Source organism: Quercus suber, unplaced genomic scaffold (genome assembly GCF_002906115.3).
Source record: "Quercus suber isolate HL8 unplaced genomic scaffold, Cork oak 2.0 scaffold_138, whole genome shotgun sequence".
NCBI classification, from domain to species: domain Eukaryota; kingdom Viridiplantae; phylum Streptophyta; class Magnoliopsida; order Fagales; family Fagaceae; genus Quercus; species Quercus suber.
The window spans coordinates 499,680-571,768 of NW_027069600.1; the positions used below are offsets into that span (position 1 = coordinate 499,680).

General features: G+C 36.5%; 5 protein-coding genes, 2 long non-coding RNA genes and 1 pseudogene across 8 annotated transcripts; 4 read left to right on the top strand and 4 right to left on the bottom strand.

The window, feature by feature from the left end:
* Positions 1–278: 278 nt before the first annotated feature.
* LOC111992561 (glycosyl hydrolase 5 family protein) lies at positions 279–2,081 on the top strand. Its single transcript, XM_024024440.2, is given in 4 exon segments — positions 279–528; positions 531–555; positions 762–1,282; positions 1,474–2,081. Coding segments are annotated over 4 exon segments (1,248 nt in total). The 5' UTR covers positions 279–341; the 3' UTR covers positions 1,989–2,081.
* A 2,664-nt stretch (positions 2,082–4,745) lies between these two features.
* Positions 4,746–20,345, top strand: LOC111986632 (glycosyl hydrolase 5 family protein). 2 transcript variants are annotated; one of them, XM_065776669.1, is made up of 5 exons: positions 4,746–5,280; positions 17,319–17,554; positions 17,675–18,195; positions 18,337–18,810; positions 20,182–20,345. In XM_065776669.1, exons 1-5 carry the CDS (start codon positions 4,861–4,863, stop codon positions 20,196–20,198), a joined length of 1,668 nt encoding a protein of 555 aa, XP_065632741.1. In that variant the 5' UTR covers positions 4,746–4,860; the 3' UTR covers positions 20,199–20,345. The 2 variants fall into 2 exon arrangements, with proteins under 2 accessions (XP_065632741.1, XP_023874079.1); XM_024018311.2 differs by lacking the exon at positions 4,746–5,280 and adding an exon at positions 16,522–16,987.
* On the bottom strand, positions 10,611–11,130 carry LOC136068859 (uncharacterized). The gene is made up of 2 exons (XR_010630167.1): positions 11,032–11,130; positions 10,611–10,892 (listed from the first exon to the last, which is right to left on the bottom strand). It is a non-coding gene; the product is annotated as an uncharacterized LOC136068859 (long non-coding RNA).
* Positions 12,784–13,565, bottom strand: LOC136068860 (uncharacterized). The gene is made up of 2 exons (XR_010630168.1): positions 13,204–13,565; positions 12,784–13,064 (listed from the first exon to the last, which is right to left on the bottom strand). It is a non-coding gene; the product is annotated as an uncharacterized LOC136068860 (long non-coding RNA).
* An 8,959-nt stretch (positions 20,346–29,304) lies between the features above and the next one.
* LOC136068867 (cell division cycle protein 48 homolog) lies at positions 29,305–31,304 on the top strand. Its single transcript, XM_065776646.1, has 2 exons — positions 29,305–29,364; positions 29,466–31,304. Exons 1-2 carry the CDS (start codon positions 29,305–29,307, stop codon positions 31,149–31,151), a joined length of 1,746 nt encoding a protein of 581 aa, XP_065632718.1. The 3' UTR covers positions 31,152–31,304.
* A 10,670-nt stretch (positions 31,305–41,974) lies between these two features.
* Positions 41,975–47,072, top strand: LOC111986622 (glycosyl hydrolase 5 family protein). The gene is made up of 4 exons (XM_024018302.2): positions 41,975–42,601; positions 44,329–44,537; positions 44,690–45,192; positions 45,504–47,072. The coding sequence occupies exons 1-4, from the start codon at positions 42,185–42,187 to the stop codon at positions 45,947–45,949; spliced, it is 1,575 nt and encodes a 524-aa protein (XP_023874070.2). The 5' UTR covers positions 41,975–42,184; the 3' UTR covers positions 45,950–47,072.
* Positions 47,073–47,825: 753 nt separating this feature from the next.
* Positions 47,826–64,573, bottom strand: LOC111986624 (proteasome subunit beta type-7-A-like; annotated as a pseudogene).
* A 1,751-nt stretch (positions 64,574–66,324) lies between these two features.
* LOC111986633 (cytochrome P450 86B1) lies at positions 66,325–67,890 on the bottom strand. The gene has a single exon (XM_065776647.1). It carries the CDS (start codon positions 67,888–67,890, stop codon positions 66,325–66,327), a length of 1,566 nt encoding a protein of 521 aa, XP_065632719.1.
* Positions 67,891–72,089: the final 4,199 nt, after the last annotated feature.

A 72,089-nucleotide genomic window follows, 5' to 3' on the forward strand; every position in this document is an offset into this window, starting at 1 on the left:
TGGCGGGTTGGACAATTTGAGTTGATTGTTTCGAAGGCCTGCAGACAATTGCATTGAATTGAGTTATTCTTAAAAAAAGATTGTATTATGGATACTTTCATTAAACAATACAATTATATGTTTTTTATCTCTCTTTTTATTTATTTATTTATTTTTATTTAACTAGAAAATTAACCTATCCACACCTCATGTCTTTTATATATATATATATATATATATATTTTGAGGTAAATTATATATATATAATTCAAGTTACAAGATTTGATGAAAAGAGCTGTATAAGTGTAGTGACAATTTTATGATCTCAGGCTGTGGTGTCTAGCCTAGGGGCAAATAATGTGATGGTCATATTGGACAATCACGTAAGCAAGCCTGGTTGGTGTTGCAGCAACTCTGATGGGAATGGGTTCTTTGGCGACAAGTATTTCAATCCGGACCTCTGGATTAAGGGACTAACACAGATGGCCACCATCTTTAATGGTGTCTCCAATGTGGTTGGCATGAGCTTGAGGAATGAGCTCCGAGGCCCAGACAGAATGTGAATGATTGGTACAGGTAAGTAGGCTTTGGGGATGGTCTTAAAAGGCTGGGCTTATTTATTTGGACCTTGCCTACAGAATGATCGCATCTAGATACTAGATTCATGTGAAGTATACATGACTACATTGTACTAGAGGCATTTGTAAGATGGGAATTGTTTTTTTTTTCCTTCAATTCCTAGTGTTGATTCTAATTTCAGATTTGCAAATGAAATGAACTAGGTACATGCAAAAAGGGGCAGAAGCAGTGCATTCAGCAAACCCAGATGTTCTTGTCATTCTCTCAGGCTTGAGTTACGACAAAGACTTGTCATTTCTCCGCAATCAACAAGTAAACCTCACATTCACTGGAAAGCTAGTATTTGAGATGCATTGGTATGGGTTTTCAGATGGACAAGCATGGCTATCCGGCAACCCAAATCAAGTGTGTGGAAGAGTGGTGGATAACATGATGAGATTGTCAGGATTTTTGCTGGACCAAGGTTGGCCATTGTTAGTGAGCGAGTTTGGGATGGACTTAAGAGGAACCAATGTAAATGACAACAGGTATATAAATTGCTTCTTGGCTACAGTGGCTGAACTTGACCTGGACTGGGCCTTATGGACACTTGTTGGGAGTTATTATTTAAGAGAGGGGGTAATTGGGTTAAATGAGGTCTATGGAGTGCTTGACTGGAGTTGGTGTGAAAATCGAAATTCAAGCTTCTTGGAGAGGATATCTGCTGTTCAATCTCCATTTCGAGGTATAAGTTAATGGTATTCCTTTTTCCTGTTACTTTTTTCTCCCTTACAAAATCAAATCCTCACAGCTGCAATTCAAATTTGCTCCTAACCTTTAAGTCTGAGGTCATAATTTTTCTGGTTTCATAATGAGTTAGATAATCATCGATACTAACATTGTAACATAACCAAATTGTGCTCATGTGACTTGCAGGGCCAGGCCTATCAGAAACTAATCTACACAAAGTGATTTTCCATCCATTAACAGGTCTCTGTGTCCTGAGAAAATCATTGTTTGAACCATTAAGGTTAGGTCCCTGCACTGACTCTGAAAGCTGGAGCTACTCAGCCCAGAAAACTTTAACATTAAAGGGAACATATTTCTGCTTACAAGCAAATGAATTGGAAAATCCAGCAAAGCTTGGTATAATTTGCACAGACAGTACTTCAAAGTGGGAAACCATCTCAGATTCTAAAATGCATCTCTCAACAAAGGTTGACAATGGTTCTACCGCTTGCCTAGATGTAGACTCCGAAAATACCATTGTTGTGAGTAGCTGCAAATGCTTGGGTAGAGATAACATGTGTGACCCAGGGAGCCAGTGGTTCAAGCTTGTTGACAGCACAAGAAGTTCATGTTCTACAAAATCCTTTCTTCAGATGGACTCGATATTGGCTTTGCCTGGTAAGGATTTTATATGGAAGTTGTTGAGATCAGCATTAGAGTAATGGGCAAAGGGAAGCAACCAAACAAGTCATTCACAGGAAATTTCATTTTGTAAAATAGAATAAAATAATGAAGGTTAATTATTTCCTGTCTAATTTCTTTAGATTAATTACTGGGCTAATTTGCAGCGTAAATATCAACCATAGCATGCTAATACCCGCTCACTTTTTCCTTTGAAACCGAGCATTGATGTTGTTGGTTACAAAATCTTACATGATATGCTACTCGATTCAATTAATTCCGTGATAATAATGGATTGTTCAAAAGCTTAGGAAAGAAAAAAAAAAAAAAAATCAATTCCTATTTCATCTTCAAATTCTTATACCTTACAAAGGAAAATTATTGAATATCCCGGGAGTACTATAAATATGTACTTCCTCCTCTCACATGCATTGTGGTTCTCATCATAAATTTAATTAGTAGGACTCACATAATAAAGAGCATGTATTTATGGTACTTAGGGAGTACTTAATAATTACTCATTTACAAAATAATTTTAACAAATTTAAGGTATATCCACAAGATTAGAGCACTTAGAATGATTCCCGACTTAAATTAGCCAAAAAAAAAAAAAAAAAAAAAAAAACATAGAACAAGGTCTAAAATTGACTATTAGATCTAGTGGTAGAGCATCTGTTAGGTTTTAGATTGTTAGCTACATTCTTGTGTTAAAACAAAATATTGTAAAGTTTGTATTTAAATTAAGTTTGGTTTGTATTAAGTCAAGTCCAAAAAGTATAATTTCAAAGATCAAGGGGGTGTTTGGTTTGTGTTTTTAAACAACTATTTTCAGTTTTTAAATAATATTTCATGTATTTTAACGCACTTTTTCACTCACATATTTTCACAAATGTTTTCAAATAACAATTTTCAGTTTTTAAACACATCTACCAAACAGGCCCTAAGTTTTAGAAAACTCGTTCAAGAAAATATATTCTTGCTCGATTGAAACTCAAACTGGAAATTAGTAGGATCTTTACTCAATCTCGCTCAATCAAGAGAGTAAGAGAGGCTACCACTCAACGATGAGCCAAACCTCCTTGCACTTAAAGAGTTCTATATTGGTCACGACTCAAAAAAGTGCTAGCCAAGACTCATTGTAATTGCTTATATAGTCAAGATTTATCTAGCGAACCCACACATCCACATAATTTGGAATATCACAGTCTCCCCCGTTGTGATGTGGTGTAATTGAGCCACATGGTTGGCGTACCAGGTTTGCTCTCATACCATTTATAACAATTTTGAGAAATACTAATTATATATGTACTGTGTTCTAAAAGTGCTAGTCAAGTTATAATTGAAGTTTCTCATAATCACTTACATACCCAAAATCTACCTAATAAACATCCAATGTGAGACTCAACACTTTAAATCACCTAAGTTGACCTAGTAAAGGCCTGAGATGGGTCTTAGTACACATCCATACAATACACACTTGTACAATCCAATCTAACAAAACCATATATAACATAGATCTGGCTGGTGTTTCCTTAGGTGGTTAAAAATTTCCTCTCCCTTTAGTGTTCTCCTCGTGGTAAAAAGCTTACCGAGAGTTCTTTGGACAACTAAAGTTCAACAGGAGACTATAAATCTATACCTTAGACAGTTAGATGTTCTCCAGGATTATAGATGGGCAAAAAACCCATGGGACTTCCTCACAATTACCCTTCCCCCTTTTCTATCACAAAACCCTGCAAGTATGGTTGTAGGATATCCAATCAACCCATAGTCTCTCATAGCACCATTCAATATTCTTATTACCTTTTCCATATGACACGTACAACCTCTAGGAATGCTTTTCTTTTCAAACAGGAAATAGTCTCTATTAGTGACCGACACTCTATCTATAAAATCACCTATCTATAAAATCACCGCAAATTATTTCATAACCTTTTTGCTACAATTCTGATATGATAGACTGTGTTTGGATAATCATCACTTACACTTGGACCAATTATTTTTTCTTCACCAATCATGTACCCTGCCACGTCACAATTGTGGCAAAAAGTTGTGGTATTAAACTTTTCCATAAAATCATCTACCTTTCAAAAGAATACTTTTTCTTCACGAGCTATATCCATGTGACAGCTCAACCTTATCACACTCACACATTGCTCGTGTAGTCTGGGAGAATTGTTCCCTTCTTTCACATGAGGATAGGCCCCATCGAGCAAAAACAAACTTAAGAAGTTGGAATTTAATCATCACCACTTACTTCATAGTTTAGGGTGAAAAACATGAGGGTGTAAAATGTAACAAGGGTTATAGTTTAGAGTGCAAAATGTGCATTAAAAAAGTTTAGGTATAAAGTGTAATAAATGGTAGGTGAAAAACTCATTTTAGTCCTACATTTTCACGCAATTCCCACTTTGGTCCTTAACTTTTTTTTTCCACGATTTTAGTCCCTATTTTGGAAAATGCGTCTCATTTTTGTCCTTGACATTACATCAGAGATGGAAATTGAACAGCTGGCAAATGGAATAAATTAAAAATATTAAAATAATACNGTCTTATAAACATATAATGAACAAAAATTTTACTAATATGTGCCTTCATGACACACATTAATTTTTATTTTTAAAAAAAAATTTCTTAAAAATTAAAAAAAATAATGATAATTTTTTTAATTTTCGAAAAAATATTCTTAAAAATAGAAAGTTTACCCTGACCCAATGAACAATTATTGTCGACTCTCTCTTTAACGGAAGCAAGTGATGACTTCACGGACAGACCGAAAGAGACAGATGACAGATGGTGTGGATTTAGAGAAAACCATTTTTCTATTAATTTTTTTTTCAATATAAAGGCTTTTAAGCTAGACTTTCATTTCATCCCAACACTTTCTTCCTCAGTAAAAACAAAGTCATCAAAATGGGCAGGTTCATTTTCTTCACCTTCTTCTCCCTTGTGTCTCTTCTGGTAATCTTCCCCACTGTGATACCTCAAAGCAAGCCTGTGATGGCTCAGCCTCTGTACACCAATTCAAGGTGGATTGTGGATGGAGGAGGGCAAAGGGTAAAGCTTGCATGTGTGAATTGGGTTTCACATCTGGAAGCCATGGTGACTGAGGGCCTTAGCAAGCAGCCCGTGGATGCCATCTCCAAGAAGATTGCTTCCATGGGATTCAACTGTGTTAGGCTCACTTGGCCTCTTTTCTTGGTCACCAATGACTCACTAGCTTCTGTAACTGTGAGACAGTCCTTTCAGAGTCTTGGTCTGTCTGATACCATTTCAGGAATCCAGGCCAACAACCCTTCCATCATTGATCTTCCCCTCATAAAAGCTTTCCAGGTAAAGTAGCTACAGTCCCCTTTTCCCAAATTTTTTTATGACATTAAAAAAGAAAAAAAAAGAAAAGAAAAAAGTAAACTTTATAACCTGGGCATCCTTATCTTTTGTTTTGTTTTTTTTTTATTTTAAAATAGATTCTACGGAAAACATGGGTTTTAAGGTTTATTCTAGAACGAACTCAGCCTATATAGCAGCAATTCTAGTACTTACATAAAAGCCACTATTTTTACCAGAATTATCTTAGCCATAATTTTTACCGGAATTTTTTTACATGGCAGACTGAGGATGACTATACGATACTCTCACATTCTCGCATGAAGCCAATAATTGTTGCAAGAGTTGTGCTTTTTTTTTTTGGTTACTATATCTTTTGGCCTATATAGTATATACCTTGTAGTCAAAGTGGCCAACAAATGGGGCCACGTTGATATTTGAACGAGTCAGATTATTACTTTTATTATTTAGGATAAATCACATTTGTTTCTGAAAAAAAGGATATATAATAAATCACATTTGAAGCATATATTCCAATCAAAACTTATCCTTTTGAAAATTTAAATAAAACCCTATAAGTTTGAGATCGTTTTAATTCAAACCATACACTATTTAAGCTAAGAACATTAATGAAAACGCTTTAAAAAAAATCAAAATCATTTTAAATCAAACCATACACAAATTTATCCTAATGGAATCAATGAAAATGTTTTTAAAAAGTCAGTATGTAATTAATGTTTTACCACGAGTTTAAGTTGTCGGGCTTTAGTGTGATGACAAGTACCTACAATTGAAAGCGGTAAGTTACAGGTTTGAGTCCATCAATTAATGTCTCAAAAAACAATTGGGGCAAGATTATACACTAATCATCCCTCCCCAATCTTGCTATCACGAGAGTTTTGTGCATTGGTGGGCTTCCGTTAGCTCAATGGGTAAAAAGTCTAATGGTTGAATAAAAGATTTGGGTTTAATCTTTGCATATTTAAATTGCTTTTATTTAATTGTAAAATAAATCGTATTGGCTTAGGCTATAGTGATTGATGAAAATAATACTATATATTAGTATGATAATTAATGTGATGGCCACAACAATGAATCAAAAATATTAGTATATTCTAATCTTAATCTTATCTGCATTTGCTTCACGCTACTAATCATTGTCGTAATATGTAAATACGTACACAGCTAGCTCTCCAATAAATTAAAAATATTAAAATAATACCCACAAATGCCACGTCATTTTTTAAAAACAAAAAATTAATTTGTAAATTTTAACTAAATGAAAAAAAAGGAAAAAACTGAAATAAAAATAAATACCCAGAAAAGTAAGAAAATTCAAAACCCTAGAAAATTCAAAACCCAAAAGGAGAAGGAGAACAAGAACAAACCCAGAAAATTCATACCACTATCATTACAAAACCTTCATACCCAAACCACTGAGATTCATACCCAAACCCACTACCGAGCCACAAACAACCACTAAGAGCCATACCCTTCAATTTTGAGAGACCCACGCAAGACCTAAGATCCATACCCTTCAGTTCTGCCAAGCCACAAACCCACCAGCTAAACCAACCCAACAACCACCGAAGCCAACCTAGCCACCATTGAATCCAACCCAGCCAACCCATCAAATCCAACCGACCCATAGTGAGCCAAGACCACCCATGGTGAGCCACGACCGCCCCACCCATGACGAGCCACGACCACCTCACCCATGGCGAGCCACGACCACCTCACCCATAGCGAGCCATGACTACCCATGAGTAAACATCGGACCACAGTGATTTGAATCCCACCCACCCAAAGCCTCTATGTTGATTTGTGCCATGCTGATCTGAGGCCCAAAAGCCAATATTGAAAGAGAGGAGAAGCTTTCAAGGTGAGAGGAAGAGAGGAGAGAGAGCGTGGGAGAAAGAGAGAAAATTTGAAAGTGAGAGGAAGAGAGAGAGAGAGTGAGATTAAAAAATAATTTTCTAGGTTTGTTCTTATTCTTGTTCTCCTTCTGGGTTTTGCATTTTTTGGGTTTTTGAATTTTCTTACTTTTTTGGGTTTTTATTTTTATTTCAGTTTTCTCCTCTTTTTCATTTAGTTAAAATTTACAAATTAATATTTTTTTTTAAAATGACGTGGCGTTTGTGGGTATTATTTTAATATTTTTAATTTATTTCGTTTGCCAGCTGTGCAATTTCCATTTCTGATGTAACATTAGGGACAAAAACAAGACGCGTTTTCCAAAATAGGGACTAGAATCAGTGAGAAAAAAAAAAAGTTAGGGACCAAAGTGGGAATCGTGTGAAAATAGAGAGAGTAAAATGGATTTTTTTGCCTAAATGGTATAGTTTAAGGTAATAAAGAATAATTTCCTCCAAAATTTAATTAATAAAATTTCATATTAAAAAGCGAGAAGAATAGATTGTATGTAAAAAATTATTTTTTAACTAAAATGTGTATATATATATATATATATATATATAAGGTCTCAATTTAGTTATCATCTTAGGTCCCAAGATTCAACGGGTAGGCAGGAAAATTAAAATTGTGCCTTGCCTTATATAGCTATAGCCTATATGTATTTTTGTACTTTTTTTTGGAGAAGATTTTGTACTTAATTTAATTGTACTAATCAATATATATATATATATATATATTGATTAGTGGCGCATTCTATGTAAAGAGAATTGAAATATTTTCAAGTGCCACATCAGAGATAAGAACAAATTAAATATTAATTTTTTGTTTCATTTGGTTCAATGGTTTAAGATTTTTCTAATTAAAATGTAAATATTCTTTGTATCTTGTAGTTCAATGTTTCAAGACTATTCCTCTCTCACATATACATACAAAATTCTTTGCATTTCAATTCACCATTTTCACCTTTTGTATTTCTACTCCTTTATATATACCAACTCAAAGCCTTTTATATCATCCCATGTCACAACAAACCAAAAATGATTTTATTTACCTTCAATCTTTCAATGATACCTACCTAGCTCTTTCATTCTTGTCTCATCTAATCTTAACCCGTATGAGTTGGCTACAATCAAGGAAGGGGAGCATGCATTTTATATTGAGTGACAACGACAATTACAATTTTGATATTAAGGTCAAATGTTGTAGATTTGTGGGTTTTGTAAGGATGTGATTGATTGTGGATGTTTGGGATGTGTATTTTGTTTTAGAATTAAAGAGAAAGAGAAAGACACATTTTATATCAATTTTTATCTCACAATATTTCTCTAAAGTTGTTGTTGTTGTTGTTGTTTTTTTTTTTTTTTTCCTCATTACTTGAATTGAATAATTATAAGGCGGAAATACCATTTTCATCCATACATTTTCACGCGATTCCCACTTTGGTCCCTAATTTTTTTTTCACTGATTTTAGTCCCTATTCTGAAAAACGCGTCTCGTTTTTGTCTCTGACATTACATCAGAGATGGAAATTGCATAGCTGACAAACGGAATAAATTAAAAATATTAAAATAATACCACAAATGCCATGTCATTTTTAAAAACAAAAAATTAATTTGTAAATTTTAACTAAATGAAAAAAAAAGGAAAAACTGAAATAAAAATAAAAATCAAGAAAATTCAAAAATCCAAAAATTCAAAACCAGAACAAAACAATAACAAACCCAGAAAATTATTTTTTAATCTCACTCTCTCTCTTCCTCTCACTTTCAGAGTTTCTCTCTTTCTCCCACTCTCTCCTCTCTTCCTCTCACCTTGAAAGCTTCTCTCTTTCAATATCGGCTTTTGGGCCTTAGATCAGCGTGGCACAGATCAGCATGGAGGCTTTGGGAGCGTGGGATTCAGATTGTCGTGGTCTGGTGTCTGCTCATGGGTAGTCGTGGCTCGTCGTGAGTGAAGTGGTCGTGGCTCTTCGTGGGTGGGGTGGTCATGGCTAGCCATAGGTGGTCTTGGCTCGCTGTGGGTTGGTTGGATTTGATGGGTTGGCTAGGTTGGATTCGATGGTGGCTGGGTTGGCTTCGGTGGTTGTTGGGTTGGTTTAGTTGGTGGGTTTGTGGTTCGGCAGAACTGAAGGGTATAGATCTTGGGTCATGCGTGGGTCTCTCAAAACTGAAGGGTATGGATCTTAGTGGTTTGGGTATGGAGGTTTGGTAGTGACAGTGGTATGAATTTTCTGGATTTGTTCTCCTTCTCCTTCTGGGCTTTAAATTTTCTAGGGTTTTGAAAATGGATTTGTTGGTCGATGGTGGTGGCGGTGGTTTTGGGATCTGGGTTTGATTGTGGCAGTGGTGGTGGTGGTTTTGCGATCTGGGTTAGATTATAGGTTTATGGGTTTGTTGGAGATTGGTTTGTTTACTGGGTTTGTGGGTTTGATTTGTTGAAGATTTGGGTTTGAGTTCTTGGGTTGCTGGGTTTGATTTGGGAGTTCTTGATCTGCTGGGTTTGAGTTCTTGATTTGCTGGAGATTTGAGTTCTTGGTTTCTTCATTCTTCCTATTAGCATTTAATTTAATTTTTTCTTCTTGTTTTCATTTATGTCCTAGTGATTTGGGTTTGAGTTCTTGGGCTGCTGGGTTTGTGATCTTGTGATGGGTTTGAGTTCTTGGTTGCTGGGTTTGATTTGGGAAGAATCTGAAGAACAAGTTGTAAAATGAAGAACAAGTTGAAGAACACTAAGAACATTAAGAAATTTTTTTTAATTAAATTAAATTTAAGTTTTTTTAATTTAATTTAATTTTTAAAATTTTTTGACATGGCTTTGAAAAAAAAATTAAAATGTTGATGTGGCATTAAAAAAAAAGCCAAATAATATTTTTTAATAATATTTTAATTGCCACATCAGCGCCACGTTAGCTTCTGTTTGTCACCTAGGACTTTGCCGTTAAGGAACTGACAATAGGGATAAAAATGAAACACGTTTTCCAGAATAAGGACTAAAATCGGTGAAAAAAAAAGTTAAGGACTAAAGTGGCCATGCCACACTACAAAAAACTGGTCGTATAGTGGTATTTGTGAAACGCCACTATAGGTACTAAAAATGCCACTATAGGCCCATTTTAGCTATAGCGGCATTTACAAACGCCACTATTGTACCGCCATTATAGACCTATAATGGCATTTTATAAAAACGCCACTATAGGACGCCCTATAGGCTCATGCCATAGACCGCTGCACGCATATAGTCTATAGTGACGGTACAATAGTGGCATTTGTGAAATGCCACTATAGACTCTACAAACGCCACTGCTGCCAAAAAACCACCAAAAAAAAAAAAATTTTGATTACCAAAAATTAATTTTTGGTAATCAAAAGAATTTTTTTTTTTTTGACATGAAAAAGTTTTTTTTAATTAAATTAAAAGATACAAGACAAAACAAAATACATAAATAAAACAAATTACAGCTATCCCAACAAATTCAAAATGAAACACAAATCCACCTAAAAAAATTCAAAATCAAACCCAACATGCTCACATCCAAAAAAAAAAAAAAAAAAAAAACCAACTCCAAATATAGCTATCCCAGTAAATTCAAAATGAAAACAGAAACCCACCTAAAAAAATTCAAAATCAAACACAAAATGCTCACATCCAAATTTTTTTAAAAAATAGCAACTCCACCCCAACACATTCAGCCACCATAGACCAACCTGCAAAAAGAAATCGTCGAATTGATCAGAAATCTCATAGACCCACGAAGAAAGTTGATAGCAAACAAGGAATCGACCAAAACTATTATCAAAAAATAAATAAACCAAAACAATTATAAATTAAAAAAAAAAAGCTTACCTGCAACTATACAACCAATGGCTTCAAACACCATCTACAAATTTGAACAAAATCAATAAGCTGCAACACATCTGCAAATCCAAAACCCACAAACATTAACACCACTACAAATAAACAAAAAGAAATAAAATCAAAATGGAGAGGNTTCTCTCTCTTCCTCTCACCTTGAAAGCTTCTCTCTTTCAATATCGGCTTTTGGGCCTTAGATCAGCGTGGCACAGATCAGCATGGAGGCTTTGGGAGCGTGGGATTCAGATTGTCGTGGTCTGGTGTCTGCTCATGGGTAGTCGTGGCTCGTCGTGAGTGAAGTGGTCGTGGCTCTTCGTGGGTGGGGTGGTCATGGCTAGCCATAGGTGGTCTTGGCTCGCTGTGGGTTGGTTGGATTTGATGGGTTGGCTAGGTTGGATTCGATGGTGGCTGGGTTGGCTTCGGTGGTTGTTGGGTTGGTTTAGTTGGTGGGTTTGTGGTTCGGCAGAACTGAAGGGTATAGATCTTGGGTCATGCGTGGGTCTCTCAAAACTGAAGGGTATGGATCTTAGTGGTTTGGGTATGGAGGTTTGGTAGTGACAGTGGTATGAATTTTCTGGATTTGTTCTCCTTCTCCTTCTGGGCTTTAAATTTTCTAGGGTTTTGAAAATGGATTTGTTGGTCGATGGTGGTGGCGGTGGTTTTGGGATCTGGGTTTGATTGTGGCAGTGGTGGTGGTGGTTTTGCGATCTGGGTTAGATTATAGGTTTATGGGTTTGTTGGAGATTGGTTTGTTTACTGGGTTTGTGGGTTTGATTTGTTGAAGATTTGGGTTTGAGTTCTTGGGTTGCTGGGTTTGATTTGGGAGTTCTTGATCTGCTGGGTTTGAGTTCTTGATTTGCTGGAGATTTGAGTTCTTGGTTTCTTCATTCTTCCTATTAGCATTTAATTTAATTTTTTCTTCTTGTTTTCATTTATGTCCTAGTGATTTGGGTTTGAGTTCTTGGGCTGCTGGGTTTGTGATCTTGTGATGGGTTTGAGTTCTTGGTTGCTGGGTTTGATTTGGGAAGAATCTGAAGAACAAGTTGTAAAATGAAGAACAAGTTGAAGAACACTAAGAACATTAAGAAATTTTTTTTAATTAAATTAAATTTAAGTTTTTTTAATTTAATTTAATTTTTAAAATTTTTTGACATGGCTTTGAAAAAAAAATTAAAATGTTGATGTGGCATTAAAAAAAAAGCCAAATAATATTTTTTAATAATATTTTAATTGCCACATCAGCGCCACGTTAGCTTCTGTTTGTCACCTAGGACTTTGCCGTTAAGGAACTGACAATAGGGATAAAAATGAAACACGTTTTCCAGAATAAGGACTAAAATCGGTGAAAAAAAAAGTTAAGGACTAAAGTGGCCATGCCACACTACAAAAAACTGGTCGTATAGTGGTATTTGTGAAACGCCACTATAGGTACTAAAAATGCCACTATAGGCCCATTTTAGCTATAGCGGCATTTACAAACGCCACTATTGTACCGCCATTATAGACCTATAATGGCATTTTATAAAAACGCACTATAGACGCTATACGCGACTCCGCCAGCTATAGTGACGGTACAATAGTGGCATTTGTGAAATGCCACTATAGACTCTACAAACGCCACTGCTGCCAAAAAACCACCAAAAAAAAAAAAATTTTGATTACCAAAAATTAATTTTTGGTAATCAAAAGAATTTTTTTTTTTTTGACATGAAAAAGTTTTTTTTAATTAAATTAAAAGATACAAGACAAAACAAAATACATAAATAAAACAAATTACAGCTATCCCAACAAATTCAAAATGAAACACAAATCCACCTAAAAAAATTCAAAATCAAACCCAACATGCTCACATCCAAAAAAAAAAAAAAAAAAAAACCAACTCCAAATATAGCTATCCCAGTAAATTCAAAATGAAAACAGAAACCCACCTAAAAAAATTCAAAATCAAACACAAAATGCTCACATCCAAATTTTTTTAAAAAATAGCAACTCCACCCCAACACATTCAGCCACCATAGACCAACCTGCAAAAAGAAATCGTCGAATTGATCAGAAATCTCATAGACCCACGAAGAAAGTTGATAGCAAACAAGGAATCGACCAAAACTATTATCAAAAAATAAATAAACCAAAACAATTATAAATTAAAAAAAAAAAGCTTACCTGCAACTATACAACCAATGGCTTCAAACACCATCTACAAATTTGAACAAAATCAATAAGCTGCAACACGATCTGCAAATCCAAAACCCACAAACATTAACACCACTACAAATAAACAAAAGAAATAAAATCAAAATGGAGAGGAAGAGGAAAGTATCAGGTGCATGTGAAGTGAAAAGAAGAGTGAAAGAAAAAGAAAACAAGAAAGATGGTGGAGTGGAGACAAGGGAGAAAAAGAAGGAAAGAAAAAAAAACAAAAGATAAAGGAAGTCTGAGACTTGGCGTGGAGAGATAAGGGGGAAAAAGAAAGAAAGGAAAAAAACCAAAAAAAACCAAAAGAGAAAGTAAGGAAGTCTCTGAGACTTGACGTGGAGATAAGGGAGAGATATGGGTGAGTGGGGGTAGGTGGGGAGTTTCTATTTTTTTTTTTAATTATATATATATATATATAAATATTTATAAAATGAGAAATGATATGTATGTATGTGTGTGTGTGTATATATATATATATAAATATTATATCCATAATATTTTCACAACATTTTTACAACAAATTTTTTGTGATAGATTGTTACTGATTGTTATTGTTAGGGTAAAAAGTAATCTTAGTATTAGGTTCAAATTTGAACCAATAATAACTAACCACCTATGATTTGTTGTGAAAATATTATGGACATATTATCCCTCATAAAAAAAAAAAAAAATATATATATATATATATATAAAGAGAAATGATATGTCAACAACATTTTCACAATATTTTTACAACAAATTTTAAGTGGCAGGTTGCTATTGGTTGTTATTGTTAAGGAAAAAAAAGTAATTTTAGTGTTAGATTCAAATTTGAACCAATAACAACTAACTACCTATAATTTGTTGTGAAAATATTGTAGACATAGCATCTCTCATTTAAATATAAATATAAAATAATATATACATTTAAATAAATAAATATATTAATATTATATATATTCTTTACGCTGAAACTCATTCAGTTTTTTTTTTTTGGGAATATTGTAAAATATGTCATAGAATATTCTATGGCATATTCCGTAGTATTTGGCTTGAACTCATACGGTTTTTTTTTTGGAAAAGTGTAGAAGATGCACTTTTTGGACCTATAGTGGCGTTTGGTAAACGCCACTATAGGTCCTATTACAAATGCCATTATAGCTCCCCTATTTTAATTTTTTCTTTGTGCTGGAGTCTTTTATTCATTTTATTCTTTTAGGCTATAGTGGCGTTTTGCAAACGCGACTATAAGTCATACTCTTATAAATGCCTATACGTCAAACGAAACTATAGGCTCTACCCAACCGGAAAAAAATAAAATAAAATAAAATAAAAATGCCTGTAGTGGCGTTTGACAAATGCCACTATAGGCCCGGATCTATAGTACCATTTTAAAAATGCCGTTATAGGATGTTAGAAACGCTGCTATAGACTCATTTTTTAAAATGTTTCTATAGGACTCTCCAAACACAACTATAAGTATGCCTATAGCAGCGTTTATAAAAAACGCCACTATAGGGTACCTATAGTGGTGTTTTTTACAAACGCAACTATAGGACCAGTTTTTTGTAGTGATGGGAGTCGCGTGAAAATGTAGAGACGAAAATGGTATTTTCGCCTAATTATAATGGATATATGCATATAATTTATAATTATTTCTTCTTATGATAAACTCATTACTAACAAAATTCTATAATAATTATGCTATAATATTTGTACAAATTTTCCAAAACCATTTTATATAAGAATTTTACAATATTATTAGTGCATTGCATGCATGGCAACTTACTAGTTAACAAAAATTAAATAAACTACTTGCCTGAGAAAACGTTTATTATGGAAATTAGCAATATAATTAATCATAAAGTAAGTTAATGTGTTATAATAACCCTGCTCCCTAACTTTGAAATTAGAAAAAATATTAGATAATCCTAGAGTATGGTAATGTAGTGCTCTTCCTCTTATATTCATAGTAAAACTTATCATGAATTTAATTAGTAGGGTTCACCATGAGTGTCAAAAGAAGAAGTACCATGTTATTATACTTTGAGAATAATTAATATTTTCTTATGAAATTGTATGTATGTCTTACTCGATTTAATTAGGGACAAAGTTTTGCTACAAAATTAGTTGTAGCTGAAGGCTATGTACAAGCCTACAACCTTACTCTATAAAATAAATATTATTATATATTTTGAAAATCTAATTATTGAATTGCATATTCTTTACGCTCTTAATATATATGTCCAATTTTATGTCAAACATATATTATTTACTATACGATATATAAACTTATATTTTATGCACAATTTTAAACTATAAAAACTTGCAATTTAAATAATTTATTGATGACATGACTATTAATTTTTAATTTTCTAGAAATTTTGCAAGCATTGAAGATATAAGAAAAATATGTAATCCAACGATAAATTTGTTAAAATTCACATCCAATAAAAAGATATTGAGTAAGATTGTTAGCTTGTAGCCTAAGGTTACAACCAATTTTGTAACTTAATTTTGTCTTTTAACTAGATGCCATAATTTTTTAATATGGGAACTAAAAATAGTAAAATTAAACTTAATAAGGGCTTTTAGTTAATTTAATTTGTTTGTTTTTTACTCTCAAATAAGAGATTTGATTTGAATTTTGTTTACACTCTAAAATTGATAACTAAGTGTCTTAACTTTATGATAAAAAGCAATTATTATGGAGTGGATGTCATATGTCACCAAATAAGATATATAGATTCAAAGCTTAGCTACAACAAAAAAACCAATTAATCTCCTAATCTTGTGATAAAGAGCAATTATCGCAATAACAAGGTATTGTGGAAAATAAGTATTGAGTTACAATAACTTTCATAAAAAAATATTTCACAACGGTTGAGGTGACAAAATATGAATAACAGATGTTAAAATGAAGTTAGTTATAGATTCATATAAAAATCAATAAAAATCTATCAATTTAATATTATGAAAAATATTGTAAAAATTGTTATTTATGTAGCATTACTTAATAATAGACTTGGTCTCTATATCGTATGTAACGACGGAGGACAAAAACTTACCACCGAAGATTTCTTATGAAAGTATTGAGAGAAAACATTGGTTTTTCTATTAAATTTTTTATTTTTCAATAAGGCTTTTTATCTCTCTTCATTCCAATACTTCAACAGTTCAAACAATCTCAACACGGGGAGGTTGTGTTAGTTCTCCTTCTTCTTCCATTACCTTTTACTTTCATAAAAGGCTTTCAGCTCTCTTTCATCCGAACACTTCTACTGTCCCCCCCCCCCCCCCAAAAAAAAAAAAAAAAAAAAAAAAAAACCTCAATATGAGGAGGATCTTTTTGTTTACCTTCTTCTTCTTTGTATCTCTTCTACTAATTTCTCTCCCTCGCAAGCCTATGATCAGCAAGCCTCATGAGAGCAAGCCTACGATAGTTCTACCTCTATATACCAATTCAAGGTGGATTGTGGACGAAGGAGGGAAACGGGTAAAGCTAGCATGCGTGAATTGGGTGTCACATCTGGAACCCATGGTGGCTGAGGGCCTTAGCAAGCGGCCCATGGATGCAATCTCCAAGAAGATTGTATCCATGGGATTCAACTGTGTTAGGCTCACTTGGCCACTTTTTTTGGTCACCAATGACTCATTGGCTTCTCTCACTGTAAGACAGTCCTTTCAGAGTCTTGGGCTGTTTGAATCTATTGCCGGAATCCAGGCCAACAACCCTTCCATCATTGATCTCCCCCTCATAAAAGCTTACCAGGTAAAATACCTACACCCCTCTTAAATTTTTTTTTTTTTAACATCGTAAACATGCGAGAGAAAAGAAAAGAGAACTTTATAAACTGGAATCCTTATCTTTTAGGTTTTTTGTTTTTAATATTTGAATAGATCTTATGAAATAGATGGGAATTTAACGTTAGGCTTCTTCATGGGTTTGGTTTGATCTAGAATAAACTCAGCTTAGTGTGGACTTTGTGTTCAAATTGACCTGTACAATAAAACTTGCTCAATGCTCAATGTATATGTAATATGTTCCAGTTACATGAAGAGACCTGTCTATCCCCTCTTATATTTGACAATTTATATCTCAGGCTGTGGTGTCTAGCCTAGGGGCAAATAATGTGCTGGTCATCTTGGACAATCGCATAAGCAAGCCCAGTAGCTCTGATGGTAATGGGTTCTTTGGCAACCAGTATTTCGATCCGGACCCCTGGATGAAGGGACTAACTCAGATGGCGACCATCTTTAATGGTGTCACCAATGTGGTTGGCATGAGCTTGAGGAATGAGCTCCAAGGCTTCAGACAGAATGTGAGTGATTGGTATAGGTAAGTGAGCTGTGGGAGATTGTCTTTATAGGCAGGACTTATTTGTGACATTGGAATTGATTTTTTGGTTTAATTTGTAGTGCAGATTCTGATTTCATATATGTAAATGAAATGAACTAGGTACATGGAAAAAGCTGCTGGAGCAGTGCATTCAGCAAACCCAGATGTTCTTGTCATTATCTCCGGCTTGAGTAACGGCAAAGACTTGTCATTTCTTCGCAATCAACAAGTAAACCTCACATTCACCAGAAAGCTAGCATATGAGGTGCACTGGAATGGGTTATCAGATGCAAAGGCATGGGAATCTGGCAACCAAAATGAAGTGTGTAAGAGAGAGGTGGATAATTTCATGAGATTGACAGGATTTTTGTTGGATCAAGGTTGGCCATTGTTAGTGAGTGAGTTTGGGATGGACCTAAGAGGAACCAATGTAAATGACAACAGGTACATGAATTGCTTCATAGGCGTGGTGGCTGAACTTGACCTGGACTGGTCCTTATGGACACTTGTTGGAAGTTATTATATAAGAGAGGGGGTAATTGGGTTCAACGAGTACTATGGAGTGCTTGACTGGAATTGGTATGAAAATCGAAATTCAAGCTTCTTGCAAAGGATCTCTGCTCTCCAATCTCCTTTTCGAGGTATGATGGCATTCCATCCTTTCTCAAAATCAAATCTTCACAGCTGCAATTCAATTTGTTTCCTAACTTTAAGTCTGAGATCATAAGTTGGTTAGAGACTCAATTGTAACATAACCAAGATTGCACTCATGTGACTTGCAGGGCCAGGCCTACCTGAAGATAATCTACACAATGTGATTTTTCATCCAGTAACAGGTCTCTGTGTGCTTAGAGAATCAATTTATAAGCCCCTCAAGCTTGGCACTTGCAATAAATCCGAAGCCTGGAACTACCTACCACACAGAACTTTAAAATTAAAGGGAACAGATTTTTGTATAGAAGCATTTAGACTGGGAGAACCAGCAATGTTGGGTTACACTTGCGCCCTCTCTAGTTACCAATGGGAAACCATCTCAGATTCTAAAATGCATCTCTCATCGAAGGTTTTCAATGGTTCCAGAGCATGCCTAGATGTAGATTCAGAAAATACAGTTGTTGTTAACAGGTGCAAGTGCTTGAGTGGAGATAACATGTGTGACCCAGGGAGCCAGTGGTTCAAGCTTGTTGACAGCACAAATTCAAGTTATACAAGTCCCGCTCTTGAGCTAGACACGGCCTTCGCTTATCCTTATCGATGTAAGTATTTTGTGTATATGGAAGTTGTTGAGATCAGCTTTAAACCTCAAATGTTTTCTAATAATCCAAGGCACGTCCATAAGATTAGGTCACTCAAGGATTTCTGACTTAAATCAGCCAAAAATAATAGAAAGAGGTTTAAAATTTACTATTAGACCCTGTGATAATTCAATCTTGTTAGGTTTTAGATTGTTGGCTAAATTAAGTTTGGTTTGTATTATATCAAGTCAAGAAGTAGAATCTCAAAAAATCAATTTTTGGAAGACCCTCACTTGACATTTGATCAACCAAAACTGAAACTGGAAGTTCACAAAACCTTCTCTCAGCCAAAATTACCTAAACAATAAATGAACTTTGTAGTGTTACCTATTAAACCTAATTTTCTCTATATAAACCTACTCTTGCTCCAAAAAGATAAACTGAAAGGCTGCCATACATACAAGAGTAGATATATTGGCCTTGAGTCTAAAGAATTCTAAACTCCTCTCCCTTGTATGTTCAACTTGTGAGGTCTTTTTATAAAATTTCTTATAGAATTTCTTATTCAAAACCGTAAAAAATTAATATTTTGTAATTTAATTTGTTTTATAATAGTAATAAAGTTATTCAAAAAATTAAAATAGAAAAGTACAATTCAATTTCAAACAAGGTTTGACTCAAATGTATTCTATGATTGTAATAAAATTATTCAAAATTAAAATGAAAAAGTCAAATTCATTTTCAAACATGGTAAATACTCAAAGATTACAACTTATAATCGATATATAATAATAGAGGCCTTGCAATAAATTTTGCAAATCTCCTATTGCACCATGTCATTATTTTTTCTGTCTTCTAAAAAAAAAAATGTAATTATTCTTTCCCATTTTTTTTCCTTCACTTTGTTCAATCTCTTTCATTTCATTCAACCTATGCCTGATTAAATTTTCCATTTCATTGCCTTTATTCATTCTTAAATTCTCTCCTTTAGAAAAATTTTAAATTCTACATTCACTTTGTTCAAAATTTTCATGTCCTTCAACTACTGTCTTCTTGACTTTCTAATTAGATAAAGTAAAATTATTCTTTCTGAAACTATTCTTCATCTATCAAAAAAAAAAAAAAAAAAAAAAAAAAAAAAAAACATATAAATTTATTGATACTATCTTTCCACCTCTCTCTTCCATTCATTCCATATTCTATCCATAACCCAAAAAAAAAAGGTCAATAATCTCTTTTCTTTGTTTTTGTTTCTCTTTTAGTGGATTTTTGTTTTTTATTTTTATAAATAGTTTCTACCATTTTTTTTTTCGATTTTGTTTTGTTTACTAATTTTCCTTTTTGTTATTGTTGATTTAATTGACTCATCCCATTTGTTGCTCTTTGTGGCAGATCGGTATACTATGTAATTCAAGCATTTTGGTGTATTCATTTCCAATCACAGAGATCGGTATACTATGTATTTCAAGCATTTTGGTGTATTCATTTCCAATCATAGGTTCTCTTTATGTATCATTTTGGTTTGATTTGAGTTTGAGTTCATAATTTTTGAATTATATGGCTTTGCTAATTTTGGTTTATTTTTTAATTAATTCTTTTGATTAGACAAATATGTAGTTTTTGCAGAAAAAGTACTCTCAATAATTTCTCAAAAGTAAGTTGTTCTCCGAATGGATCCAATTAATCATTGTTAAGTAACAATTTGTTGGTATGACATCTTGTGTGTGTGTGTGTGTGTGTGTTTTTTTTTTTTTTGTGCGCAAAACAATTTCATATTGTATCTTTGATTTGTATCAATATGATCTTAATGTATTCAATAACAAAGATCATGCTCATAATTCTATACTAACACTTATTTAGACAAAAGCAATGATTAATCAAATGAAAATGATCAGATGAGTGATATATTTTAGTTTTTATATTTAGATTATTATTATTTTTTAAATTCTTTTCATGATACATATTAAAACCTAATTATGATACTTTGTTAGTATTTGTTTATTTTATAATAATTTTGGATGGATAAATTTGCAATTGAAGAAAGTACTCTTAAAAGTTAAAAGATTATCAACCGATAACAACAAATTTTTTTTCTTCTAATTTTTCTCATTTTTGAGCAAAAATTGCTTATATGATATTTTGTGTTTTGTTTACAACAGTATCTTCATATGAAATATTTTTATTTGGGTAGATATTTAAGTAAAAATGATCATGACAAGATGACTGTTTATTTTAAAAGAAGGGTAAATTGCAAAGTTTGTCCCCATCCTTTACATCATATTTTAGTTTTGTCCATAATCTTTTAATTGTGTCAATTTGGTGTCTAACCTTTTCAATGCTATGTCAATTTGGTCTCTGCCATTATTCCTTAGATGGAAAAAGGTGATGTGTCAAATGGAACAATAAAAAATGATTTTTCATGCCATGTTAACTGTAAGCTGGGCAATGTAAGATTAAAAAATAAAAATAAAAATAAACTTTACAATGTTCATATGTGACATGAGTCATTGATTTACAATGGGTTGAGATCAGTTGCAATACCCTACCTAAGGGATCGCACTTAATGCAATAGCAATGAATGGTTGAGATTGGAAATTGAAAAAAGCAACTTTCAATCTCAACCATTGAATAAAAAAAAGTAGAAAAAGTTAAAACGGAAAAATTAAAAAAATGAGAGTAGTAAAAATTGATGTGAGAATGAGTGGGGGTAATTGCACCAAATCCAAATCCGTTTCCATGCTTGGAGGTGACGAAATGGGAAGCCCGTTTGGTACACAAGCAAGACATTGAGGGCATGTTTGGTTAGAGGAAAAAAATGCAGTTTTCTGTATTCTTTTTTAGTTTTTTGTGGGACTCACTACAAAAAATTAGTTTGGTTTGCAAGTTTATACTCAATTTTTCATTTTCAATATCTTAAAAAAGTGAATTTGAGTATAGAAAACGAAAACACCTTTCACTATTTTCATTTTTTGTAAAAATGGATATAATGGCATATTTGTAATAAAAGCTAAAACTTAGAGAAAATCCAATTAGATTTTAATTTGAATCTCAATTTTGCGTCTCTAATTTTTAATTTTTGTACCAAGTGAATTATTAAGTGTAAAAATGAAAGAGTCAAAATTCGATTAGATTATTGATTGGATTTCAATTAAAATCCAATTTTGCGCCAAGTGTGCATCTAATTTTTTTTTTTTTAATATCCAATTAAATTCTAAATTATATATATATATATATATTGAGAAACCATTATATATTTTAGACATGTATGGTTTAAAAAAATATGTAAGCTAATATCATATATAATTTGAACCTCTTCTAAAAAAAACGTATAATTTGAATTATATAATTATGATTATTTTTAATTATACTTATGCATATGTCATGGGGTTACACACTAGTAAGCATTATGTGTGAAATTTTTTAAGCCAAAATGCAAAACTAACTCTCTAAATTTCACATTTTATTATTTCAGTTTTTTAAGTTTCAGTTTTGTCATTCAATCCTCTAAAAGTTTCAAATATAGTCAATTTAGTTCTCCATTAAGCTTCATGTTGAGGCACAAATTATGACAAATTGTGAAAGATACCTTGGGTTACCAATGGTTGGAGGCAAATCAAAGGTGAGCACTTTTAGGGAGATACAAGAGCGGGTAACAAAAAGGGTGATGGGATGGAAAGAGAAGCATATCTCAAAGGCTGGAGGAGAAGTTTTGATCAAGTTACTCCATGAGCATGTTCAAGTTCCCCAAAAAAATTTGTGATGACATCAATTCAGCCCTAGCAAAGTATTGGTGGGGGCAGACTCAAAATGAAAGAAAGATCCATTGGATCAATTGGGGAAAATTATGCAAGCCTAAAGACAAAGGGGGAATGGGCTTTAGGGATATTCATGCCTTTAACCTAACCATGCTAGCTAAGCAAGCATGGAGGTTGATCCAAGGTGGGCCTTCTCTTTTTGTTAGGGTGTACAAGGCTAGATATTTCCCTAATAGCTCTTTTATGGATGCTGATCTAGGGGCCAACCCTTTCGTTTGGTGTAGCTTGTTGGAAGCTAGGGATTTGATTAGAGCAGGCACGACATGGATTATGGGTGATGGGCAGAGCATTAGTGTTAGGGATCATAGGTGGTTAACCCACCCACCTCTGTTCAGACCTGATGCTAATACAAACATGAAAGTGGCTGATCTTATTGACCACAGCATAAGACAATGGAGCAGTCCATTACTCCACACTACATTACTACAATCTACCACGGAGGATATCCAAAGGATTAAGATTGGTGAGGAGGGTGTTCGAGACATGCTTCGTTGGAAAGAGAATAAGAATGGGCGTTTTTCAGTGAGGACAGCTTACAGAGTAGCACTCCGACTCAAACAAATAGAGAATGTTGAACACTCAACTGCTAGAGAAGATAAAAAGTTCTGGAACAAGATGTGGAAGCTCCCTGTACCCCCAAAGGTTCGAAATTTCATGTGGCGAGCATGCTCTGATATACTCCCAACATGTGCAAACCTATGCCGAAGGAGAGTACCGGTGGATCCTACTTGCAATATCTGCAGACAACATGATGAAACAGCGGCTCATGTTTTATGGGAATGTCCATTAGCAAGGAACGTGTGGGCTATGGTAAAGGGAAAGTTGCAAAAATGTAATTCAGAAGCTCAAAACTTCTACACTCTTGCCCAACAGATGGAGGAAAAGCTACCAAAAAAGGAACTGGAGGTTTGGGTGGTAGTGTCGTGGGCCATCTGGAATGCAAGAAACCGTTTCCATTTTGAATTAAAGCAAAGCATGCCCAACGATATCCTGCATGGAGCAATGACACTACTCCAGGAGTACCAGGAGCTCTGCAAGACGTCCACTAGCACCTGAGAGTGCACCAAAGCCTAAAGGGTTATAGTCTTTTTAAGTTTCACTAGATACATTGCATGTTCTTTTACGTGTGGCACTGTACTATGCTCAATACTAGAATGTACTCGGGTGAAAAGAACAGAGATTCTAAATAGAATGGAGAGTATTTCATTGATTGAGTTATGAATTACAATCAAATGAATTGAATGAATAAAATATCTAAACAGTGCTCTGTTTATATACACAAAGAAAATAACTGACTCTACTTCTAGGCGCCAAAACGGTTATTTAAAATCAGTTGGACTCTGTACACGTGGCAAGGATGAATAACAACTTCCTATATTTGCGGAATTGACTTCTTCAATGATCCTGGATGAAGAACTCATGATGTGGCATGGATTCAATCATCTCCAAGACTGTTGAATCAATCATGTTCTTTGATGCAAGCTCAGTGGTCTGATCAGTGTGCACCTTATCAGCAAATGCTGCATTGACTGCTGCTCCTATGGCTGAGTTAGTGCACCCTTCAGCAGCACGTGCTGCACCACTGGCTAGCTGTGTGACTCTAGGCTTGTCACCACATATCTTTGTATTCTTAATACTCCCCCTCAAGAGGACATCTCTTGCCTTTGGATCTTCTACACTGATATGTGGATATTCCACCTTAGAAGCAAAGATATTGATGACACCAATTCTTCTAATCAGTCTGGAAAAACTTTCCACTCCTAAGGCTTTGGTAAACACATCTGCCAACTGATTTTTAGTTGAAACATAGAAAGTTTTGAGTGAACCATCAAGAATCTTATTCCTCACAGTATGGCAGTCAGCTTCAATGTGCTTTGACCTCTCATGAAACACTGGATTTGCTGCTATATGGATTGCTGCCTGGTTGTCACAGTACATCAGCACAGGCCTATCATGCTTGACATGTAAGTCTTGTAGCAGATGCAAAATCCAAGTCAATTCGCAGGTGGTGGTGGCCATAGATCTATACTTAGCTTCTGCACTGGACCGAGACACTATGCTTTGCTTCTTAGACCTCCAAGACACCAAAGCATCACCAAGGAATACACAATACCCTGTTAAAGACTTTCTTGTGTCAGGGCAGCCTGCCCAATCTGCATCACAGTAGGCTTTGAGGTGCAGATCAGATTCAGTTGGGAAGAAAACACCTTGACCAGGTGTGCCTTTTATATATTGAAGAATTCTAGAGGCTGCTTTCATATGTGGTGCTCTAGGTTGTGCCAAGAACTGGCTGAGTCTGTGAACTGCATAAGTGATGTCAGGCCTGCTTAGAGTTAAATACATAAGCTTCCCAACAAGTCGTCTATACTGTCCTGGATTGGTAAGTAAATCTCCACTGCCCTTAGACAACTTCAGTTGCTGTTCCATTGGAGTTTGGACTGGTTTACACCCAATCATTCCAGTTTCTTCAAGGACTTCCAAGGCATACTTCCTCTGGGTTAGGCTGATCCCACTCTTATTTCTGGCAATTTCTAAACCCAAGAAATACTTGAGGGAGCCTAGATCCTTAATGCCAAACCTTTGGTCTAAAACAGACTTGAGAGAGGCAACACAAGCATCATCATTTCCAGTGATTACCATGTCATCAACATAAACAAGGAGTGCAGTGAATAAGGACCCTTTGCTGTGAACAAATAAAGAATGATCAGCCTGAGATTGAACAAAACCAAGCTCCTTTATTGTTGCTGACAGCTTAGTGTACCACTGCCTTGAAGCTTGCCTCAATCCATAGAGGGACTTAACCAATTTACATACCTTAGGAGCAGTGGAAGAGGCTGAAACATTCTCCCCCTTACTGAGAAAACCAGGTGGCAATGTCATGTAGACCTCTTCATCTAAATCTCCATGCAAAAAGGCATTGTTGATGTCTAATTGGTGCAAAGGCCACTGCTTGGCAGCAGCAAGAGCAAGCAGTACCCTCACTGAAACTGTTTTAGCAACAGGAGAAAAAGTTTCAAGGAAATCAAGGCCTTCCCTCTGAGTATACCCCTTAGCAACCAACCTAGCTTTGAACCTTTCAACACTACCATCAGGATTAAGCTTGACTTTATAAACCCATTTGCAGCCAATGGGCAGCTTACCAGGAGGCAAAGAGGTCACATCCCAAGTATGATTCTGCTCAAGTGCTTGGATTTCTTTGTCCATAGCAGCCCTCCAAAGTGGATCTTGAACAGCTTGGGAGAATGAGGTAGGCTCTTTGGGACCAGAACTTACAGCCAACAGATAAGAATGGTAGCATGGTTCCAAATGAGAATAGGTAAGGCATTGACCAAGATCATAAGGAGCACCTGGTGCAGTGGCAGTACAAGCATAGTCTTGTAAATAAGTAGGAGGTCTGACATCTCTAGTGGACTTCCTTAGGAGCACTGGAGGTGCTGAAGCAACTGGTGGTGATGAAGAAGGTTCTGAATCAGAATGAGGCAGCTGTGTAGGACTAGAAAGAAGAGGATCAGAAGGTAAAGGAACTTGAAAATGGTGATGAGAATGGGAAGGTGGATCAGTAATGTCCAAGTGGGATGACTCAGAAATGCTAATAGGAGTAACAAAGTTAGTAGCATCAGCTGAGCAAGAACCCTCAACAGCAGAAGGTAGAAAAGGGTCTGCAGAATGAGGTGAAATAGAAGCAAAAGGGAAGAAATTTTCATGAAAGACCACATCCCTAGAAAGGAACACCTTGTTATTAGACAAATCAAGAACTTTATATCCCTTGACCCCAAACGGATATCCTAAGAAAACACACTTAACAGCTCTAGGTGCAAACTTAGACCTATGATTTGAAAGGGTTGAGGCAAAGCATAAGCAACCAAACACTTTTAAATGTGCATAACTTGGTGGATGACCAAACAAAACTTCATAAGGAATCTGATTTGACAAGGCAGCTGAGGGAATTCTGTTAATTAGGTACACAGCAGCTAGAATAGCATGACCCCACAAGTGCAAAGGCAAGTGGGACTGAAACATGAGAGCTCTTGCTACATTCAAGATGTGTTGATGCTTCCTCTCAACAATGGCATTTTGTTGAGGGGTTTCAACACAACTCAAATGATGCAAGATGCCTCTTTTGGCAAAGAAATCTTTCATGATGAATTCAGTCCCATTGTCAGACCTTAAGGTTTTGATTTTCTTGCAAAATTGGGTTTCCACCATAGTGCAAAATTGCTCTAAAACAGATTGTGTTTGAGACTTATGCTTTAACAGATAAACCCAAGTGCACCGAGAATAATCATCAACAATGGTTAAAAAATATTTGCAATGATCAATGGTAGAAACAGAAAAAGGTCCCCACAAATCACAATGAATCAATTCAAAGGAAGACTTAGACAAATGAGAACTTTTATTAAAGGGTAAACGTTTTTGCTTTGCAATTGGACAAATATCACAAACAAAGTTCTCAACAGGAACAAAACTAGGTACATCACTTTGTTTTATTGAAGCCAATTTGGCATTAGACAAGTGACCCAATCTGGAGTGCCAGATGTGAACTTGAGAGTTATGAATGGAAGCAGCAATGATAGGTGGAGAAATGCAGCTCTTGTCCAGCAAGTAAAGCCCATGAAGTTCTCTACCCAGACCAAGTGTGCTCCAATGAGCAAGGTCCTGGATAAAGCATAGGTTTCCAAAAAAAATAAGGCAACAAGCAGTGGACTTAACAAGCTGACTGACAGAAATAAGATTGAAACTAAAGGAAGGAACACAAAGAACATTTTGAAGGACAAGATGTTCTGATATTTTGACAGTGCCAACATGAGTAACAGAAGCTACCTCCCCATTGGGTAAATTGACAAAAGTGTTTAGGCTAGCAGTAATAGTGGTGAAACATGTGATGGAATGGACCATATGATCCGTAGCCCCTGTGTCTATGACCCAATCAGTGGCATGAAAGGCTTCTCTATCTATTACTTTGGCAGAAAAAATAGAATGTGTCAAGGAAGGAGTAAAGGAAGAATTGGTACCTGACATGATATCAACAAAACCAGAGTGAGCATTGCTTGAAGATGACAAAGATGTGGAAGGCACACCAGTTGCAGCAGTTACACCAGTAGCTCCAGAAATCATACTAGAGGCAGCAGCACTTGTACTAACACTTGCAACATGGTGATTAGAACCTTGATCAGTCCCAGCATTGAAAAGAGCAAGTAGCTGCTCACACTGTGACTTGGAGATAGGACACTGAGCAGGGGCATTGGAAGGAACCTCAACAGCTTGACCTTGAGGATATGAAACCTGATTAGCATTGGAATTAGGCTTCCCTTTGTGTTTGTAACCTGGTGGATACCCGTGAAGCTTGTAACACTTGTCCACAGTGTGTCCAAGCATGTTACAATGGGTACACAAAGGTCTTTCCTTCTTAGGACCACCCTTAGTGCCTGAATATCCCCTGGTGTTGGCATACATTGCCACTGAATCAGGCCTAGAAGTGAAAGTGGAGCCATGACTAATACCTTTGTGTGATTCTTCTTGGAGAACTAGAGCATACACCTTGCTCATTGAAGGAAACGGCTCAAGCATGAGAATATGACTCCTCACTGTCTCAAAATTCTCGTTGAGCCCCATCAAGAACCTCATCACATAAGATTTCTCATGTGCAATGTTCAGAACCTTCATTGCTCCACAAGTACAGGTTGGTAAAGGTTCATAGTGAATCAATTGGTCCCAAAGCTTCTTGAATTTTGAGTAGTATTCAGTCACTGATGATTGCCCCTGAGCTATCTGTGAAATTTCCTGCTGAAGGTTATAAACCTTTGGTCCATTTCCTTGTGAAAACACCCGCTGCAATTCAAGCCACATCTCCCTTGCAGTTTCACAGTACATGATACTACTTGAAACGTCAAAATGCATAGAGTTGATCAACCAAGAAAGCACCATTGTGTTACAACTCTCCCAATCTTCATACAGAGGAGAATCATCTTCAGGTCTTGTAATTTTACCATTCACGAAGCCTATCTTCTTCTTTGCAGTCAGTGCTAACACCATAGCCCTACACCAAGATTGATAGTTCCTCATTCCCAAGAGTGGTTGATTGACCAAGATATTTCCAGGATTCTCACTTGCACTAAGAAAAAATCGATTTGGAGAATTGATATCTGTATTGGATTGAGGGACTTGTTGTGTGGATTGATTATGCGCAGGATCAGAACCACTTCCTTCAACAGAGGCCATTGATGATATTCACGAAGCTTGAATGAAATTGAAAATGAAAGACGAAGTAGAAGAATCCAAAAAAAATCCTACAAGATTCAATATCGTTGGAGATGAATTGAAACCTTGCAAATCAGATCTTAAGGAATTTCTTGAAGTAATCTCTGTTTGGCAAAATAGAATTTTGCGAAGAAAAGAAAAAAAAAAACGAAGCTAGCACATGCTAGTGCTCTGATACCATGAAAAGAACAGAGATTCTAAATAGAATGGAGAGTATTTCATTGATTGAGTTATGAATTACAATCAAATGAATTGAATGAATAAAATATCTAAACAGTGCTCTGTTTATATACACAAAGAAAATAACTAACTCTACTTCTAGGCGCCAAAACGGTTTTAAAATCAGTTGGACTCTGTACACGTGGCAAGGATGAATAACAACTTCCTATATTTGCGGAATTGACTTCTTCAATGATCCTGGATGAAGAACTCATGATGTGGCATGGATTCAATCATCTCCAAGACTGTTGAATCAATCATGTTCTTTGATGCAAGCTCAGTGGTCTGATCAGTGTGCACCTTATCAGCAAATGCTGCATTGACTGCTGCTCCTATGGCTGAGTTAGTGCACCCTTCAGCAGCACGTGCTGCACCACTGGCTAGCTGTGTGACTCTAGGCTTGTCACCACATATCTTTGTATTCTTAATACTATTGCTAATGAAACTGGAGCTTTCTTTTTCTGTATCAATGGCCCGGAGATTATGAGCAAGATGGCTGGTGAGAGTGAGAGCAATCTGAGGAAAGCTTTTGCTGAAGCAGAGAAGAATGCCCCTTCCATTATATTCATCGATGAGATTGACTCTATTGCTCCCAAGCGTGAAAAGACGGGTGGAGAGGTAGAGAGGAGAATTGTTTCACAGCTTTTGACATTGATGGATGGTGTGAATTCCCGAGCACATGTTATTGTTATTGGAGCTACAAACAGGCCTAATAGTATTGACTCTGCTTTGAGAAGGTTTGGGAGGTTTGATAAAGAGATTGATATTGGTGTTCCAGATGAAGTTGGGCGTCTTGAGGTTCTTCAGATCCATACCAAGAAGATGAAGCTCTCTGAAGATGTGAACTTGGAAAGAGTGGCCAAGGAAACTCATGGTCATGTCGGTGCTGATCTTGCGGCTCTTTGCACTGAAGCTGCATTACAATGTATTAGAGAAAAAATGGATGTTATTGACATGGAAGATGAAACCATTGATGCTGAGGTTCTAAACTCCATGGCTGTCACGAACGATCATTTTATTGCTGCCCTCGGAACCAGCACTGCTTCTGCATTGCGTGAAACTGTTGTGGAAGTACCCAATGTTGGCTGGGAAGACATTGGTGGACTTGAGGGCGTGAAGAGGGAGCTTCAAGAAACAGTTCAATATCCGGTAGAGCATCCTGAAAAGTTTGAGAAGTTTGGAATGTCTCCCTCCAGAGGAGTTCTTTTCTATGGTCCTCCTGGTTGTGGAAAAACCCTTCTGGCTAAGGCTATTGCTAATAAATGTCAGGCTAACTTCATTAGCATCAAGGGTCCTGAGCTACTCACAATGTGGTTTGGAGAGAGTGAGGCCAATGTTAGGGATGTTTTCGACAAGGCTCGCCAGTCTGCACCTTGTGTATTGTTTTTTGATGAACTTGACTCAATTGCTATTCAAAGGGGAAGTAGCATTGGAGATGCAGGTGGTGCTGCTGATAGAGTATTGAACCAGCTCTTAACTGAGATGGACGGATTATCTGCCAAAAAAACTATCTTTGTCATTGGAGCTACCAATAGGCCTGATATAATTGACCCAGCTCTTCTAAGACCCGGCCGTCTTGATCAGCTGATCTATATTCCTCTGCCTGATGAGAGTTCAAGACTTCAGATTTTTAAAGCTTGTCTGAGGAAATCACCTGTGTCAAAAGATGTTGATCTTACAGCTCTTGCCAAGCTTACTGCAGGCTTTAGTGGGGCTGATATCACGGAAATATGCCAGAGAGCTTGCAAATATGCTATTAGAGAGGACATTCAGAAGGATATTGAGAGGGAAAAGAGGGAAAAAATTGTTGCTATGGCAGAGGATTCTACAACAGATGAAATTGAAGTGGCTGAGATAAAGGCAGCTCACTTTGAGGAGTCATTGAAGTTTGCAAGGAGGAGTGTGAGTGATGCTGACATCCGCAAGTACCAAGCTTTTGCTCAAACCTTGCAGCAATCCAGGGGCTTTGGGTCTGATTTTAAGTTTGCTGAGGCAGGACACACACCCCATGGTTCAAATCTATTTGCATCTTCAGCTGATGGGATTGAAGATGCTGACCTTTATGATTAGCTTCATAATAATGTTTTATTTTCAATGTATTTAGGATTTTTCCATTAAGGGAATCACAACCGTACAATTTTTGTAGCCATAAAAGGTTTTAATATGATAGGATTTTAGATTTTTAGTTTCTCTAATCTCTAGCATCTTACTCTCTGTAATGGACTGGAGCTATGACAATGTCTGGCAATGTCAAACTTTTTAATTTTTCATAGTATTATTATTATTATTATTATTATTATTATTACAGCACGTGCTGCACCACTGGCTAGCTGTGTGACTCTAGGCTTGTCACCACATATCTTTGTATTCTTAATATCGGGCTAGCTACCATAAGCTGAGGTGGCCTAGCATTTTCTTTGGTTGAGCACACCATGTAATTTACTCATGCAATATATATATATTTCTACCTTTCTCTCAAAAAAAGTTCTCCGTTAAGCTTCTGTTAAGTTTTTTCATCTACTAATCAAAATACGCCGTTTTAGACTTTTGTTTTTTTAGTTTCTTAATTTAAAATAAAAAACTGAAAAAAATTAATTACAAAAATAAATAAATAAATAAAAATAAGGGGAACGACGTCGTTCCCCCTGCCAATTGAAAAGCAAAACAAAAAATCCCCCACCCCACCGATACGATACTCTAGCTCAGATATCGGTTACTTTCATCTGAAATTTGAGCCTTCAAATTCAAGGGCGGTAGTGTTATTATCTCTAGGGTAACAGTGTTCCAAAGAAAGAGGCGGCACCAATCTGGAGCAGTACTGGAATATGAATATACACACACACGCACCAACCGTGACCAGTAGTTGAAGCCAAACAAGTTTTCATATCACCTGTTGAAATCACAATAGAAATCAAGAGAAATTTCATGTCCCAGAACATTATATTTGGCATCACATAGCCATTCATTTCAAATTTCTTTCTGATTGGTTCACTTTCAGTCTTCCAGCAACCCAAAAATGGATCGCCAGTATAAGTGAAAATGAAAATTTTCTTTATCATCTTATCTGCGCTCAGGTTGCATTCAAGAGCCATATTTAGGACTTTTATCCAAAACATCCAAAATCTCAATAAAGAAGTAATCCTGAGATTTCATAATCTTGAGCTTTGATCGAAGATCTTTAATTTCCTTTAATCTTTTTAAAGTCCACATCAAATGATCAGGCATTCTGTACAGCTAGTTTTCCTTTCCGTGGGCTCTCACAGAATTCAGAAGTTAGAAAGCTAACAGCATAGCAAAAGTCCGAGAAGGGATCTTTTGGAACCCTGATACCCTAGAGAAAATAACACTACCACCCTTGAATTTGAACTTTGAAGGCTCAAATTTCAGATGAAAGTAACCGATATCTGAGCTAGGGTATCATATCGGTAGGGTAGTGTTTTTTGTTTTGTTTTTCAGTTGGCATCGTTCCTCTTAGTTTCTTTCTTTCTTTCTTTAATTTTTTTTTTGTTTTTGTAATTAATATTTTTCAGTTTAAAAAAAAAAAATTAAGAAATTGAAAAAAAAAAAGTCCAAAATGGCGTTGTTTTGGTTAATAGCCCATAGCAGTTAACAAAAGCCTAATAGAGAACTGAATTGACTATATTTGAAACTTAGAAGACTGAAATGACAAAACTGAAATTTAGAGCATTGAAATGACAAAATGTGAAACTTAGAGGCTCAATTTTGCATTCTAACCAATTTTTCAAAAACAATAAAATTGAAAATATTAAAAAGAAATAAAATGAAAAATTAAACATGTTTTCAAATAAATGTAAATTTACAATCGGTGGCAGCTTCATGAATTTTTTCTAGGGTGGTCATGAAAAAACTTAAATTAAGCAAAGTCTAATAAAAAGATAAATTCATATATTGACAAAAAAAAAAAAAAAACCCCAAATACATGAAATCTTAAAATTTTTTTCTACGAATAAATTTTTTATTTTTTTATTTTTGAAATGGTTGCATGATAATCTCATTATTAATACTGCAAGTTACATTTTTTTTTTTCAAAATTTTAGTTAAATAGAATTTTTCTTGGATTTCTCTTTTTGTTTGAAAGGGCTCAATATATTGTTTAGAGGAACAAAATTTGAGGAGAAAATTTGACTAAAAACTTAGTTGCAGTTTAAGACCACAACTTTCACTAAACAAATTAACATGACTACATATTTTGAGAATTTAACTATTGAATTGTATGTTTTTTATATTCTTAAAACGTATGTCAAATTTCATGTCAATCGAATGTTATTTATTATTTGATCCATAAGCTTATTTTTTGCGTATAATTTTAGACTACAAAAATTTGAAATTTAAACATTAAATTGATGACATAAGCTATTGATTTTTAATCTTCTTGAAGTTTTCCAAGCATGGAGGATATAAGAAAAAAAAATGTAATCTAATTGTGGATTTGTCAAAATTCTTATTCACTAAAAAAAATATCGGTTGGAGTTGTAACCTTAGTTTACAACAAAGTTAATTTGTTGCTAAATTTTGTCCAAAGTTTAATTATGTTGAGCTTTAAAAAATTTAGGGTGGTCACACATCTTTTTAAGGGTAAAAAAATTTTAAAATTTTAAATTTTATATATAATAATGATTTTTTTTTTTCAGATCATGATGGTCTTGTGACCACCTTGGCTCTAACGTGGAGCCGCCAGTGTTTACAACGACATCATTTTATTAAAATCATGAAATTTATGATTATTGGGATTTTAAATGATAGAAGTTTAAATCTATTCATGCGTCAATTTCTATCTAAATAGTAATCACTCCACTCAAGCACACGATAATAGGGAATTTTAATAACGTAATCCATGTACATACCCAGGAGCTCTGTATGGCTTTGAGCTGTCTTCATGCATGCTCTTCTTCATGGATCTTTAATTGGGTTAATCAGTGAGCTTGAATATGTGTACCTATAGATAGATATCCCCTTCTTGAAAAAAGAAGATAAATATCACCTGGGCATGAGTTGGCGCTAGGTCTCTTTTATTAAAATGTTGATTTAGATCTTAAAAGCTTAAGATTTTACTATCTAAAAAGTTCAAAATGATACTCAAATTAAGTCAAATAATAAATATGTAGGATCTCAATAAGATCCTGATTTAGAGGGTTTGATCTTTTTCAATGATTTTATGGATCTATAAAATTATTATATTTTCTATTGTTTCTATATTTAAACAAAACTTATATACAGTATCTTAGTTGTTGTTCCTTAAGTTCCTCTTTTAAGATTATGCCATGTGATTACTTAATTAAAAAAATACACTTTTATCTCATGAGAAAAAAACCACATGACGGAATCTTAAAAGGGAAACATAAGGAACAACACTTAAGTACTATATTTCAATCTTGTTTTTTATATTTAAACCCACATGTATGTGTGTGTGTGTGTGTGTGTGTGTATATATATATATATATTTTTTTTTTTGTTGAGAAAGTTATAATATATTGCTAACCTCGCAACTAGAATTACTTTTCCCTTAGACCCCCAAGCACTTCTTACATAGAGATGTACAATTTAAGTTACAAGATTCTTGACATGTATAAAAGATTTGAAGGTGTAAAAGCTACTCAAATATTTTGACCTTATTGGAAGGATAAGATGAGGACAACTTTTTTTGGGAAAGAGAATTTATAAGTACATGTGCAATTTTTATATATAGAAATATACATATGCAAATTGATGATGGTATTCGATTTTGCTACGTTTAATTTCCAGTAAAGTGTGACATTATTAATGGTTTGATCTATATTGGCAAAACTTATATCCAACTAAGGCAATATCTTCATCTATTTGCTAACAAATCTTGTATTCCTTGTTTCTTTCTAATTTTAAGATAGATTATTTGAATAGTAGATAACTATTTCAAAATGATATGTCTTAATAGTTATTACTTTTAAGTATTTCTAGAATATTAGCTTATAACTTTTTTTTTGATAAAGTTTTAACTTATGACATCTACTTCGACTTTATTAGTTCAGCTAATTAGAACCCACATATTAACTTGTAATTGAATTGCCATCTTGGGGGTCTAGGGAGAAAATGATTTGAGCTGCAGGATTAGTAGCATATTATAATTATCTCTTAAAAAAAACTTTATAACAAATTAACAATCAAATAATCAGATTACTACATAATATTAGTTATTTTAATGGTTTGTAAAATCATATAATATTGGATATGATTTTTTTGTTTTTGTTTTTGTTTTTGTTTTGGTAATATTCTTCTATACGAATTACGAAAGACCCTTCCACCAATCTTAGGAAGGATCCGATTTTCACAGCTGACGCTTTTATTGTAGCTCATTTGCAATTTTTTTAGTTTAGCACACTTGATGTTCGTTAGGGACAACTCGTATTAAAAGTAGCAAACAACGTCAAGTGAGGCATGGTAGGACCATCTAAGTTTGCACCAAAATGGGAAGGACCCTTTGTGATAAGGAAGGCGCATCCAAGTGGGTATTACCACTTGACCCAGATGGATGGCAGAGACCTAATCTATCTCATCAATTGGAAGTGGTTGAAACGTTATTACGCTTGAAGAGAAGAAGTTATGTAGTTATCCCTTTTACTTAAAGAATTTTATGTTTCCCTTTCTTTTATTTCCTTCAAGTGACTGTGTCACAGGACATGATTGTAACATGCTTTTATGTAATGAAAAAGAAGTATGAAGCATTACAAAAGTATACCATGTCATAGCAATAGCCGAAAGTAGTAACAGAATGTAGCATCATAGTTACAAAGCCAAATTGTGTCAAACTTGCCAAATAAGTGCTATAGGAAATATAAAGTGTACTAGATAGGGTAATAAGAGAAGGAAAACAACAAGAAAAATAGGGAACTACATTATCATCAACGAAGTTTGAAAATGAGAGGCTGATCTCCAAAACGGCTGGGCCAACTAATGCTAGAAAGAAAGCGTTCGCGATGACTCTCCAAGTCTGCCACCTCCTTCCTCAAAACCTCAATTTGTGTATCAATGGCGTCAATAGTAGGCTGAACTCTCCTCATAAAAAAGGCTCGGGGAATCTCATGGAGGTGGTCCAAAACGAAGTCCACAGCAAAAATCACACTAATAAGCTCCTGAATCGCGGCTCTTCAGTGCAGGATCCTCTCGGCGAAGACAGTGTCAACGAACTTATGCTCAATATTGTTCATCACACTCCCCGGCATCTTTAAGAAGTGATCTCTGGCAGAATGACCAAGATGGAATCCCTGCATAAAGTCACCAAGGCTATTGTAGACCACCACTAATGAGGAGCACAATCGTCGGGAACCCTGAAACTGTGGAAGTCTACATAGGGAGGCCCAGAACCCTAGAAATCTGCAGGATCGAGGTCATTAACCTCAGGCTGATCAAAGCGCATAAAGAAGGTTGCAGCCTCGCTCACAGGATCTGGAACTGTGACAGAACTGCTGCCCACCTTAAACTGAGAAGTGACAGTAGGGAGCGGACCTAACATGAAGCATAAAGCGCGATGTGAGAAGCCCTAATCTAAGAAGGAAAAACTCACAAGGAAGAAATGAAGAAGGAGATAAGGGAAAAGAAACTCACTAGGACCAGTAAGAATGAGGGCTGTAAGAAGGGTAGAAACAGGTACAAAAGGTACGACAGAAATTGGCGCTGTGGGTACAGTAGAAATGGGTGCTATGGGTGTGGCAAAAGGAGCAGCTGTGGGCATCCCTACGTCTACTGCAACTCCTAGCCCTTCAAAGGTCTCTGCAAACAGGGAAATAGACATACAAATAAAGGGAGACCACAGCAAAGGAGTGACACAAATACATATGTATAAGGAAAAGATAACAAAAGAGAAGGAAGAGTGAACTTAGCAAAAGAAAAAGGGGAAAGAGGCATATACCCATGAATTCGGTCTCGAGGGCAACACTCTCCTCTTCATCAGAATACGAAATCCTCTTCTTTAGGATAGGCTCATCGTTAGGATCCTTAAGAATGTCCTCAGACCCCTCAGAGGACAAGTCTACATCAGGCCTAGGTGTAGCAAAGTTAGGAATGGAAGAAGGGGTAACCACCAGAGAAGAACCATCCTTCACAGCCTGAGATAGAGCTGGGAAGGGGTCACTGGTGGAGATAACAAGGGGCGTCCTCCTTATGCTTAGACTGCGAAAGAAAAGAGAACAGAAGACAAGGTTGAAGAGAAAAGTCAACAAGCATGTTAGGTTAACCGTAGGAAAGCCAATATATATATATATATAAGACAAAGTAGAAGTGGAGATAACATACCCTCCCCTCAGTGATGGACGCAAGATGAGGGGATGTCTTTCTCTTACTGCCTTGTGCCCTGCTGGAAAGGGAATTATTTGTGGATGACCGTGGAGCAACAAACTTGGACTTGTTAGCAGTGGGGCGTGCACTAGAACGGGTATGGGTAGAAGGAGGCGGAGAGCTTTCTAAAGCTATTTTGCCTATAGGAGGAAGACCAATGTTCGTCACCTTCACTTTCTTCTCCTAACTTGGAGGATAATTATCGGCATGCCAATACCACCCTCCATTCCTCTCATCCCACTAAAAGATGGCAAACCGATTATGCTTCCTGGCATATGCTAGCATAGACTTAGAGGACAGGAGCAACTGAGGACTAGCCGAAATAATCGCGCTAAGCCCATCAGGAGGAATAAGGGAGAAACCATGACTACCTATCAGCTCCTGCTTAAACGAAGTCATCACAGCCTGCTAGTATTCGTGCATGGCAGGAGTACAAATGCCCTCCCTCAGTGTGCTTGGAATGGTAACTGCAGTAAAACGTTGGTGCTAGAATTCAAAAGCAGTATGCTGCAGGAATGGTCGAACGGAAGTAAGAGACTCTATAAGAAAAGAAAGATCATTGGAAATGTCCTGATCTAGCCCAAACTGCCTCCTCACCCGGTTAGCAGGATAATGCACAAACCTAATGCCTTCATTAGCCAGATAAGGAAACCATCCAACATTCATGGCTGCTAAGTAAGTAATTCATGTCTCCTCAAAATCGGTTAAAGGGGTGGTCTCGGCATTGTCAACAAATAGACCCATAACAAAGTCTACACATGTGTAACCTGTACCTAAATTTCTATAAGCTCTCCAAGAAAACCCAACTCCTTTGTCAAAGGACTCAATAGCAAAATGATCGATTGGCTTTAAACTGACCCAATGAAAAGCCAATGGGAAGTTAGACTCAAATATGCCATAGAAATCGATAATAGCTTGTGGACACGAATGATATTTCTCCTTAGCAAAACGGATAGGCATGCACTTCGCCAAATGCTTGGCACAACGCTTATATAACAAATGCTTCAAAATAGTACTATAAACTGAAGAGGTGACAATGTGACAAGAGCCTGCCTGACTTTCATCGCTTCCCAGGATGTCTAATTGAACATACAAATGCCCCAAAAACATAGGAGCCAATGGTAAACTCACCCCAGCGGATATCTTGATAGATAAACGAAAATATAAAGGCTACACAGCATAATGGGGATGAGAGTCGAAGATAAACTTACAAAGCCAGAATGAAATGAAGGCCGCATGGCGAACAGCAATGGAGAATTTAGAAGAGAAACTAACCCAATATGACAACTTGGCATTCCCACTCATCCTTTTCTTTAACTCAGCCTCCACAGCCTTTTCCTCTGAAGAAAGCTCTAAAGTAGCAGGATCAGCATCACCAAGGATGGGCAAAAGCAACTGATTAGCTACATCTTCTAGGGTTATGGTGATCTTACTGCAGGAGAAGAAAAAAGTGTGAGTGGTGGTACACCGTCGGTGGACTAAATTACGGAGGTTGAAGAGGTCCCTGAAGTTGGATAAGTAGTGAGATGAAACAATGGCCTTCAATACACCAGCCTACTGTAGCAACCCCATGAAACCTGTGTCCGATAACTCATTATCCACCCATTCCCTCCAACCCAAAGCAGTACTCGACCTAAATTCAACGTGAATGGGCACGAGGAGTGAAGTGCCTTGGCGAATGATGAGATCAGGGATTGAGGAAGCCAACGGAGCCCAAGAGACATTTGTGTTTCATCGACAAAGAGCAAGCCACACACGGCCCGGCGGCAGCGGTGTATAATCACTAGGAACCTTTGGGAAATAGGGGTGGATATTGTACCAAGGATCAATAAGAGGAGCGCATTTACTATCCGGGGCACGTTGCACTTCTTCCTCGTTGGAATGCTTCGATTCGGAATACACAACCTCCTCGCCTACATCACGCGTGGTGGGAGGATCGAAGACAGCCTCCTTTCCCTTACGGCGGGAAGAGCTTTGGCCTTTCGTCGACATTGTGGCATAGGGGTTTGATCAGAGTAAATGGATAAGAGTGTTTGAGAAGGAGGAAACAGTGAAGAAAGGGAAACGAAGAGAGTGTTTTGGAAAGGGAGAAGAAGTTTGTATTTGGATTACGAAGGAATTCTCTCTTAAATACCTAGGTCATTAATGTTGGCACGAAAGGAGGCGATAGGTCAGCCATCAGAAAGGGGATGAAATTAATGAAATGGCAGCTGTGTTTCAAAATAACTGCTAAAACTGGGAAATTCAAAGAAACAACACTGTTCATGGCTAAAATATATATATATATATACATACACATACACATACATATGAATAAGGTGGGGTCTACCGTTCAAAAAACGCCCACGAAGGAAAAGAAGATGGAAAGATAGAAAGGGCAGCGAAGTCTTTATTCACATACGAACTGCAGGAACACTTCATATATTCAAGGGGCTAAATGTTGATGATCATTTTGGGAATCCAAATAGAATGGAGAAGCCCAGCAACGCGGATAGAAAAGAGTTGGTAAATGGATAGAAAAACCATTAAACCCAAGCGGCAGGAATAATGGATCACAGGTCTATGAAATAAACAAATGGGCCTTGAGGAAGCAAACGGGCTTAAAGGAGTCTAGAAAGAGAGAAATAGCAAACCCATGGGCAGTATATGATGTAGAAAAGTGAGAATGGGTCACAGTAGACCCAAAGTAATGCAAGCAAAGAAAGTAAGGGGTTGATGGCAAGCCTATGAGCCCCAAGGATGAGGAATAAGGTAATTGAGTTGGGGAAGCCCAAAGAAGTTAGTAAAAGCCCATGAGAATGCAGAGTTAGGAAAAGGGCCAAGGAAGCCTGAGGAAAGCAAAAGGGCTAAGGAAGCCCGAGGAAAGCAAATGGGCCAAGGATGCCCAAGAGAAAACAAATGGGACATAAGAGCCCGCAAGTAATAAAAGAACCAATGGTTGTACTGAGTCATTGGGAGAAGAATAAACGGCAAGCCCAAAAAGGCCCAGTCGGATTGGGTCAAACAACGTTGCAGCAGGAATGTCAGAGTGGTATGACAAGAAATGATAGCAGAAAAAGAGTAGGCTGAAGAAGGCAGAGCCCACCATCAAGTAAAGCCCATCCCCTAAGTGGAGCGAGCCATAAGAGAAAGGGAAATCAGAAAACAACTCACATAAGAAGTCAAAGACGGGCGGTAGACTGTGCAGACAAACCACGACGAACGCATAAGTAGCAGGCAGATTTTGGACATACATAGAAGAGAGGCACGCGGAAGGCCCAGACATCACCAGCCTGCATCCAGCTAATACAAGACATGGTGAGGTCATGGGTCAGAGGTAAGAGGGCATGGTTTGACGGTGGGGAGAAGGGAAAACCTATTCTGAAGTTCCTGCTCAGGCTTTTTTGGAGAATATGTCCTACTGAGATGACATACCATCTAAAAGAAGTAAGGCTGAGTTGGAACCACTAGGTGCATGCCATGAGGGATAAGGAGAGAGAGCACCCATATCACAGCAGGTAAAGGTGCCACGGCAGACAAACAAACAAAATAGTCTTCTTTGTCTGGTGATAGGGAGTGGCACAGCCAACATAGACGGACTAGTGGTGGTCAAAAAGTACACCCAGACCAAATAAAGGTGGTTAAAGGCTAAAATAGTAAAACCCGATCATGGCAGGAATTATAAAAAGAAGCCCTTGCCATGCATAGAAAAGGGGGGAAAGAGGAATCACGGTAATAGAAACCTCTAAGAAAAACCATGGAATAGAAAACAAGTATTGAGAAAAAGAGAAGAAAGGGAAAGATAAAAAGGAATAATAGAAGATAAGGAAAGTAAAAAAAACAGAGAGTTAGAACGGCAGGTATGCATCAATAGGTTGATTCTCTTTCTCCCTCTTAATATCCTGCTCTCAGCCAAATGCAAAAAGGTTCTTTTGGGTACGAACCATTCAGGTCTGTTTTCCTCAAAGTGATTAATTTCCACGGAATGATTTTCCCGAGAGATTATTCGAGTTGAGAAGAAACGTTCTTCCCTCTCTGGTATTGGTCCCGTGGATCAGATTGATATGGTTTCTTTCTTTTTGATTAACTTGTGTACTACCCAGTTATTCCCCTTGCTTTCTTTACAAAAGTGATTATTGTTATTGTGATTATCTTTCATAATTAGGGATTAATTATTCACTTTGATTAAGAAGCCGAAGTACTTTCTTTTGTTATTATTATTATATCTACTTGCCATAACTCATCTAAAGTAGCTCTGCCTGCCATAAGCATGCTCGTGGCAAACGAGGCATAATTTGTGCACAAGTCAGACCAAATTGAGTTGTAATTGGACCGGTCTCAACTCCCTTACTCAGAATATTTGGGCCCAGTACCGTAGGATGCAGCCCAGTCCAATATTATAAAAAGGCCCACAACACTACCAAGCCTCATTCAAATTCAATCTTTATTTTCAAATCAAATTTTAATAGAATACTACTAGAAAATTCTACAGAGATATAATGAAAATGCTAATAAAATAATGAGATTTGACATTTCAATCATGACTTAATTTTGAGACGTCTCTAAATAAAATACAAGTTAAACAATTTGGAACAAAAGAAATAACAAAACTTTCCTTAAATAGTTTGTGATGAGAGCCTAATACTATAGGGAGAAAAAATGGACAGGATTCAGAAATCCTTTTACTATTCAATTGTTTCCTTTTCCTTTTGTTAGATTTGCGGCCATCATGGCACCATATAAGGCCTTTCAGCTCTCTTTCATCCCCCAAACAGCTCCACAGTCAAAACAAAAATATGGGGATGTTCTTTTTCTTCTCCCTTCTATCTCTTCTGGCAATCTTTCCCACTGCCATACCTCAAACTCAAAGCAAGCCAGTCATGGCTCTACCTCTATACACCAATTCTAGGTGGATTGTGGACGAAGGAGGGCAACGAGTGAAGCTAGCATGCGTGAATTGGGTGTCACGTCTGGAACCCATGGTGACTGAGGGCCTTAGCAAGCAGCCCATGGATGCCATCTCCAAGAAGATTGCTTCCATGGGATTCAACTGTGTTAGACTCACTTGGCCACTTTTCTTGGTCACCAATGACTCACTGGCTTCTCTCACTGTGAGACAGTCCTGTCAGAGTCTTGGCCTGTCTGAATCCATTGCCGGAATCCAAGCCAACAACCCTTCCATCATAGATCTTCCCCCCATAAAAGCTTACCAGGTAAAATACCTATTCCTTTTTTTTCTAGATTTTTTAAACTGGGCAGGCATTCTTATGTTTTGGGTTGTGTCGTTTTTAATATAAATAGATCCTAAGCAGAACATGGGAATTAATTACGTTAGGCTTCTTCATGGTCATGGGTTTGGTTTGATCTACAATAGACACAGCGTGGTAGGTGTGGACTTTGTGGTCAACATGACCTGCAGGTCCTGCACAATAAAACTTTTGCTTCTGCTATTATTATAAGACCTTTGGTTATTTCTATTATTGTAAGAATAATTATTATTGTTATTGTTATCCTACCTGAATTTGCTTCACGATTCCAAACACAATCACTTATAGAAGATCAAACGTAATTTAGGATATGTTTAGTGTTTTAGGCTGCTTTATTCATAAAACTGTATTTAAATTAATATAATTTGGTGTTTTTTTAAGTTGTAACTCCAAAAATCAAAATTAATATATATATATATATATATATTAGAATGATGACTTAAAAAAAAATAGTCTTTCTAAATTTTATGTGACAATCTTAGAGGGAGTTTATAAGAGTCAAAGGATGTCATATTATATATATATATATATATATATTAGACTGGCCATTTTAAATCCCCTCCCCATTAGGCATTAGCTACTTGTTGAAGGGGAATTTTTTTTTCTCACTCTTCTCCAATGGCTTAATAGAAACGAGACTTTTCAATTTGCTCCATGATAACTTTTCAATGGCTACCATTGCATACATTTGTCTTTTTCCACTTCCATAAGAGATTTATAAATTGACATGCTAACTTATGTGATTGGTCCCACAAAAATATTATAATAAATAAATTTATTGATTGCTTTTTTTTTTTTTTTTTTTTTTAATTTAAAATTTATTAAGTCGATATATATAAATAATGATGGCATGGAAAAAAAGGGAGTTTTTAAAAGTTTATATGACAATGTTAAAATAACAACAACAAAAACTAACAATTTTCAAAGAGAGAGAAAGTTAGTTTGAAATTACACCTAACTTTTCAACGCTAGAGTATTAAATAAATTTTACTGGATGTACTTATCAAAAAAAAAAAAAATATTGGATGTAATTTTTTGACATGATTGAATTATTTCTTTATGTGCGCAATGCCTTGTAAAACATTAAAAAAAAAGAAAAAGAAAAAAAAAAGATCAAAATATAATTAACTTATCTATACAATGCTTAAGTCGTTCCAAGTTTATTTATTTATTAATTTATTTACTTTAAAATGATAACACAAAACATACATATATGAATTGAAAACATCCTATTGATATGAACTTAAGCATGGCTTTTTTTTTTTTTAATAAGAATTTTAGCATGCATGTCAAGAACATGAAGAACATAGTTTTTAAAATATAGTTTAACAATAGGTTAGATCAAATCGATGTATAAATTGATAAAAGTCTTATATATATATATATATATATATCCGGTCAATTGGTTGCCCTTAAGACATTTATTAATGGACAATTTTAGAAAAATTTTGATACCACTTTTATGAAAAATATAAAATGCTATAAAAATAATTAGTTACTTTTTTCTTTTGTCATAAAAAGTTTCTAAAAATATTTTTTAAATCAATGTCCTTAACTTTTGTCTATATCTATGTGTGTGTCTATATATTTATATATATATATATATATTTTCACATGATTAGTTACAAATACAAGTTTACCCACTTCAATGTTTGACACAATTTATATCTCAGGCTGTTGTGTCTAGCCTAGGGGCTAACAATGTGAAGGTCATATTGGAAAATAACATCAGCAAGCCCGGTGATCAGTATTTCAGTGCAGATATCTGGATTAAGGGACTAAGTCGGATGGCCACCATCTTTAATGGTGTCTCCAATGTGGTTGGCACGAGCTTGAGGAATGAGCTCCAAGGCCCCAGACAAAACGTAAATGATTGGTACAGGTACAAATAAGATTTGGCTTTGCAGGATGGTCTTTAAAAACTGAACTTCATTGAACGTAGCCTACACAATAACCACACATCTAGATTCACATGAAAGATACATTACATGGCTACATGATTCTAATTTCAGTTTTGTAAATGAAATGAACCAGGTACATGCAAAAAGGAGCTGAAGCAGTGCATTTAGCAAATCCAGACATTCTTGTCATTATCTCTGGCTTGAGTTATGACAAAGACTTGTCATATTTCCGTAATCAACAAGTAAACCTCACATTCACTAGAAAGCTAGTATATGAGGTGAACTGGAATGGGTTCTCAGATGGAAAGGCATGGAAATCTGGCAACCCAAATCAAGTATGTGGGAGAGAGGTGGATAATTTTATGAGAATCTCAGGATTTTTGTTGGACCAAGGTTGGCCATTGTTAGTGAGCGAGTTTGAAATGGACCAAAGAGGAACCAATAATGTGAATGACATCAGTTATATGAATTGCTTCTTGGCTATTGCAGCTGAACTTGACCTGGATTGGAGTTATTATTTGAGAGATGGGGTAATTGGGTTAAATGAGTACCATGGACCGCTAAACATGAATTGGACTGATACCCGAAATTTAACCTTCTTGCAAAGGATCTCTTCTCTCCAATCTCTTTTTCGAGGTATAACTTTATTCCAATTTTCTTGCTCTTTTAAGTTTGACTCCAAATCAGTTTATAATCATCTTGCTTCGACTCATGATGTGACGATTGAAGAGACCATTCATATGTTGTTTTAGTCAGATGACTTTTTTAATGAGTCACTTAACTTGTTTAATAATACACATTAATAGTCATATAAATCATTACATTATGAGTTACAAAAGGTAGGTTCAAATCAGTTTAGAACCAAACTTTGTCCTTATTTTTTTCTTGTTTATTTACTAGTTAGAGATTCAATAGTAACAGAGTAATAATGCTTATGAGACTTGCAGGGCCAGGACTATCAGAAGCCAATCTACACAAGGTGATTTTCCATCCATCAACTGGTCTCTGTGTCCTAAGAAAATCATTAACTGAACCATTGAGGTTGGGTGCTTGCACTGAGTCTGAGGCCTGGAGCTACACACCCCAGAAAACTTTAACATTAAAGGGAACATATTTCTGCTTACAAGCAATTGAATTGGGAAAGCCAGCAAAGCTTGGTATAATTTGCACAGGCTCTAATTCAAAATGGCAAACCATCTCAGATTCTAAAATGTATATCTCATCAAAGGTTAACGATGGTTCTACTGCTTGCCTTGATGTAGACTCCGACAATAGCATTGTCACAAATACATGCAAATGCTTGAGCAGAGATGACACGTGTGACCCAGGGAGCCAATGGTTCAAGCTTGTTGACAGCACAAGAAGTTCAAGTTCCGCAAAAACATTCAATTAGACTTGATCTCGGCTTTGACTATTAAGGATTTCGTATGAAAGTTTTTGAGATCAACATTAGAGCAACAAGCAAGGGAAGGGATTCGGTATTGAAAAAAAAAAAAAAAAAAAACATAGGATTGAAATTGTGGAGTTTCTCAATTCTGAGCATGCTCACAAATATTAGTCCACAGGAAATTGCAAATAAATATATTTTAACGGTTGTTATTTGATTAAAGAAGCTCAGATTAGTACACTGGAGCTGATTGCCTGTGTAAATTCTTCAAATTAATTATTGGGAATTATATGCTGCGCAATTATCAACTAAAGCATGTGAACCCTATGGCTTAGATTATCTCTTTTGGGCAGAGAATTGGTTGCTATCCTTCAATCCTTCATAGAAGGGTCTCGATCCTTTTGGAAGCTTTGATTTTCCACAACACTTTGGATTGAGTGTCATTGATGCTGCTTATCTGGTATGCTGATTTCACTGAGAAAATACTTCTTGAGTTTGGTACCCAAATGAGTTTATCTTTCTTAGGCTTGATTGGGATTGGGACTGAGAGGATGGCTTAGGCAGAATGTGGCTCAAAGAACTCATGTATTAAGCTTTCCTTTCAAGGGTCAGTGCAAATGAGCTTATCTGTATCTGCTTGCAAGCTGGGGATTGGGGTGAAGTTCTATAGCCATGGCACCCAAGGGTTAGTCCATATGTTGATTGATGCTCCATCCCCAATAAGATAGCATGCACTCTTCGCTATAAATTTCTTTGCGCTTTCAAGAGCTTTCTAAACAGGAGAAGCGGCCTTGGGTGGGGGTTTACAGAGCCAGTCTTGTCTTACCTTGTACTTAGCTTTCAAGATCGACATACAAAAACCATCTCTTTTAGAGGCAATCATTCAAGTGAGCTTGGCAAGAAACGCATTGTTGATGTCCTTGGTTTTTTTTAAACCTAGTCCACCTTTGCACTTTGGTTTACAAAGGTTTTCCCATGCTAAAAGAGTGAGGAATCTACCTTCGAAGCCATTTGGTTTCCACCAAAATTTGTGAGCAAGAGCATCCATTTTGTTTCAGGTTTTGGCAAAGTATGCTACAAAAAGACATGACATAATTTGGGATGGCTTGAATAACTGAGTTGATAAGTCTACCTCTCCCAACCCAGCATAGTGTCTTACTCCTCCAATCCATTAGCTTAGCTTCAAGATTTTCTAGAATGTACTTGAAGTCCGTGCATCTTTTTTGAGGAGAAATCTTTAGGGGTAGCCCCAAGGTGCTGACCAGTAGCTTTGAACCCAAAACCTCATGGATCTTTAGGAATTCTATGGTGGAAATACCCTAAAAGCTCTAGAAGAACTTAATCCTTAAGCCATCCATTATATTTAAGTTTTAACCCACCTAATTTAATAGGCGTTAAATGGTTAACGCATTGACTACTCACAGGAAACCAATCAATTTTTTTTCCTAATTCTACCCTACCCCAATATCCATTGAAATGACATATATAACTCTAAACCTCTTAGATAACTAAAATTACTCCTAGAGGAAGAGTTTTGTGTTACACTCAAAAGCACCCCAGGGTTAAGTGTAACATAATCAATAGTTTACACCTAACACAATACCAAAGAAAGGTTAACTGTTACACTAAACTTTAGGAAGGTTTTTCACCCAAAAAAAAAAAAAAAAAAAAACTTTAAGAAGGTTTCACGGGGGAAATCACCTATTAGAGAAGTGACATGATGGTTAACTTGAAGAAGGTTAATTGTTAATTGTTACAGGAAGGTTAACTTTTAAGAAGGTTAATTGTTAATTGTCATTTGTGTATCTTTCTCAATTTCAAAATACTCATACCTTTAAACCTCAAGTAATTTTTTAAATTTAAAAATTTAAGGCACGTCACAAGATTTAAGGCACTCACTATGATTTCGAGCTTGAATCTGCCAAACATAATAGACCAAAGTTTGATATTGACCATTAGACCTGAAACAGTTCATTCAAATCACTCTACACAAAGAGATCTAAAGCAAAGGAGGTATAATAGAAATTCATTCAAATTGCAACATGGAGTTGAATCAAAAATCTTATTCTTCCATTGTATCTCCTCCTTCAATCACTTCCGCCATTTCTTTCAATGGTGTGATCCTCGTCAATAGAACCTCTGCAACCATGAAAATTTGATGGTATCAGATGATCAATAACTCGTGGATGCATCAATTTGCATGCAGAACATAGATAGTATTGATCGTCCTTGCCTGATGCATCTTCTTGAATAGAAACGAAAGAATAGTATATAAAATGAATCAGCGAATAAATTGGTATCATTTAACACAATTAGGCACACTTGCCATAGTCACAAACCTTTCATACATCCTAAATATTATTGTAACAATTAACCACATTCAAATAATTGTCATTAGCGGAGACACCAAAGTGTCATAATCTTCTGCTGAATTTTTTAAGAAATGGTTAAGTGAAAATCAGAAACAGTAAAATGACACTGCATTGCTTCTTTACTAAAAGGAGAAAGAAATAGAAAATAAGTACATATTAAAAGGAGATTGAGACATTTCATTTATTCTCTGTTGACTTGGCTAATTGTTGGATTCAACTTGCCACTGTATCTATTTCTTCAAATCCAATCTATATTCTAAGGAAATTTATATTGGGCCCAGAGAACAAGTGAAAAACTTTACCCAATCAAGGAGGGGAAAATTTAATATAAACCAAACAAAGTGTAAATAACTAAGAATTAAATTTACAAATTTACTGTAACCAATTAATACTTTAAAACATCCAAAGTTAGCTTCATTCATCAATAGATAAGAGCATATAAGTCAATTAACTTCTAGACGGCTAATGATTCTTAGGATAGAATTACTAACCAGTCTTCTTGGGAAATGAAAATCCTTTGGAACTGACATAGGTGCGAGGATTTGGTAACTGGTGGTTTCTCAAGTACTCTTTTTGTCCCTAGACAAACAAGCATAATTAAAATCAGTTAGTGACACTGGTCTAGGTTAAGGGATAAAAAAATTCAAACAAAAAAGAAAATGAAACCACAAACCTTAGTTATCACACAAACATCTACATTGCTTCCACTTCCTAAGTCATTGAATATGCCAGAGCAAATAGCCTCACACACCAATTTTATTCCTTCTTCTTTCTGTAGAAAATTGTATTTGAAAATCATTATCCACAGAAACATTAAATAATCTCCAACAACAAAAAACCAGCACCTGGTTATTAGAACAATGAACTTCATTTCAGAAAACACAATTACAACCAAACTAGAAGAATCTTTTGCAAAGTAGACCGAGTCATGTTCTAGTTTTGTTTAGTGATGACAGAAAAAAGAATTTTTGACTTAATTCCACAGAGGTTAGATACACCAAAGTTGATGGTAAAAGCACTTCCAATCATATAGCAGAGACAATAGACTCGCTTACTGTCAGCCCTTCACGGTACTTCGACTCAAAAACAGACATTGCAGCAAGGGAACCAGAACCCATTGTAGCAAATGGCAAGGTGTCTGTTGATCCATGAGGGTAGATCTGTGCAATGAAATAAATTCCAAAACTAAAATCAGTATCATGAAGAACAAGAAAACAATATATGTTCAAATGTTAATGAATTGAACCCAACTCACAGTGTGCAAATGTGGTCCATTAGCATCAACTCCACCAAGCACCAAAGCAGCTTGAACATGACCTTGGTATCTGAACAAGTCTCGAAGAAATTAGACCTCCTTGTCCTTATCATCTACTAAAAAGTATAGAGCTACATTGCTGACGACAATGTCAATAGAAAATGTGCTTACTTGAAAAGGTGAGACTTTAAAAGAGTAAGAGCAGTGACAACCCTAGATTCTCGACCAGTATGATACCGATGTAGTTGCAGCTGAGAACTGACCATGTCTAGAAAAGACAAACGGCAAGGAAAACAAAGTTTAAGATAACTATAAAAACTGAAAAAGAGTTAGATAGACAGATGGATGACAGTTTTCACATAGAAATAAATGTATAGCAGAAGCATAAAAAACAAGTACAGGCTACATTTTCTTATAACTCAAAGATACCTGTTACAGCCTCTGTATCAGCAGCTGTTCCTGCTCCGCAGCAATAAATATTAGGTGCCATATAATGAATTTTCTCACAATTCTTATCACAAACAATAGGTCCTTCAGTGGCTCTTGTGTCTGCCCCCAGAATGACACCATCCTGGTGACAAATTGAGAAAAGTATATCAGCAAGTCGAAAGAAACTTGAAATCCACACGAAATATAAGGGATTAATAAAATTAATGACTGGTAGAAAAGTCCTACTAAGAACTTCACTAAAAAAAAAAAAAAGGCACAGTCCCCACCCCCCACTCTCTCTCTCTCTCTCTCTCTCTCCAAAAAGCAAAACATAAGTGCTCAAGTTAATGAGGTCATTATAGATTTGCAAACAAATTAATAAAAAGTATCTTCAAAAGAATTAAAGATTCAAGCATGCTAATAAACCCACTACAAAATTCCAACTGGGAGCATATAATGCAGCACTTTCTAACACGAGTCCATATTCACGCATAGAGGTACTTAGTGTCCATTTGGGTTAGTTTTAAAAAATGTGTGTTTTGAATAAAATATCGATTTCAAAATTTGTTTTTTGAAAACATGCTTTTAGAAACACAAATAAGCTTTTGATTAAATCTGTAAAAAGTATTGTTTCTATGAAAATCGACAGCGTGAAATGAGGCAATTTTTTAAAAAAGCACTCTATGAGCTGTGATTTGAAAACATACTTTTTCTCTAGTTTTACGAATGAAATTTTCTTAAAAATGCAAAACCAAACACTAATATATATATATATATATATTCGAATAGATCATATAATAATTCTCTTTCTCTAAAAATATCGAAGAAACCAAAAAAAAAAAAAAAAAGGCACAGTCCCCACCCCCCCCCCTCCCTCTCTTTCTCTCTCTCTTTCCAAAAAGCAAAACATAAGTGCTCAAGTTCATGAGGGCATTAGAGACTTGCAAAAAAATTAATAAAAAGTATCTTCAAAAGAATTGAAGATTCAAGCATGCTAATAAACCCACTACAAAATTCCAACTGGGAGCATATAATGCAGCACTTTCAATAACACGAGTCCATATTCGCGCATAGAGGTACTTAGTGTCCATTTGGGTTAGTTTTTAAAAAATGTTAGTTTTGAATAAAATATCAATTTCAAAATTTGTTTTTTGAAAACATGCTTTTAGAAACACAAATAAGCTTTTGATTAAATCTGTGAAAAGTATTGTTTCTATGAAAATTGACAGAGTGAAATGAGGCAAATTTAATAAAAGCACTCCATGAGCTGTGATTTGAAAACATACTTTTTCTCTAGTTTTAAGAATGAAATTTTCTTAAAAATGCAAAACCAAACTGTAATATATATATATATATTTGCAATTTATTGAAAATTGCCTGTTTTCCCTACTAAATTGCAATACTAAATGGACCCTTAATTAATTGTGTTTTCAGGTCATTACCTCATATGAGCATATAACATTCTCATCAAATTTAGCTCAAAACCACAACATAAATCGCTTATGCTCCTTACTAACATAACACTAGAGTACTAGTGAGCAAACCCAATTTAATAAAAGGAAGTAACAACTCTAGTTTACAACCAGTGATTCAGCCCAAGTTCAATTTGTCAATATACAATTAAAAACAATAAACTTTACCAACATGACTTTTAATTCATTAACAAAAACTAGTCCAAAATCATTAAAAAAAATTACGTTTAAATCACATTTCACTGAAAGACCAGCATGACAAATCGAATTCGACTCAAACCATAGGTGAATTAAGAGCAATTAATCCTAAAAAGAGACTCACAATGAGAGAAAATCTAAAAAAAAAAACAAAATCATATAAAACAATAAACAAATTGATATGTGATGAGCAAAATTATAGTGTCCAGGCTAAACCCATTAGCCTTACTCATGAGATAGAATCTACAACTTGAGCTGACGGGATGAGTTACATTCGGGGACTGAAGACCTTGAAGCCGACGGACATAAATGTTGAAGGAGCATGTGGTCCTTCATGAAGTATTGGGGCCGACGCCATCACTTGGTAGTTGACAAAGATAACATAAGTAAACGGTCCTAGGCTGACGGCGCAAAAGTAAAACCTTTGCTTGGCCTTCACGCATGAATATATAAGGAAATGACTTGCCTCCCACAGTCAATGTAAGTCTCCTATAAGGAAAGGATCGCGTAATATGCGCTCATGAGGTTTCCTATAAGGAAAGGACTCCTAGTCCAAGGAAGAGAGAGTCGGTCCTTTACAACTATAAAAACCCCAATACCCTCAGAAGTCAAGGTACGCATAATTGACCCTCTCTAGCACTCTGGAGTTGTAAAAGATTCTAATTTAACCTTTGGAGGGTATTTGGCCGGTACTACACCGGTGCTCTCTATAGGTTTTCTCTTTTTGTTGTGTAGGTGATTCTTTGGGCGTGCGAGCAACGTGTAACTCACTGGTGATTTTTTCGGCATCATCAGTTGGCGCCGTCTGTAGGAAAGCGCAGATAGTTTCTTTCGTGTTCAAAGACCACATTATGGCTTCTCGGACAGAAGAGTTACATGGTGCTAACCTGCTCAATGGCGACCACCAATAACATCCAAGAGGAGGAACACCCATGACTCCCCACGAGAGACAGATACAAACCTTCGTCGCAGTTGTGGAGTGCCTCACCAAGCAAAACCACGACCTAAAAGAACAGTTGCGCCAGAAAAATGCAGCACCAAACAATCAGAGAGAACAAGAAGGTACCAGTGCTATACAAGGAGATCGAGGGGGGCCTGAAGGTAGTAACGCCCCAAGCAAGCTAGAACGACAAAATATCAGCCTCTCATCCCTCATTGATGTAGCTTCACCTCCTGTTATCGCGGAGATACAGGCTATGAAAGAACAAATGAAGGTCATGATGAACGCCCTCAAGGGACAGGTGTCTAGCGACACGATTTGGTTCACCGAACCGATTTACCTTTCACTACTTCCGTCAACTCCTTCCCCCTGTTGCAAAAGTTTCGCATGCCACAGATTGAAAGCTAAGATAGAGTCAAGGATCCGCTTGACCACCTAGAAACATTTAAGACCCTGATGCATCTCTAGGGAGTAGCGGACGAGATTATGTGTAAAGCCTTCCCGACAACACTAAAGGGCCTTGCGAGAATTTGGTTCAGCTAGCTAACGCCTAACTCCATCAGCACCTTTAAAGAGCTGAGCGCCCAATTCAGTTCGCAATTTATTAGAGTGCATCCGTACAAGAAGTCTACTGCATGCTTAATGAGTATCAAGCAACGGGAGGATGAAACATTGAGATCTTACATAGCCCGCTTCAATAAGGAAGCACTCTCCATTGACGAAGCGGACGATAAGTTACTCGTGGTAGCATTTACGAATGGCCTAAAGAAGGGTAAGTTCTTATTTTCATTGTATAAGAATGACCCGAAAACTATGTTAGACGTACTATACAGGGCCACCAAATACATGAATGTCGAAGACGCTCTACTAGCTCATGGCGAAAAACCTAAGAAAAGAGAAAGGCAGGAAGATAACCAACAGGAAAGAGGGAGAAAGATGGCGAGAACCAGAGAGCAGAGAGATGATAGATGCTCTAAGCCCCCTATGGGGAGGTTCACAAGCTTTACTCCACTAACCGCCCCAATCGACCAAGTCCTAATGCAAATCAAGGACGAGGGGGCATTGACTTTCCCTAGAAAGCTGAAGGGGGATCCCAACAAATGATCCTGGGACAGATACTATCGCTTCCATCCTGACCACGGATATGACACGGCTGACTGCTATGATTTGAAACAGCAAATTGAGCCCTCATTAGGCAAGGAAAGATGCAGAAATTCGTTAACAAGGAAAGGGCAGATCTGCCCCCTTAAGAGCAAGCCTCCCGATAAGATAACGATCGTCTGAGACAGCCCTTAGGAGACATAAGGATGATTGTAGGAGGCGCGGCCGCCAACAGCCTATCAAAAAGGGCTCGAAAGACCTATCTTAGAATGGTCCAGAATGTTCAACACACCAGCGTCGTTCCAAAGATGCCACGAATCAACAATCCCCTTATCAGCTTCTCAGAAGAAGATGACTGATGCCTCCACCACCCACATGACGACGCGCTTGTCGTTAGTATCCAGGTAGAAGACTTTAATGTGCACTGGGTCTTAATCGACAGCGGGAACTCTGCAGACATTCTCTACTACTGTGCATTCCAACAAATGCGGATCAGCAGAGAGCGACTAACCCCGGCCAATGCTCCGCTTGTTGGGTTTGGTGGAACAAAAGTGTACCCCTTAGGTGCAATCACCTTACCGGTTACCATTGGAGATTACCCCTAACAGATCACTAAGGATGTTACGTTCCTTGTGGTCGATTGCTCCTCTGCCTACAATGCTATTATAGGGTGACCTACCCTTAACTCCTAGAAGGCCGTAGCATCAACCTATCATCTGATGGTTAAATTCCCTACCGAATATGGAATGGGAGAATTATGAGGAGACCAAGTAGCCGCGCGCGAATGCTACGTTGCAATGTTAGAGATGGACAACCATTTGCAAATAATGAGCATCAAGGAACAACGAATGGGGGCAGAACCGGTAGAAAAGCTTGAAGAAATACCTCTCGACAGTTTCAGGGCAGACAGGACAACCAGGCTCGGTACTCTCACAAGCCCGGCAATTCGCTCGGCATTCGTAACTTTCCTTAAAGAAAATCAAGACGTGTTCACCTAGAGCCACGAAGACATGCCAGGAATTGACCCTTCAGTCATGGTGCATACGCTGAATGTGTCGCCCTCTTGTCCACCCAATCGGCAGAAGAAGCAATTCTTCGCCCAAGAACGAGACCAAGCAATTGTGGAAGAAGTTGGTAAACTACAAAAGGCAGGCTTCATTAGGGAGGTGTACTATCCCGACTGGTTAGCAAACGTGGTAATGATCAAGAAAGCTAATGGGAAGTGGAGGATGTACGTGGACCTTACTAACCTAAACAAAGCTTGCCCTAAAGACAGCTATCCCCTCCCATAAGGCGACATTTTGGTAGACTCTACGACCCAGCACAAGCTATTAAGCTTTATGGACGCTTTCTTTGGTTACAATTAAATCCGAATGCATGAAGCTGATCAGGAGAAAACTTCGTTCGTAACTAGTCAAGGCTCTTCTGTTATAAAGTAATGCCTTTCGGCTTAAAAAATGCGGGCGCGACATACCAAAGGCTTATGAACAAGATGTTCACGCGGCAAATTGGCAGAAATGTCCAAGTCTACGTTGACAATATGCTGGTAAAAAGTCGAAGGGAGGAAGACCACTTGGAAGACCTCAGCGAGACGTTTGACATTCTTCGCTTTTACGACATGAAGCTCAACTCAGGGAAATGCGCCTTCGGAGTAACGGTGGGAAAATTCCTAGGGTTCATAGTGTCACAAAGAGGCATAAAAGCTAACCCGGACATGATTTGGGCCATAATGGAAATGGCACCGCCAAAGAATGTGAAGGAAGTACAAAGCCTCAACGGCAAAATAGCCACACTGAATAGATTTGTATCAAGGGCAATAGACAAATGCTTATCCTTCTTTCGCACGCTAAAGAGATCTTTCGAGTGGACGGCCGAGTGCTAGCAGGCATTCGAAGAATTAAAAAATTATCTTTCTTCCCCGCCTCTGTTGAGTCCCTCGCAGCCAGGTGAAGAACTTTTTCTCTATCTTGTCGCCCTAATCAGAGAAGAAGAAAAAGTGCAAAAGCCTGTGTATTACACAAGCAGGGCACTTCGCAGAGTCGAAGAAAGATATCCGCCGATGGAGAAACTCGCCTTCGTACTAGTGATAGCGGCACGCAAACTCAAGCCACACTTTCAGGCCCACATAGTGATCGTCCTAACCGACAAGCCTTTACGACAGGCATTGAGCAACCCTGAAGCCACAGGACGATTGGCACTATGGGCCATAGAATTGAGCGAGTTTGACATTCAGTACCGCCCGCGAACTGCCATCAAAGGACAGGTCGTTGTAGACTTCATAGTAGAATTTACAAAAGACGAAGACAGAGGGGCAGAGGAATCTCCTCAATGGAGCGTACAAGTGGATGGGTCGTCCAATAGACAAGCTAAAGGGGCCGGCATTTTGCTACTAACACCCAAAGGAGACGTAGTCTAGTGTATGGTCTGCCTTGGTTTTCCTACCACAAACAATGAAGCAGAATATGAGGCTTTAATAGCAGGACTCAACCTAGCCAAAGCTGCAGGAGCCGCGAGCGTGGCCATTTATTGCAACTCTCAGGTCATCACCAACTAGATAAACGGGGGCTACGAATGTCGAGGTGAAAGAATGAAGAAATATTTGGAACAAGCAAAAAAGAGGGTAGAGGAGTTGAAGGCCAAAATCATACAAATCCCCCAGGAAGAAAACGAGCAAGCCGACCGCTTAGCCAAAGCTGCCTCGACCAAACACATGACCACCATAGATAACGTACTCTATTTTGTACAGCTCTCTCCATTAATAGATTTTATCGATACGTAGGTAGTAGGCTCTGAAAGCAATTGGACCATGCTATTAGTTTCTTACTTAAAGAACGGCGTATTGCTAGACAGAAAGGAAGCCACAAGGAAGTTGAAGGTCCAAGCAGCGAGATTCATTCTGATAAAAGACGTCTTGTACAAAAGAGGTTTCTCCCGCCCCTACCTAAGATGCCTGGGTCCTGAAGAAGCAGACTACGTTATGAGAGAGGTATACGAGGGAATCTGCGAAACCACTCAGGGTCAAGATCATTAGTGCACAAGCTAGTACGAACGGGGTACTTTTGGCCAACCATGTAGAAGGATGCCGAGGCTTATGTAAGGACCGGCAACAAGTGCCAAAGGTTCAGCAATATTATCAGACAACCACCTGAAGAACTTTCACTAATGACGGCACCATAGCCGTTCGCTCAGTGGGGATTAGACATCATGGGACCATTCCCCACAGTAATACGACAGCTGAAGTTCCTAGTAGTCGGCATCGACTACTTTACAAAATAAGTGGAAGCTGAAGCCCTGGCCACCAGTACAGAGAAAAACATACGGAGTTTCGTTTGGAGATGCATCGTATGCAGGTTTGGCATTTCTAAGGTCTTGGTCTCGGAAGCAATTCAACAACGACTCATTTCGGAACTTCTGCTCACAATTGGGGATACGGAACCACTACTCCTCCCCCACCCACCCTCAAGCAAATGGACAGGTCGAAATCACGAACTGATCCTTGCTCAAGATTCTCAAGACTCGGCTTGAGGGGGCAAAGGGTATATGGCCTGAAGAGCTGCCAAGCATACTTTGGGCATACAAGACGACGGCGAGGATGTCCACAGGAGAAACACCGTTTCGGCTAACATATAGGAACAAAGCGGTCATCCCAGCCGAAGTCGGACTCACAAGCTACAGGGTGCACAACTATGACGAAAGCAAAAATGAAGAACGTCTATAGCTCGATCTGATAGATGAAGTCAGGGCAACAGCGAAACAAAGGCTCACACGGTACCAAGACCGTATGACGAAGTACTACAATTCCTGAGTCAGACACAAAGAATTCCAGGTTGGAGACCTCGTCGTAAGGAAAGTCATGGCTGCAGCAAGAGACCCAACCCAAGGAAAGCTCGGCCCAAATTGGGAAAGGCCTTATCGGGTCACAGCGTGGCAGAGGAAGGTGATGTCGCGAAAGCCTAAAGAAAAGCACACACGATGCTCTCTTGATGGAACAGAAACTAAACTGTTAGTTCCTGGTAGTAAACCTCAAATTCACGAGGGATTCCTTGAATCCACAAGGTGATAGGTCTGGAATCCACCAGAGAACACAAAAGACACAAGTTTGAATTTTTATTGATAATAAACTATAAACTGAATTGCCTTTGGAGGTTACAATGTGTTTAAATAGTAAAAACAAAACCTAGGGTAACTAGAAACCCTAAAGTGGCTACGAAAGCATATAAAACCCTAATTTGACTAAACAATATTAAAAACACCTAAAAACAAGGAAATAAATGCCCTAAACCTAAAATAACGAAAATTACATAAAAATACCAAATATAAAAGATTACAGAAATTAATTAGAATATTTTGTCCTACATCAGACCCTTTCACTTGAAATAAACTCTTCCTCGAGATCATTCTTGAAATCTGAAATCTTCCACTCCAAATAAACAAATACTTTGAATGTTTTAATAACTTGATCTGGTTCTGAAACTTGAATCTGTCATAAAGTGTAGCATAAAATTTCTTCTCATCTATCTTCAATTTATTTGCAACATCAATCAACAAAGGGTTGATAGTAAAATTAAAATTTTCTACTCCAAGAAAATCAACATATTGTGTAGTCATCTTCAACAAATCAACTGAGACCTGAGAATTGTGAGTTGTGGACTCATCCTCATATTTGACCTCAATTGAATCTTCCACAATGTTCTCACTAATTACCATCTCTTCCTTCCTGTCATTATTCACAATCAACTCAACCTTCATTTCTTTGACCTCTTCTTCAAATTTTTGACAAGTGGTATTTTCAATCTTCAATTCAATAACTTGTAGCAAATCTTGATCTTTTCTAACCACTTCAAAATTTTCTTTAGAAATAGGCTGCTTCTTCTCAACCCTCAAACCCTTTCCTTTATTTGACACATGGACTTGGTTGTCATAATTTTGGTTTTGAATATATTGCTTTTCATATGAATATACAGATTTATAATCAACACTTGTATAATCTAGTATATCATAATAGTCATTAGGAAACCATAAATCAATTAATACTCTTTTCATTCTTTGCCAAGAGCGAATTGGATGCTTATCTCGTCGCTTTCTATCAATTTGAACGTCTTCCCACCATTCTTTTGCTTCATTGTCTAATTTATTAGATGCAAGCCGCACCTTTTCTTCATCACAAATCTTCCAAAAATTAAAATACTCTTCTAAATCAAGAAGCCAGTCAATAAAATCCATTCTACACATACCTCCATCAAAGAATGGAATTTTCTTATAGTTAGGAGTGCGTCTTTGAATATATCAAACATTGTTGTTGCAAGATGATTTCCTAGCAAGAAGAGTAGCAATCTTTTGTTGGATTTTGCCTATAATTTTCTGACTCTTTTCACAAAATTGGTGATTCTCATCAAGAAAATTAAGGAACTCAGCCCTAGTAAGGACTGGGTTATTGACGCTGTCACCGCCGTCATTGTTGTGGTGGTTACCGTCTCGCCGGTTAGCCATCAGACCAGGGTAAGTCAAGGCTTTGATACCAACTGATGTCGCGGAAGCCTAAAGAAAAGTACACACGATGCTCTCTTGATGGAACAGAAACTAAACTGTTAGTTCCTGGTAGTAAACCTCGAATCTACGAGGGATTCCTTGAATCCACAAGGTGATAAGTCTGGAATCCACCAGAGAACACAAAAGACATAAGTCTGAATTTTTATTGACAATAAACTATAAACTGAATTGCCTTTGGAGGCTATAATGTGTTTAAATAGTAAAAACAAAACCTAGGGTAACTAGAAACCCTAAAGCGGCTATGAAAGCATATAAAACCCTAATTTGACTAAACAACATTAAAAACACCTAAAAACAAGGAAATAAATGCCCTAAACCTAAAATAACGAAAATTACATAAAAATACCGAATATAAAAGATTACAGAAATTAATTAGAATATTTTGTCCTACATCAGAAGGGGACATACCACCTGGAAACGACAGATGGACGGAAGATGCCGCCTCCTTGGAACGCAGAGCATTTACGAAAATACTACCAGTAGAGATGATGACAACACCTCCTTTCATTTATAGTTTTACTCCTCAAACTTATTGATTACTTTAGTTTTTGTTACAATAAGCCTAAAGGGCAAGTTCTTTTAGTTTTTACTACAATAAGCCCAAAGGGCAAGTTTTTTTTAGAGCTACTTTTTTATGAATGCATGACAATAAGAGGAGTTTTATTCAGAAAGGCTGACGTTTTCTATTTACAAGTCTGCAAAAGACAAATAACATGAAAGGTAAAAAATCCTAAGTAGACAATCTTCAGTCTGCAACAATGGGCGACTGAAAGTCCTCAAGACCAACGAGCCAATCCCAAGAGGATAGGCCAGAGACCAAGTCCATATGGACAAGGCCATAAAATTAATTGTCCACGTGACGGACTCATTAAAAGAGACAGGCTTATTAAAGTGACGGTCTCAACAAAATGGCTCCACTAAGTCCATATGGACAAGGCCATAAAATTAACTGTCTACATGACGGACTCATCAAAAGAGATGGGCTTATTAAAGTGACAGTCTCAACAAAATGGCTCCACTAAGTCCATATGGGCAAGGCCATAAAATTAACTGTCTACATGACGGACTCATCAAAAGAGACGGGCTTATTATAGTGACGGTCTCAACAAAATGGCTCCACTAAGTCCATATGAGCAAGGCCATAAAATTAACTGTTTACACGACGGACTCATCAAAAGAGACGGGCTTATTAAGGTGACGGTCTCAACAAAATGGCTCCACTAAGTCCATACGGGCAAGGCCATAAAATTAATTGTCCACATGATGGACTCATAAAAAGAACAGACTCAACAAAGTGACGGTCTCAAAAAAAGTGGAACTTTAACAAGGGATAAGTCCAATGCAAGAAGCCGACGGACGTAACAAACCCTTAAAACAAAACAAGCCCTACATTAACATGGACAACTTCAAAAGTGAAGGAGCAGCTAAAAATCCCATAGTGGGGGCAACAACTTTACTAAGCTAACGACGTCATTAAAATAGTTGAATCAATAATCACTACTACTAAAATTATAACCCACAGCCAGGCTAATGCCCTTAGCCTGCAACGTGAAAAAAAACTAAGTCTATAAGGCAAGAAGCACACGAATAGAATAGCCATACACACATAATTAAAGGCAACGGTTACTAAAGTGTTGCAAGCAAGAGTGAGTCACTCATAAATTAAAGCCCAAAGGGGCACTAAAAAAAATTGTTTAAGAATTACAAATAAAAGCCCAAGGGGCACTTAACAAAGTTGTTTGCAAAAGGGAACAAAGGATATCAATTACAAAGAAATGATGAGTGAACAATAGGGGCATCATGAGAAGTCTTTTTACTTTTTCTGAATAAGGGGGTCTTCCCCATCTAGGACCTCCACAGAAGGATTGGAAGTAGTGGCTGGAGGGTTTGCAGCTGGTTGGGCCAAAACGACGCCACTATCCTCAGTTGGAAGAGCGTCCTTAGAGTCATCACCGTCGATGTAGACGGCGTCATTAGCAGGCATCATTGGCGGAGCATCATCTAACGTGATCCCAGATAGATCTAAGTATGGTAAGGCTGACGCGACCTGCTTAAGGCAGTCATCAAATCTAGTACCATAATATCCCCCCACAGGAATTGATAAAGGAATCTGACGCCTTAAACTTTTGGACCGCGTCAGCCCCAGCCGTCTCCACCTGATCACGTAGGGCCATCAATTCTTGCTCTAATTTCTCCCTCTGACGGTCTACCTTTTCCAGCTTCTGCTTTGTCTCTTTCAGCTCCAAGTTCAAGAGACAGACAGCGTCCTTGTACTGCACCTGCTGGTTCAGCAAGTTGGTATTGTGTTTTCTGACGCGGGTGACGACCCCTTCCTTAGCCGCACAACGGTCCTAGAGCGCTTTTACATGTGCCAGGGCCTAAAAAGGACACAACCATCAGTTAAAAAAAATGATGAGAAGAAAAGAAAGGATATTGCTAGGAGAGACGGCCTACCTGTGTTAAGTAAAATAAAGCTGGCGCTCCCAAATCCTCAGTCTCCAACAATGCACAAGAATCTATGTTCGTCGACTTTATGAATGATTCTAACTCTTGGACAGCATAGTCCTTATGCGTCAGCAGGCAACGGGGACCCTCGAGAACAGGACTAAAAGAGGTCATCACCCCCTTACCAGCTCCGTGACCAGACTTGGGGGGCGACTTCTTTGGGGGTTCTCTTCCAGAAGTGGCGGCCACTTTTTTAAGGGGACGACCGTCCTTCCCGTCGGGTTTCCTCTTTTGCGAACCCTTGACGACGATCTTGGGGGCTGACGAAGATGCCAGCTCCCCCTTAGCCCTCTTCTCTTCCTTCTGACAGGCAACTGTAGTCCTTATACGTTGCTTTGCTGCCTCCATTTCTACAAAAATGGGACACTTGAGGAAAACTGACGGCAATAACTGAAAATGACGGGACTACAGAGAAGACTACTTACGATGGTGAGAAAATTCTTCTAACTTAAGAGCTTCCGCCGTCGGTTCCCGACCTCCATAGTATGTGTGAAAAGCGTCAAGGGTAATTAAATTCTGGCACTTTCGCTCTTCCAAAGGGATCTTAAGAATCTGACAGATAAAGTCTCTTTGCTCGTCAGTTATGAAAGGGCGAATGTTGGCTGAAAAGAAGAATAAACTGACAATGTTAAGCCGCTATAAAAAATAAATAAATAAAGTATATGTAAAAAACTGACGGGGTTAAAAGCTGTTAGTTAAAACCTGAGTCCCTGACGAGGGCCCATGTATTATCAAAATAACCATGGGGAATATTTTCCCATTCCTCCTGACGGCATACCTAGTCCGTCCCTTTAAAAAAAAAGTATCTACTCTTCCACACCCTATTGGAATCTGGTATTTCAGACACTAAACTTAACTCCCTCTCCCTGACGACAAAATGATACATCCCCTTGGATGAAGAAAGGTGTTAGGGTCTATAGCAATAGAAGAATTCGTCTAAAGTAAGCTGATGGTGTCCTCCACTTAGACGACCCCATAGGATTTTAGCACTTATAAAGAACCTCCATGAGTTTGGGGCAATTTGGCTAATAGACAATCCTAAGAAATCAGCCAGCTGATGGTGTAAGGCCGTCAGAGGCAATTTGAGCCCGGCAGCAAACATGGCATCATACATACCAACGTTTGCGGTTCTCCCTGTATAGCACTTTTCATTCTCTCTGGGTAGACGGATAGGGATGTGGTTTGGGATTTGGTAATGAATGCGCAACTCTTTGAAAATCTTCTTACTCATTTTTGGTAAAAATTTATTGACGGCCCATTCCTCAAGAAGGATAAAGGGATGGCTACCTTCAGGACTTCCTGAAGTTCCTTCATAGGACTCCTCGTCACCTTTATCTCCGTTAGTATCCCTCTCTTCTTCCACCTCAACATCATCCCCCTCATCTACTACCTCTTCCTGACCTTCATCACCGTGACTCCCTACCTCCTCATCAGGAGATTGGGCAGATGACTCTCTCTCTAACGACCAGAAAAAGCTCCCGAACTCATCACCTAAACCAAATACCTCGTCGTAGCCCACTCCATCGCGAACCGACGACTGATCACTCAACGTGTCACTCGACATCTAACTACCTACAAGTGACGGATTTATTCTAAGCACCTAGGATGACGACCTCGCTATTGAAAAATTAATTGAAATAAAATGTGTACAAAGGAAGAAAAGAAAAAGGGACTTACAAGTTCCTGAAAACGGGTGACGGTTTTTGAAAGCAATAGCAGCAACTCAAGGTGACGATGTTAGGAGACTGGCGAAGTAAAGGCGACGGATCTTCTCTCCAAGAATTAGTAGAAATGAAATGGAAAAATGAGGGAAGAAGTGAATCTTATATATAAGGGAAAAAGGCACAGAAGACGAAGCGATGCCCTCGTCCAGAAGCAGAGCCAACCAAAACATGCCACGTGTCTGAGCATTTAATATTGGCTGCTTGAGGAGCCACCTCTGAATTGCTTTCTTGACCAAAATGAAAGATAGCAATAGGAAACATAACTCCATAACCCGTCAGCTTTAGCTGACGGAGATATGGAGTAGGGGGCAACTGATGAGCAAAATTATAGTGTCCAGGCTAAACCCGTTAGCCTTACTCATGAGATAGAATCTACAACTTGAGCTGTCAGGATGAGTTACATTCGGGGACTGAAGACCTTGAAGCCGACGGACATAAATGTTGAAGGAGCATGTGGTCCTTCATGAAGTATTGGGGACCGATGCCATCACTTGGTAGCTGACGGAGATAACATAAGTAGATGGTCCTAGGCTGACAGGGCAAAAGTAAAACCTTTGCTTGGCCTTCACGCATGAATATATAAGGAAATTACTTGCCTCCCATGCTCAATGTAAGCCTCCTATAAGGAAAGGATCCCGTAATATGCGCTCATTAGGTTTCCTATAAGGAAAGGACTCCTAGTCCAAGGAAGAGAGAGTCGGTCCTTTACAACTATAAAAACCTTAATACCCTCAAAAGTCAAGGTACGCATAATTGACCCTCTTTAACACTCTAGAGTTGTAAAAGATTCTAACTTAACTTTTGGAGGGTATTCGGCCGGTACTACACCGGTGCTCTCTGTAGGTTTTCTCTTTTGTTGTGTAGGTGATTCTTTGGACGGTCGAGCAACGTGTGACTCACTAGTGATTTTTTCGGCATCATCAATATAAAAAGGGTTACCTGAAAAATTAGACCCACAATAGTAGTTCCAGTCTTGCGATAAGACGGAGGAGGAACACCCTTTTTAGAAAGCATGCCATTCCCAGATGCACAAATCGAAACTGAAACCACCCTTTGGAAAAGCCTCCACAGCTACCTGAGACATTCTTTTTTTTTTTTTTATTTCTACTGACAAAGAAGACATAAAAATGAGATTTATGAAATACCCAGATGCTCTTTTTCAATGATAAAACTGGGAATCAAAGTGTTGTTGTGAGAGTTAACAAGGGAATTGGAGAATACCTGAGAGATCGATAGGGAAAGCAAATGAAAGTTTGTGAGAAAGACACAGAGTCCGCGAAGTTATTTTTAAGAGAGTATCTTGGAGCGGAAGAAATTTGAGTTTTTATAACCGACGAGTTTTATATTACACTAGTTGTTGTTTTTATCGACATTTGTATTTGTTTTCGTTTAAACTTTAAAAAGTTACATACCCACTGCCGTATATCCTCCAATTAAATAAAACCACATCATTTAAAAAAAAAAAAAAAAATAGAAACTATCTTGTACAATTAAAATTTTAATTTTAGTCCTATTTACTCTATATTCTTCCCAAAAAATTAATAAATAAATCACACAAGAGAAACCAAAAGCTCATTAAGAATATATCCGTAGTCAAGATCGAAAGAAGGCCAATGAATTTTAGCATAATTGACACCTCCTCTTGCAGGTGTTAAGTGGAGGGTGAGATTATGTTCAAGTTCTATTGGGTGTGTGTAATTTACTGATACTAATAAGATACAGATTGGAAGAAGCAAGTGTATTGTGGAGATTGTGCCAAGGATGGCCATGGCAATGCCCACCACCAATGGAGGTCAAGGAAATAGAACTGTTTGCAGCTTAATTTCCTAAATAGAGAATGATTTTTGATTATTTGGGGTCGGAGTTTTTTTTTTTTTTTTTTTAATATGAAAACTAGTTGTTTATCTGTGCAATTTTGCATTAATGAGATAATAAATATACACTATAATTAAATAACATTTCTCAACTATTCAAAAGATTAAAAAATCCAAATTAAAAATGTTATAAATGAATACAAAAAATATCTGTTATTATAAGGTAGACATCCACTTGTAACATGACACCCAATTTGTTCTAGAGAAGATTCAAAGTGAATCGGAGTGGACTAAAATAAAGTGAAATGGACTATAGTGAATTGAAATGGATTGAGTAAACCAAAGTTGATCAAAATTGTATCATACACTTCAAGTTTTAGATTTTAATAGATAGATTCCATATTGTGGATATTAATAGATAGATTGGATACTGTGGGTCTAATTTGGCTATATCTGGAAGGTGTAAGTGTAATTTATCTTTTTTTACATATTATATTTTTCTCTTTATGAAAGTCTTGTTTCTTTATTATTATTATTTCTCCTTATCATTATTTTTTTTTTATAGATTTTATTATTTTTTTTCCATTAAAAGATATTGATAAAATAGTGAAGACTTTTTTCCTTTTAATTTCTTAATATAAAAAAAAAAAGTACAAGATTTTTGTTTTTTTTTTGTTTTTTTTTTTTTTGGGGTGGTTGTTGTCCCTGTTGCCGGGCTCTGCCCTTGCATGCAACATCCAGAAACACACACACATATTTATATATTGATATTTGACACATTCCTTAAATATATATCAAGATTTATTGATAGCCAGTTTGTAAATTTAACACAACTTCTTTTAAAATATGAATACAAGGTTCAACATGCACGCCACTTTATTTATCATATAGTCTAGTTAGCCAGAACAGCAATCTGAGAAACATTAGACACAAAATAGAACTCTAGTACGTAGTTTCCATTAGCTCAATGAGTCTTAAAAATTTGGGACATATGATCTCGACCCATTGTGCTCAGCAAAGCTTATGCAACGCCAACCAACCTAGGCTTGATAGTCACTAGCAATCCATGCTTCATATAAAGAGTGGTTGTCAGTTTTGGATCAACTTTATGGCCTTCAACAACCTTAACTTCATATCTCAACAGGATTGAAGCAGCTACCATTTTCATCTGCATGTAAGCAAATTTCTTTCCAAGACACAATCTTGGACCAGCATTAAACACTACATATTTGAATTGATTCTCGCTGACAAACTGCCCGTCTTTAAGCCACCTCTCTGGCTTAAACTCCAAGCAATCTTTTCCCCATATGGACTCCATTCTAGCCATTGAGTAAATACAGTAAACAACCTGACTCCCCTTCTTAATTATGGTGCCATCCGGGAAAACATCGTCTTCTATAACCTCTTTGAAGTCAAATGGCACTGAAGGGTAAAGCCTCAGAGATTCAGACAATGCTGCTTGTAAATACACCATCTTCCTCAATTCTTCCACTGTAAAAGCCACATCATATGGTTCATTTTTGCACTTGCGGTAACACAAAATTTCATTAATCTCACGGATAATTCTGCTTTCGACCTCTGAGTTCTTGTGTACTAACCAGAAGAACCATGACAATGCCACAGAGCTCGTGTCTCGTCCTGCTAAAATGAAATTAATGCAGAAATCGCTGAGAAATTTGTCTGAAAAATGATTTTTCATACCTTGGTAAGAGTCCTCAATGAGTCTGGACAAGAGGTCAGAATGATCATTTAAGCTTCCAAACTTCACTAATTCGTTCTTTCGATCAGTCACTATCTTCTCAGAAAAATCATTCACGATTTTTATTGCCTTCTTGAGCCGCTTCTCATATCCAACTCCAATAAGTCTCATGACTTTCCATACAAATGATGGCACCAAGAATCTGAATAGAGTGGATTCTGTGGCTTCTTCAAAAGCTTTTGCAAAAGGAATTTCAGGTAAATCAAGGGCCAAGCACCCTGGATCAATGCCAAGAGCAGCGGTGCAAATGTTATCAAATGTGAACCGAAGAAGCACTTCTTGGAGATCAAAGCTATCCCCTGACTCCACAAGTTTCTCTAACAATTTTAGTAGCTTCTGGTGCACCAGGTCTTGCATGGTTTGGCATGAGTACTCCACAAACCTGCTTGAATGCATCTCAGAAATTGCGATTCGTCTTTGTTCCTTCCATAGTTGATCATCAGCATTAAAAATACCATTCCCAAGCAAGTCATAAAACCTCTCTATATAGCGCTTACCTTTGGGGAAATTCTTGAACTTTGTTTGAAGCATATATTCAATGTTTGAAGGTACAGTGGTCATAATTCCATAGAATCCTTCCATCCACATTCCCCTGAAGAGGAAGGTACCCCCAGCTTTGATCAAAGACCTCGTGGTCCAATCATAAATGTTGTTGATATGAAGGAATACCGAAGGTAGGATCCCCACAACTGGCCATAACATTGGACCCTTGTTGGCGAGTCTCTGAAGTATACAACTAAGAATGGTTAGTACTAGCAGGTATATAGAAACTTCCCAACATAAGTGAGTATACAGCCATTGTATTGAAGAGAAAACAAGATTTCTCATCTCTGCTATATCTCTTGTACTTTGGTGAATTGGCAAAGATGAATATAATGCATGGTAGAGCGCGAAGGATGGAAGTGATCATTTATAAAAGAGAGATTTTCATATAAAAACAAGATTAGAAATAGTAATAGAGAGTTTGAAAGTGATTAATTAATGGTTGCACCAACTACTTTGATCCTGATTGAACAAAGAGATAGAGACTCGAGAGAGTAGATTTGCCGTGTTGGTATTTAAACTAATTTGAGACCTCAGAATATTAATGAAAAAATTATCGTCATTTACTGCTGAAGATAGTCATTTTCTTTTGTATTTCTTTTTCACTTTAATCAGAAGATAGTGTTAGGTTTAATATATTGGTAGCAACCCATAACAAAAAGATCGACGTTTGTGAGTCAAAAAGTGTTCTATTTCAAGTTCATGATGAAGACCCCAGATTAGCTTGAGAAAAGAGAAGTTTTTGGAATCTGTACACCTATTTGACACATTCAATCAATCGATAATTGTAGGCAAAGTTTTTGATTTAAGGTTTTTGTTGTAGCATTTTAACATTATCTAATTAAAATGAATAAATACTACAACATAAATATAAAAATATGAGATAATATGAAAGATAAAAACTTAGTGAAACGTTTAATCCTATGTTGAAAAGGAGGCAACTTTTTTTATTGTTTTTAAGTGTAGGATTAATGCGTTTGTGGAGTTTTTGTCTTGAACATTTTGTGCAAAGGTTTCATTTTCTAAGTGTATACGTGTAATTCCTAAATAAATAAATAAATAAGTGTACATATGAAACTCTCTCCTAGAAATTTGAATAATAACTCTTGTTTTTTTAAACTATAAGAACTTATACTTTTAAAGTGACTATAATGTCAATAGTATGCTCTACCAATAATTACTTCGTTATTATTATTATGGTTGAGATAATGCATATTTACGTGGAGCTTGACTTGCCGAAGGCATGTCAAACATCAGGGACAACTTTGTTATTATCGTAATGGTTGAGATAATGCTTATTTATGTGGAGCTTGACTTGCCCAAGGCATGTCAAACATCAAGAACAGAGTTACAGTTTGAATTGCCCCCCTACTTATTTATGTGGAGGTTGACTTGCCCAAGGCATGCCAAACATCAGGGACGGAGTTACAGTTTGAATTGCCCCCCTAATATTTTGAAAAAAAAAAAATATATATATATATATATATTATATATAATGAGCTCGATTTAAAAGTTAGGCCCAAAAAAAATTAAACCTGCCCCGCCAAAATCTTGGCCCTTTAAACCAAAAAAATGCTCCCCCAGATCAGCCCCAAACTCTTGCACCCTAAATCCAAAAATTGCCCAAACAGCACCATAAATTAGCTCAAATAAAATCCATTTCAGCCTAAACAATATTAAAAATATTGACAAAATAATTAAGCCCATTTTTAGACTGTGATAACAAAATAAAAACCATTTTAGCCTAGAAGAGAATTTGCAGGCTGATGCCTCATCGCCATCGCCAGCAGCCACGCATTTACACTTCGCTCCTTCACCGTTGCTAGTCAGATCTCCATTATCATTGCAAGTATATCTTCTCTTTTTGCATTTTGCAATGCCCGACTCTCTGGCCAGTGAGTCAGTGACTCATTTGATTTTTCTCTCTTCCTCCATACGCATTTATGTGTTTTGTCTACCTCTTGGAATCTTTTTATATACTGATTTATGTGTTTTGACTTTTATATCTCTTTGTCTAAGAGACTGTCTTTTATGTGTGACTATATTTTTCTATTGAGATATGCTGTAAAATTGTGTGGTGCCGTGTCAATAGGGGGACTGTGGGAAGGCGGTTGAAACAGTTGATTGGATAACACTATTGGTAGTGGGGTAACTGTTGGTGTGGGGCAATGGGCAAGTGTGGCTGAATAATTAAACAAAAACAAAGACAGAACAATGGCATAAATGTCACACAAACTTCTACTAATATTATAAAAGGAGACAACATCCCTGCAGTGCCATTTTTTTTTTTTTTTTCAAGTTTTGAACAGTGCTACAGTGCCACTTTGGTTACTGTAGCTACAGTAGCTACAGAGTTTTTTTTTTTTTTTTTAGTTTTCCTTTTGTACTTTTTTTTTCTTTTAAATATTTATAAGAACCCGCATATATATTGTTATAATGACATAATAAATTTTATAATATTTTCATAATTATTGAGGTTTCAATTTCTTATAAGTCAAAATAAAATAATAAAATATGAAACTGTGATCAGTCAAATATTTTGTGAAAGTATCGTGAAAATGTTGTAACACTTGTTAGGTGAATCTGTAAAAGTTATAATACTTTTGTTTTGTTAAATATGTACTGTTCATCATTTTTTTTTTTCCTTTCATTCATCGATATGTGCTCTTTTTTCTATATATAAAAAGAACAAATAGGCTCATGAATAGTGTTATGAACAGTGTTTTTCAGTCTAATGTTTTGTGAAAATGTTGTGACACTTGTTAGGTGAATCTGTAAATTTATAGTACTTTTGTTTTGTTAAATATGTATTGTTCATCATTTTTTTTCTTTTCATTCATCGATTTGTGCTCTTTTTTCTATATATAAAAAGAACAAATAGGCTCATGAATAGTGTTATGAACAGTATTTTTGGTTTAGTGATTTGCATTTTTCCTTTTTTTTTTTTTTTCAAGTTCACCAACTTCGTTTGATTTTTTTTTTTTTTTTTAAGGATCTTTATATATTTACTTTGTACTTGTAATATAAACTTATATTGTAAACACACAAAAAGTAGCAAATATTATATATGTTTAATAAGCTATATAGTACACATTTGGTTTATTTAGTCTTTATCTTTATCTTTTTTTTTTTTCAATCTTCCGTTTGTACTTTTTTCTTTTAAATATTTATAAGAACTGCATATATATATATATATATTGTTATACTGATACAACAAATTTTACAATATTTTCACAATTATTGAGGTGTCAATTTCTTATAAGTCAAAATAAAATAATAAAATATGAAACTGTGACCAACCATAATTGAAAATAAATATTTTGTGAAAATATTGTGACACTTCACCAACTTCGTTTGAGCTCCTTTTTTTTTAAGGATCTTTATATATTTACTTTGTACTTGTAATATAAACTTATATTGTAAACACACAAAAAGTAGTAAATATTATATATGTTTAATAAGCTATACAGTACACATTTGGTTTATTTAGTCTTTATCTTTTTTCTTTCAATCTTCCGTTTGTACTTTTTTCTTTTAAATATTTATAAGAACTGCATATATATATATATATATTGTTATACTGACACAACAAATTTCACAATATTTTCACAATTATTGAGGTGTCAATTTCTTATAAGTCAAAATAAAATAATAAAATATGAAACTGTGACCAACCACAACTGAAAATAAATGTTTTGTGAAAATGTTGTGACACTTGTTGGGAGAATGTGTAAAAGCTACAGTACTTTTGGTTTGTTCAATATGTATTGTCATCGCATTTTTTTTTTTTTAGTCATCAATTTGTGCTCTTTTTTCTATATATAAAAAGAGCGAATAGACTTATAAATAGTATTATAAACAATATTTTTAGTTTAGTGACTTGCCTTTTTCGCTTTTTTTCTTTTTTCTTCAAGCTCACCAACTTCGTTTGAGCATTTTTTTTTTTTTAATAAAGGATCTTAATATGTTTACGTTGTACTTGTAATGTAAGCTTACATTGTATACACACAAAAAATAGCAAATACTATATACATTTAATAAGCTCATGAATAGTGTTATGAACAGTATTCTTGGTTTAGTGAGTTGCCTCTTTCCCTTTTTTTTTCTCTCTCTCTCTTATAAATGATCTTTACATGTTTATTTTCTACTTGTAATGTAAACTTACATTGTATACACACAAAAGTAGCAAATATTATATACATTTGCCAAAAAAAAAAAAATTGTACAAATTTTGCAAATATGTACAACATTTGCCAATTTTTATGTGTTTACAATATAAATTTACATTGCAAGTGCAATTAATATTAATATATATATATATATATAAAGAGTGAATGGGAAAAGTTACAGTAATTTCGCTACAGTAGTTTTGGTTTGTTCAACTTTCACTATTTTGCTGGCTGTTATTTTATTTTCTTTTATTTATTTATTTATTTTTTTTGTGAATGCATAAAGTTGTAGTATATTTGCTATATTATTTTTAG

Bases quoted from the DNA above. Each gene is read 5' to 3' on its own strand.
- LOC111986632 (XM_024018311.2), top strand. From the start codon at position 16,550: ATGAGGAGGATCTTTTTGTTTACCTTCTTCTTCTTTGTATCTCTTCTA. The intron at 16,988-17,318 runs GTAAAATACCTA...TTTATATCTCAG, and splicing joins CCCTCATAAAAGCTTACCAG to GCTGTGGTGTCTAGCCTAGG. The intron at 17,555-17,674 runs GTAAGTGAGCTG...GAAATGAACTAG, and splicing joins AATGTGAGTGATTGGTATAG to GTACATGGAAAAAGCTGCTG.
- LOC136068867 (XM_065776646.1), top strand. From the start codon at position 29,305: ATGGATTCAATCATCTCCAAGACTGTTGAATCAATCATGTTCTTTGAT. The intron at 29,365-29,465 runs GTCTGATCAGTG...ACCACTGGCTAG, and splicing joins TCTTTGATGCAAGCTCAGTG to CTGTGTGACTCTAGGCTTGT.
- LOC111986622 (XM_024018302.2), top strand. From the start codon at position 42,185: ATGGGGATGTTCTTTTTCTTCTCCCTTCTATCTCTTCTGGCAATCTTT. The intron at 42,602-44,328 runs GTAAAATACCTA...TTTATATCTCAG, and splicing joins CCCCCATAAAAGCTTACCAG to GCTGTTGTGTCTAGCCTAGG. The intron at 45,193-45,503 runs GTATAACTTTAT...TGAGACTTGCAG, and splicing joins TCTCCAATCTCTTTTTCGAG to GGCCAGGACTATCAGAAGCC.
- LOC111986633 (XM_065776647.1), bottom strand. From the start codon at position 67,890: ATGAGAAATCTTGTTTTCTCTTCAATACAATGGCTGTATACTCACTTA.